General features: G+C 44.6%; 6 protein-coding genes across 8 annotated transcripts; 3 read left to right on the forward strand and 3 right to left on the reverse strand.

Annotated features, from left to right (window-relative positions):
* The first annotated feature begins 2,565 nt into the window (after positions 1–2,565).
* Positions 2,566–9,305, forward strand: wnt7ba (wingless-type MMTV integration site family, member 7Ba). Its single transcript, XM_084038426.1, has 4 exons — positions 2,566–3,067; positions 3,957–4,183; positions 7,672–7,943; positions 8,800–9,305. The coding sequence occupies exons 1-4, from the start codon at positions 2,985–2,987 to the stop codon at positions 9,277–9,279; spliced, it is 1,062 nt and encodes a 353-aa protein (XP_083894552.1). The 5' UTR covers positions 2,566–2,984; the 3' UTR covers positions 9,280–9,305.
* A 159-nt stretch (positions 9,306–9,464) lies between these two features.
* Positions 9,465–19,419, reverse strand: atxn10 (ataxin 10). Its single transcript, XM_084038425.1, has 11 exons — positions 19,263–19,419; positions 18,687–18,878; positions 18,409–18,494; positions 18,215–18,311; positions 17,866–18,030; positions 17,678–17,758; positions 17,296–17,452; positions 17,041–17,158; positions 16,576–16,766; positions 14,173–14,236; positions 9,465–13,102 (listed from the first exon to the last, which is right to left on the reverse strand). The coding sequence occupies exons 1-11, from the start codon at positions 19,391–19,393 to the stop codon at positions 12,918–12,920; spliced, it is 1,467 nt and encodes a 488-aa protein (XP_083894551.1). The 5' UTR covers positions 19,394–19,419; the 3' UTR covers positions 9,465–12,917.
* Positions 19,420–21,133: 1,714 nt separating this feature from the next.
* Positions 21,134–29,380, reverse strand: LOC311032007 (fibulin-1-like). 2 transcript variants are annotated; one of them, XM_084038610.1, is made up of 17 exons: positions 29,274–29,380; positions 29,055–29,163; positions 28,490–28,625; positions 28,212–28,365; positions 27,150–27,218; positions 26,950–27,039; positions 26,598–26,735; positions 25,954–26,091; positions 25,734–25,877; positions 25,526–25,648; positions 25,298–25,423; positions 24,793–24,912; positions 24,581–24,712; positions 24,362–24,485; positions 22,038–22,177; positions 21,387–21,512; positions 21,134–21,295 (listed from the first exon to the last, which is right to left on the reverse strand). In XM_084038610.1, exons 1-17 carry the CDS (start codon positions 29,326–29,328, stop codon positions 21,156–21,158), a joined length of 2,064 nt encoding a protein of 687 aa, XP_083894736.1. In that variant the 5' UTR covers positions 29,329–29,380; the 3' UTR covers positions 21,134–21,155. The 2 variants fall into 2 exon arrangements, with proteins under 2 accessions (XP_083894736.1, XP_083894737.1); XM_084038611.1 differs by lacking the exons at positions 21,134–21,295; positions 21,387–21,512; positions 22,038–22,177 and adding an exon at positions 23,470–24,164.
* Positions 29,381–30,061: 681 nt separating this feature from the next.
* On the reverse strand, positions 30,062–38,695 carry trim24 (tripartite motif containing 24). 2 transcript variants are annotated; one of them, XM_084038705.1, is made up of 19 exons: positions 37,954–38,695; positions 37,576–37,694; positions 37,330–37,477; positions 37,092–37,224; positions 36,708–36,824; positions 36,378–36,492; positions 36,137–36,283; positions 35,931–36,045; positions 35,597–35,736; positions 35,219–35,470; positions 34,767–34,889; positions 34,530–34,680; positions 34,377–34,434; positions 33,966–34,092; positions 33,508–33,803; positions 32,602–32,713; positions 32,397–32,471; positions 31,956–32,111; positions 30,062–31,650 (listed from the first exon to the last, which is right to left on the reverse strand). In XM_084038705.1, exons 1-19 carry the CDS (start codon positions 38,225–38,227, stop codon positions 31,069–31,071), a joined length of 3,240 nt encoding a protein of 1,079 aa, XP_083894831.1. In that variant the 5' UTR covers positions 38,228–38,695; the 3' UTR covers positions 30,062–31,068. The 2 variants fall into 2 exon arrangements, with proteins under 2 accessions (XP_083894831.1, XP_083894830.1); XM_084038704.1 differs by having other exon boundaries at positions 35,219–35,494; positions 37,954–38,694.
* Positions 38,696–38,988: 293 nt separating this feature from the next.
* On the forward strand, positions 38,989–41,315 carry LOC311032089 (aldo-keto reductase family 1 member D1-like). The gene is made up of 8 exons (XM_084038708.1): positions 38,989–39,168; positions 39,279–39,446; positions 39,585–39,701; positions 39,804–39,881; positions 40,154–40,276; positions 40,490–40,765; positions 40,861–40,943; positions 41,034–41,315. Exons 1-8 carry the CDS (start codon positions 39,070–39,072, stop codon positions 41,074–41,076), a joined length of 987 nt encoding a protein of 328 aa, XP_083894834.1. The 5' UTR covers positions 38,989–39,069; the 3' UTR covers positions 41,077–41,315.
* Positions 41,316–41,977: 662 nt separating this feature from the next.
* kdm5a (lysine demethylase 5A) lies at positions 41,978–55,243 on the forward strand. The gene is made up of 29 exons (XM_084038703.1): positions 41,978–42,713; positions 42,816–43,189; positions 44,079–44,156; positions 44,495–44,617; positions 44,838–45,008; positions 45,373–45,552; positions 45,724–45,802; positions 45,895–45,986; positions 46,089–46,247; positions 46,359–46,478; positions 46,623–46,781; positions 47,052–47,233; positions 47,322–47,484; positions 47,583–47,702; positions 47,806–48,000; positions 48,092–48,273; positions 48,390–48,514; positions 48,600–48,750; positions 48,909–49,029; positions 49,156–49,511; positions 49,615–49,753; positions 49,849–50,028; positions 50,222–50,782; positions 50,901–51,059; positions 51,296–51,424; positions 51,520–51,667; positions 51,808–52,028; positions 52,115–52,591; positions 54,210–55,243. Exons 2-29 carry the CDS (start codon positions 43,043–43,045, stop codon positions 54,540–54,542), a joined length of 5,250 nt encoding a protein of 1,749 aa, XP_083894829.1. The 5' UTR covers positions 41,978–42,713; positions 42,816–43,042; the 3' UTR covers positions 54,543–55,243.
* The last annotated feature ends 407 nt before the right edge of the window (positions 55,244–55,650 follow it).

Here is a 55,650-nt window from a genome sequence, read left to right on the forward strand (position 1 = left end):
ATTATTGTACTCTTATTTATTTTTTGACGGGTTCGGGGGTGGGGGGGGGGAGCTTCCTTTCCACTCTCGACGGCGCGTGGAGGGGATTGTTATGTCTAACACTTCCACCTATGAGCCCTGCTGCTCTGCAGAAAAAACGCCACTCATGATGAATCGTCCCGATTTCTTTTTTTACTATTATGATCAACAAGACCGTTTCCTCGACAACCGCTCAGGGACCCGGCTTGTGATTCTGGGCCGGAGGACAAGATAGGCCTCGAAGCCCCGTGGAGTCAGAAGACACCATTATTAATCTGGACTTTTTTTAGGCCTGCTTCCAGCTAGCGGCCCCTCGGCGTCACTGCACCCAGCTTCTCTCCCCGCCTGCCTCAAGTCTCCGTCACGACGCGATCGAAAACCTTATGTCAAAACATAAGACAGCCGTCCCAATAGATTAAAAAAACACACATTTTACAGCCACTTTCATCACTGATCTGACATCTTGTTCAGCAGTAAAACAAAACACAAAAAAACAAAAAAGATTTCCTGACTCGGCCCCCGAACTTCCCAAAGTCTCCACGGTCTTCTGTGCAAAAAAAATATGAAAAGAAACAGATATCGCGGAGCGAGCGCCAGGACAGTGAGTGCACGCTGCTTAAGTGCTATCTTGGCTTTGGAAATTGTGGTTTAGGAGGATTATTTGGACAGAAAGAGAGAGGGAGAGGGAGCAAGACAGAGAGTAAGTGGCATACAGAACACACACACACACACATATATATATATACACAACAGGTTCTGCTTCTGCTGACCATGAGACATCATCCATCCGTCTGACAAGGTCTGGGCAGATCAAGATGGTCCAGTTTAGTGGCAAAGCTGCTTCTCATTCTTTACAGTCCAGCGTACATATCTGACTGCGGCTACAAACATACAGTCTGAGTGGGCACAATCATCCGTCCCATCTCAATGACAGCAAAAATGAAAAGTATACCATTCTTTTCCTTCTCCGAAATCACTCTCCAAACGCTTTGTTGGCAGCTTCGCACGGGAATTTAAATAAAAAGGTTCACTTCCACAAACTGCCCTCAAATCGTTTTCGGTCTCTACGCTTTTGTTCTGATTGATATCTCGTCTTTTGGAACAAATCGTATTAATATTATCTCCTCGCGGTTATTTGTTCTGCTCAAGCAAAAGCTTGGCATGTTTCTGCTTCTTCTTCTTCTTTTTTTTTTAAGTGAACAACAAGCCAAGAAGATATGCACTTTGTCCTCTGTCCACTCTGTGAAGCAGACCTATAAAAGTCCTCGTCCTTTGAATGGAACGGGACGGTCCCCTCCCATTGTACTTAAAAAACAAAGCAAAAACTCTTAAAAGTTCCACAGCAAACATCTTTAAAAGAAAGGAACAGCACACATTCCTTTTTGGGTTGTCCTTGTTGGCCTTTTTCATCTGATTACACCTGAACACTTCACTTCAAAGACTACATAGGTTTAACAAGAGAAGTCACCGTGTAGGAACATCTATTCTAACATGCCTCCTTTATTAAAAAGTAGAACTTGATACCAATGTTTAGCCTGTTTTGCTGACATTTCCTCCATGCCGCCACATGAGGGCGTATCGTTTGTGATGCACAGCAGAACATATGAAGACCACAGAGTCTCATCAACCATCTGAAGCGTTTCAGAAAGGGAGAAATCCACTGCAGGGATTAATAACGCATAGCAGCAAACGATGCATGTCAAAGACCATTAGAGGTTTACCCTTCCACAGTCTTCTATAGTCGTCTACTAACAATTATTATCATCATGGTTGTCTAGTGATTCATCTCAATGTTCTCCATTCATCATCGGTTTGTCTTACGAATGCCAGAGATATTAAAAGTACACATTTTAACTTCCCAAAGCCAAAAAGTCCACAATATATTCAGTTTTCTATCATAAAGGACACCGAAAAGGATCGAAATATAACATTTGAGAAGCCAAACCGACCGATGCAGTTTTGCTTGAAATATGCATTTGTAGTAATTTAATCCATTTAATGCAGTTCTACTATAGGCCACCAGCTGAGCAAACTGCATGTTCCTGCCATTGTTGGCCCACTTTCACCATATAGAAACTAAGTTGGAGCTTCATGGTAATGGTAAAGCATGATTTCATGGTACTTTTATACATACAGGAGCAATGCCATGATGAAATGTCTAGATATTTGGAGAAAATGCAGAGGAAATTAAGAGAAATGTAAGTTTACGTGTCAAATTCATGAATTCTGGGGGGGGATTATTGTACCCAGAGGGTCACAAGTTCGATCCCACAGCAGGTGAAATTGGTCAGGAGGAGCAAAAAGAAAAAGAAAAGAAAAAGAGTGAACGCATATATTTATATTTAAGACACAGATAGAACTTAACAGCTTTGGGCATCAACAAAACGACTGGCTGAGAGAGGGAGGGGGAGAAAGAGGGAGGGGGAGAGAGGGAGAGGGAGGAGAGAGAGGGGGGGGGGGGGTGGATACGGTGGGATGCCGGGTGCAGACTCATCCCGGGGGCTGGTGCACCGGGAGAGGCCACTGTCTCCCACCCTTCCAATGCCACAATACGGTCTCACTTTTGGAGACGCGAGCGGCGCGCATCGGACATCCGGAACCCCCATCTGCCCCCACCCTCCCTCTCTTTCTCTCTCCCTGCCTCTCTCTCTCTCTCACCCATTCCTCAACCGGTCCAGGTGGCGGAGCGCACTTCGGCCGCGGGATGCAGCCTCTCATCTCCAGCACATGGACAGCGGAGCTTGGAGCTGCCGCAGCGCGCCACGGCTCCACTATAGCTGAAGGCAACACCTTGTGAACGGCGGAACAAGAAGAGACGACGCTCCCGCGTTCAACTCCCGGACTTCAGATATATATATATATCTATATAAAAACAAAAAGAAAAAAGGATATACTTCTTGTTTTTTGTTCTTCTTATCTTTTACAAACCGCGAGAGAGCAGAACCAGTTGGGTTCAATGCGCAGCCATGCTCATCGTCTCGTCCCGCAGTGCGCTGCTGTCCGTCTACTACCCGCAGATCTTCCTCATCCTCACCAGCGGTAGCTACCTGTAGGTTTCCTTACCGACGCACTGCACTCTTACAAACGGCGCGAGCGATTATACACGCAGGCTCGCCAATTACGCACGGGGAGTTACGCACGAGGTCATTAGCTGGCTGTTGCAGGTGTTTTATTACGACGAGGAAAGGGATTACTTTACGCTTTTTACGTTGTTTGATGAGGTAACATGTCGCTGCTGAGATTGTTAGTGGAAACGAGACTTTCCATCCGAAGAGTTGGGAGTGAAACAGCAAATGTTTCATCCGCCTGACGTCTACAAGCACAGCTGATGAGATAACCTGCTCTCGGTGGATTTACACATTACACCAGAACCACTTTGTCGCAGGAGCACCTCGTCAGACAAGGGGCTGAAATTGGAAAAGCAGCATATGGAGAGAAAAAAAAGAGAAAGAAATAGGCATCTTGGACTACTTCATGCTCTGCCTATAGGCGCGGTGTAATGAGCTCGCTTCTTATATGGCATTAAAAGACCCCAGGCCCTCACGAAGAGGATGATTGCTGCACCATACATGCCTCTCATTCATAACAAGGGCAGGTCCTGGAACCTAAAATAGCTGTGGTGGTTCATGTTTTCTGTAACACACACACACACACACACACACACAGAAAGAGAGAGAGAGAGGCAGACAGACAGAAAGGAAGATTTGGACCCATTCCTATAATTAACTATTGTTCTCTGTCATCTTGATGAAGGTCCATTAGATTACATGTGACCTGGAGAAGGATGAATTGTCTGCTCTTATCTTCTTCGTCTTGATTATTTTGTTTAATCGTCATGATTTATAGACTGGCAAACAAATCTTATAGGTGACTTTTTCCCCATCACACAAAAAGAAAACTATCTGTCTTGACGGCCCCTATCATGTCTCTCTGCCCAGGGCGCTGTCCTCTGTGGTGGCCCTCGGCGCCAACATCATCTGCAACAAGATACCGGGACTGGCCCCCCGTCAGCGAGCCCTCTGTCAGAGTCGCCCCGATGCCATCATCATCATCGGCGAAGGCGCCCAGCTGGGCATCAACGAGTGTCAGTACCAGTTCCGCTACGGCCGGTGGAACTGCTCGGCCCTGGGAGAGAGGACGGTCTTTGGACAAGAGCTGAGAGTAGGTCAGTCTGTTTGAAACGCAGCTTGTTTTCAAATGTATCTCGATTTACACAATAGATCTGTTTTCAGTTAGTTTTTCACAATAGATAGATGACAGGAAACAAGGGGGGGGGGGGGAAGAGAGGGGAACGCAGTAGATCAGCTCTTTAAAGTGTTGTTTTTTTTATCTTTAACTAAAATAAATCCCTGTAACGTATCGGCATTTTCAGTTTCAGAGTAAGATAAATTTAGAGCACGAGCGTGGATGAATGTGTGATCACGGCCACACGTCCCTCCCTTTGGTGTTGCTTTAATCTGTCAACGGGTATGTTAATTGGCCAAACCAAACCAAAAACCAGAGCCGTGCGGTCCGTTTTTTTTCTAATCATTCAGGCTGTAATAACTGCGTGTGTGTGTGTGTGTGTGTGTGTGTGTGTGTGTGTGTGTGTGTGTGTGTGTGTGTGGATGAGCCCAGTTCTGCCCGTTTTTTCTCAATCCCCTCACATTGTTCCCCCCGACCTCCTGTAAGTGTCGTCCGTGGCATGAGAAAAATCTGCAGCGTATTTCCACTAAGTGGCATGAAACAGACTTAAAGGATGGGTGGCGAAACTTTGACAAAAACATTTTTGTTTGCAATACCACACGCAGCGACCACAATACAATCCTCCACCTCATTTAGACACTAAAACACACACATAAAACCTGCAACTCAAAGGCCTCGCTAGCGTCCCCAAAGGAGATTAAATCTGTGTAACTCATGTGTGTGACATCACTGCCGTTGCAACACAGCTAAGCAGTCGTAAAACGCTCACAAAGCAGGGTCTGATGCCCCACTCGGCTCTGCCATCTTCCCAAAGCATTGGTATATCAAACCTACGTGATGTGTAAACACACAAACTAACACATCTCCCCGCGTTTAGTCCACATTCCCCCCCCCCCCCCACCCCTCCGTGTTTTTTTACTTCTCACAGAAGCCCGTTTGCTCCTAATGTGAACCTCTTATATAAATTGTATTTCAGTCCGAAATGTTTTGTTGCGGTCTCGCTGTGGGTTTGGATCCATGTGTAATCTAGCAGCTCTGGGAGCAATCACTTTCTTCTACATGGGACACAGGCAGACAGACGTCTGGATCCCTTTATTTCTTTTGTCAGAGGAAATGTCTCTTTTCTCTTGTGGTGTGTAAACGAGCTCGGAGAGACCCCGCTTAAGTCCGCATGTCCGTCGTCCGTGCGATCACTTAACCAAATAAGTACTTTCTGGGAGACTAAATATTATGACTTCTGTCTGAAAGCTAATTAGACGGTTAATTACCGTAAAAGACTGGTCAGATTGCCTTTCGTCTCAGTCAGATTTGATATCCGGGCGTCCATTTTTGCTATTTAAAAAAAGAATGGAAACATAAGACAGAGCCGTAACACCCCAAACCCCCTCACATGTCGCTAATCTACCATCCACCACTTGGTATGATTGACCTGCCGGGCCCCGTGAACTCATTAAGCACTGAGAAAGACCAGGGAGATTCATGCTAACCACTAATTGAAGTCAGCTCCAGCAGCTGGATGGCAACAATGGAGCCCTGCATGCACTGCCGTACAATCAAAACAAATCACGGCGCGAGGAGATGGCTGCTTGGCTATTGCAAAGCGCCCGATGCCTGAGAAATGCTCACCATCGAATATCCGAACGGGTCGCGGATTTAGCCTGATGAGAGAAGACTTCAGAGTTTGTTATGAGTTATGGACCGGGGGAACCGCAGGCCCCGCTGGTTTTCTGCGAGCGAGTTTTGTCAGGTTGGAAGGGAGCCACGGCGATCGCCTCCACCAGAAAACGCCATGCATTAATACTCGTTGAGAAGAGCGGAGGCCCACCATTATCCTGATTGGAGAGGGAGGATATCCTATTACCAATTGTAGTGCCAATAAATTAATTCCCCCTGTCCCCCCCTCCACCCCATAAATATAAATGTGTTTATTCTGAAGTTCAAATGGTGACATGCAAAAGCTTGGAAATGGCTGGGCACATCTCAGTCAAGCCTGGCCACAGATTATTTCAACATGCAACGCAGCGGTATCATTTGCTATAATAATGTGGGCCGCTTAAGACGGACACAGAATGACACTTAAGCTCTGTGAGAAATTCCATTGATGAAAAACATTAGGACAGAATGCTACGAGGGCTGAAGCAGGAGGAAAAAAAAACTCCTCCAGTCAGCCAGTAGATGTCACTTGTGTTGTTTTCACTCTACTGACCGCTGATATAGTGATATCAAAGACCAGACAGATCACAAGTTCAGACACTAAGACGTCAACAACAGAAACAGGAAAAAAATCACTCGATTGTACAACGTTCTCTTTCACGCTCGGGCGAAAACATCTTGTATATTAAAGGCAAAGTGGGGAAACTGGAATGGGGCTTTCTGAGGAGGCTTGGGGGGAAATTTGTAGTTTTCAATGGTCCTCAACTAAGTCCACGTCTGCTGGAAAAATATTATAAGATATTTCAAGACCCATCACCAGGAAAAATAAAAGAATACCAATTTGACATGTTGGAGACAATGTGGCTCAAAGGAGGCAAATCATTTCCATATATTTTGGGACCGTCCCAAACGGAGTTTATATTGGAATGGCATTCACATTAAGCATGGTATTCAAGACCCAAATACCCTTGAACTCGGAGACTCTTTATCTGGGCCACGTTTGTTTTGAAACGGAGGAGCGATACAAAGCTGCTTTGGGCCCAATTGGCGGCAAGTAAAAAAAGTCAATCACTAGAAAGTGGCTAAATCCAGTACCACCTACGTTGAAAGATTGGTATGGAATTACATTGGAAATATTTAAAATGGAAACATCGACTCGTACTCCGAAAACTAATTTTTTTTTTATCAAATTTGGGATAAAATGGATCGAATTTCTGACCGCAACGCAAGCAGACTTTTCATGCTCCTTTTGTGCCTCTTGATGTAAATAGCAGAATTTATATATGTTTCTAATGGAGCATGGGATGGCTACATGTAGGAAAGTTAAACACGGAAAATATTTGAACATCAAAAATTCAATAGGCAGAACGTTATTACAAGACGATATAATATTTATAATGCTCCTCAAAGTCATCGTCTGATATCTCGCCCTTCAAGCTACCTCGTATAGTACTTCAAATGAAGGCTGAAAATATACCGTTACGTGACGTATCAATAAATATCGGGTTAAGTAACTCCTTATAACTCCTCAAACAAAAGTAGCCTTTCTGAAACTACTCAGATACTTTGTTACGGTTACATAACATAAAAAAATCATCATCAACATTCTCTCGAAAGTGATTCGTCACCAAATCAGCGATGCCCTCAAACTGGTGGCCATCTTTACTTGAAGGAGTGCACTTCAATTGGATGAAGCCATTACATCTTTGTGGAGTTAGTTTAACTGGTGCACCTTTTTTAAATCGAAGAGGATCGAACCTAAATCTCGTATTCCAACCTTCTATATTTATTCAGATTCTGCTTTTTCCTCTCCAGGCAGCAGGGAGGCAGCATTCACTTATGCCATCACCGCAGCCGGAGTTGCCCACGCGGTGACCACAGCCTGCAGCCAGGGCAACCTCAGCCAGTGCGGCTGCGATCGCGAGAAGCAGGGCTACCACGACCGCGAGGAGGGCTGGAAGTGGGGCGGCTGCTCGGCGGACGTCAAGTACGGCGTGGAGTTCTCGCGGCGCTTCGTGGACGCCCGCGAGATCAAGAAAAACGCCCGGCGGCTGATGAACCTGCACAACAATGAGGCGGGGCGAAAGGTAACAGACGAACAAACGATGATCTAATTATTTGTAAAGTTCACCATCTTCCAGTATAAATAGGTGGAAGGTATTCTGGAAGACATATTTGTTGTGAATGCTCATCAGTTCTGTACAAGTGCGGTAAAGGTTTGGCTGCCAAAGCGGATCCATGCCGTCCATTCACTCCAATTACTACGCATTAAGTGAGGATAGAGGATAGTCCTGCAAAGCCTCTCCTTCCTTTCTCAGTGGCAACACCACCACCACATGCACACGCACTAAAGCAACCAAAGTCAAGAGCAAAAACCCCCAGAATGCAACAGCCACAGAGGGGAAGACATACAAGTTACTAGATGTTCTAACAAGGAGCTTAGTCGCTCAAAAATCACGCCGTCGTATAAGGAAAAATGCAAAGGTCATCTGTTTTCACATCAGCATCGAGCTCTGGGCAAACAGTCACCTGTCAATTTTGTCATCCGAAAATATTTGCATGGTATTATAATATAAATCTGGCTTTAAACCGCCATGTAATTCTATACATGTATGGTTGCACAACAGCTCCGGTCAAGTTTTCTCGGGCTGTCACGCCATTATGTGGTCTGAGGAAAGGTAATGTTAATTAGAGACTACAGCGTTGGTTTATGAGTTATTTTCCACAGGTTTTTTGACATAAACTTGGCGTGCCGGTCGCAGTGCTGAAAGTTGAAGTGTCCGCAGAAAAACCCAGCTTCTCAAAAGAGACGGATTTGAAGGCACTTTTACGGTTTCATATTCACAAAAATGGACACGTGTAAATTGACCATTTGTGTCGAATTTTCAGCTCTTATATCTTTTGATTTCATACGGACATCATTTCTACTCTCTCTGTGATCAGATCCTGGAGGAGAGGATGAAGCTGGAGTGCAAGTGTCACGGCGTGTCTGGTTCCTGCACCACCAAGACCTGCTGGATCACGCTGCCCAAGTTCAGAGAGATCGGTTACCTAGTGAAGGAGCGCTACCGCGGAGCCGTTCAGGTCGAGCCGGTCCGGGCGTCGCGCCTCCGCCAGCCCTCCTTCCTGCGGCTCAAAGAGGCCCGGGGCTACCAGAAGCCCACGGACACGGACCTGGTGTACCTGGAGCGCTCGCCCAACTACTGCGAGGAGGACACGGCCACGGGGAGCACGGGGACGCGGGGGCGGCTGTGCAACGGCACCTCCACCCACACGGACGGTTGCAACCTGATGTGCTGCGGCCGGGGTTACGACACGCACCACTACACGCGCATCTGGCAGTGCAACTGCAAGTTCCACTGGTGCTGCTTCGTCAAGTGCAACACGTGCAGCGAGAAATCAGAAGTTTTCACCTGCAAGTAAAAGGAAAGAGGAAGTCCTGGAGGATGGAGGGGTGTGGACATCGGTTGAAGTAAAGAAGGTTATGACAAAGTGGAATTTGAAGTGAAGGACTTGGAAGTATTTATTCAACAATTTGCACATTTTTACATCCTATTTTGGAATTCTTTAAAGAAAGAAAAATCAGATTTGAGGTTTGGAGAGTATTGAAGAAACTTTTTTTTTTTTTGCGCGTGCTGGTAAAAAAAAAAAAAAACTTGCAAACATGCCGCAGGTGAAAGGATTTTCTCTTTTTGCCTCCAGCAAAGCAATATTTAGAGGATGACATCTTGCAAAAGAGAGGGCAAAACGACAAGGACTATTGTTGGATGCCGAGAAGACTTTTGTAACACGCTAACTGGAAATGCTACGACAGCAAAGCGCTTCAGACGGCCAGCGACAGAAGACTGAAAGATGGCAGTGGAATACTCTAAACTGTACGCTCACACTGTATTCTGTTTGAACACTGAAAATAAAACACAAATTATTTATGTTAAAGTATCTTTCAAACCTAGTTCTAGGATCGATAGCAAACTGAACTGCTCTTTGACAAGTTTTCATCTCTTATGATCTTCAATTGCTACTGATAGATTTCGACTCCATTCACTAAACAGTTATCTCGTTTATATCAGTCGTCAGCGGCGTGTCTCGCTACGGATGAGTTATTTTTCTTTTGCACTCGTGTGAGTCACATTTTGCTCTTTTTTTCACGGGACATCAGTGAGTTGTGCCGTCGGGCGCCGCGCTGACATCTCTCTCTCATGGACAAATTCCCCCGTCTGCACCCAGACCCCCTTTTGTTATGCCAAGAGCCAAAGAGGCAGAAAATATTCTCAAAACTATTTTAAGCATCCAACTTGCCAGTTTGAACAGCACTTTCTATCCTGAGCGTGTTTCGCCGTTTTTGTTTTTGTTTTCGGAGGGCCCTTGACTTCTGAGAAAAAAAAAAGCGTGTAAGCCTCATTGGAACTCCATAGAGGTGCAATCAGGTTCAGATACATCCAACATTCCCATGAACGGCAGAGACGTGGAATTTCACATGATGGCCTCTGCTTACACAAGGCCTTCCAGCGCGGTTTAGGCCTGCCTGGGTGGATAGCATGTGCCATAACCACACAGAAGGGGGTATGAGAGGATCAAAGGCCTCAAAAGCTATTTTTGGACAGCACCCTTAATGTATTCAGAAATGTTTATTTAGGCTTTATATAACTTACAAAACAATTTGAAGAGTATATTTTTATATATGAGGAAACGTGGCACTTTATGTCATTTATAGATGGAAAAGGAAAGTCACTATTTACAAGTGTTTTCTAATGTCATTGTATTCAGATTTGAGAGCTATAAATTATTTGGAATTTATGTTTTTGATCAAATTTTACTAAATTGTAAATACTCCACGTGTCTTATCAAAGTAGCCCGGATTGTCCGTTCGCAACACGATCCTTCATAATTCAACGTAGCTCATTAAAGCGGAGTGATTCCTCAAGTGTTTGTGTGTAAACCACCGTTAAATGCATGGAATGGCGAGCAGAATAACACAGTAGGAGGCGTCAGCAACCGACTAGATGTGCAGCTTTAGTTCGAAGAGTTTTCTGTGTAGGAGCGACTCGCTACTCCTTAAAAGGCATACTTGTATCTTCCAAGTACAGCTAATTTAAGTTTATTTGTTCTGTGGCAAAAACAAAAAAAAAGTCTGCATCACTTACAAACATGGACAGTTGTATTTTTTTCCTTTTTTTACCAATAAAATTTGAGTAACCTTTTACTGCCTCTTCAGTTTTATGTCACATCGTATTAAAATCATTACCCCCCCAAAAAAAGCTGTTTGTCACACACACAAAGTACTTTATTAAGCATTATTAAACATATTTGACTCATTAAGCATACTTTACACCCTGACGAAGTGGTTTTTCTTTGCTGAATATCCAACCGGCAGGCACAAATACACTATCGTAGAGGCCTGTGGTATAAAACGCTGATATGGGAAACACAACAACTTCTGGTCTTGGCTGATGTGGTTCTAATGCGTTAGGAGGTGAACAGGCGGCCATGCCACCTCATTCAGCCCGGCTGACTCGCACAGCCTCTTTCCTATGGGGCTGAAAAGCATTGCAGCCAGCCAGTCGAGCGCGAGTAACAGCTGTTTTGTTAGCTGTCTGAAATCCTGGGGACCGGAACCACATAAGCTCCCCTCACTATGGCGGCGGATTGAGGGGAGAGTCCAGCCGATTGTTTCAATACATTTTGTCATTAAAAATCTGAGGCAGAGCAAACAGGGTGGAGCAGGGTGTGAGCGGGCCAGTAAAGCGCTGCATTGTTGAGGTGTCAGGACTGTTCAGCTTATCCAGCAACAGGAGGAGCAGGGAGGGATGTCATTTTGCTAACTAATGCCTCTGGTCTGATTCACTCACTCATTCATTAATTCACTCACTCGTTAGACACACACTTGCATGCATGCTCTCGTCCGCTGTCTACTGATCCAGGATCTCTATTTCTCATCAGAAGAAGAAGCACACACACACACACACACACACACAGCTGCAGCTAAATAGGAGTTATCACTAAATCTAAAAGGCAGTCTGCTAAAACAAAGCAAAGAGAAGCAGTCTCAGGTGTAAAACATGAGTTAAAAAGAGACGGTTAATGATCCATACATGCCATAAGCCCTTATTTATGCAGTTTATGGGTTAGGATGGAAAAAAAGAAGATGAGGAATAAGATGTTGAGCATAAAACTCATTCCTGTTATAGCCTTAATATGAGAGGTACCGTAGCAAGCTCATGCTGAGCTTCGTTTTAAATTACAAAACATGCATAGCATCAGTTATTATGAGTTTTAGTATCGCAATTTGGACCCACGATGTTGTTAGCGTACGATATTAACGTCATGCCTGTTTAGAGGAATTGTTTAAAAGCGTTCCGATGTCCCTCTGGCAACGGCAACACCCTTTAAGTAGCTAAGGCGGTGAGGGGGTTGATTACATCATGTTTGGGTCATTCTCTGTTTTCGCGGTTACTGCAGAAGTCACTATGGGCCTGGGATTAAACCCCCCAACCCCTGCTGGCAACATCAGTGTCTGTGAAAAGTGAAAAGCCCGGATACTGTGGTGCTCTTTGTCTCTGGATTAAACCACAAAGCATCAGCCTGGCCAAAGGAACCAGCATGTGCGCGCCTCTCCCAAACTCTTCATTTCCCAGACTAAGGTCAAGACAAAACAAGAGCTGCTGATGTCTTGACCTCTGCTTTTTTACACCAGGGGGATCCCATGGGACTTTTTGTGTATCAAGAATACCTCAAATCCCATGTGGGCAAGATTGGAAGCATTGCTAAGGTAGAATAATTAATTTATGCATACTTCTTGGTTAAATTCTAAAGCATTTCTCTCCTTAATCTATTAGCAGAGCTGCTGTCAGTTATTCTGTAAGTAGTGGACAGGTTAAACGCCTGCAGATGAAGCTTTAGTATTTGTTAACATTAATGAGGCTCGTAGCACAACGAGAGTACATGTTCACACAAGCGTACACGTGTAAACATGTACTTCCTTTCTAAACATACACGTCACATGAAAACCTGCTTGCGGGTTGAGGGCCTCCTCTCTCCTGGCTGCTCCTCTTTAAGGCTTTTCAAGAGTCTTTCCTCACAGTTTTGAGCAGCAAGCTCCCGTCTCGCTCCTCCACCAGGAGACCCAACTCCCTGAGTGCCGAGTAGTCGGCGGTGCCGCGGCGCTCCAGGGCTGCGACCTGCTCCTGGTTCTGCGTGTTGTTTTCTAGGAGGTTCCTGATGGTAAAGATGGCCCACTGGCTGATAACTACGGGTACCTGGTTAAGGACAGCAACGTCTGGATTTCTACAGAATGAATTACACTGTAGGAATTTAAGCTGATAAGTTAAAAAATATGCAAAAAATATAATTAATTATACTTAATTTAGTCATTTTTTAGATTGTAGATATTGGGACGTGACAAAAAACAACACTACCTTTCATAACAACCAAACAAATTAATTAATATTTCATGCTAGACATGAGCATGTGCAAGCAGCTGTAAGAGAAGATGCATTTACAAAATTGATTTCATGAATAAATGCATATGTGGCAAACAAATATATATATAAAAGTAGAATGGTAGAGGCAACACAGGCCAAACAAATTCAATATCAAACTCAAGTTGTCAAACTCACGAGTGCCTGGTATTTGCCTTAGGTCACGGAGTACGCAGGAAGCCCAACAAACAGTTTTACAGACAAGTTATGTTGTACGATATAAAGAAAAACTTCTCAGCTCTCAAGTTTCCCACATAAATCTATAAAAGAATATTTCCTTTGTGGGATGGCTTCTACCTTCTACGAGTAAAAGCTCGACGGAGTGGATTGGATACGTGAAAAGGGCATTAAAAGCATGTTTTTGATGTATCATATTGAGAACTATCTCCTTTATTAATGTAAACAGGGGCTGATAATAAAAGAAAGTGGTCGAAAGTCATCATCATTGAACTGATTTAACTCTCTGATAAAGTGACTGACAGATGTGACTCATCAAAAAGCATTTACAAGCAGCCAGACAGATTTCAGTAATGAATGCAGTCGACACTGTTGAACATCTGCAAGCAAAGACCTATCGAGGTGGCGAGCAATACATAACAATACCATGACCAAATATCATGACCGGTCTACACACACACTGCTGCAATCAAAGCTTGATGCAACACTTATGTTTGGTTGCGAACCAGCCAGACTTCCTGTGTAAACACGCCAAATCCAATTCTACAAGCGGCAGGATGAGATACACAAGGTCTAAAATTATAACTATGAACAATGATTTAGATAAAACTTGAAATATGTGTACGGGTAAGACCATCAACTTATGTCAACAAAAGGATACATGGGTTGTTGCTGTCAATGTTGCAGTTGTCCAAGATGAGCGGGATGCCGTCCAGTTCCCTCACCTGAGAAAAACAAGTTCAGAAGGGCGTTCAAGAAAATGGACAACAAACGTGTCTGGATGGTCATCTTTCCAGACAGTTATCAACATTTTATTTTATTAACAGTTCTAGGACAATGTGTTCACTGACAATTCCCTTAGCTCGATTAAAAAGTAATTTCACGTCTGTATATTATTTGCTTTATGATTATATCACAAATTCTGTATTGGTTGTCTTGATAAAACGTACAAATCTACAAAAAACAAACACCAATAGGTGATTTATTATTAGTACAGTATGAAAAGTCCCAACAGGTTTATGCTTTCTACGGTGTGAAAAACACTCTAGCAGAGCAACAGCAGCAGTGTGGTTGTGGGTTAGTCTAAGGCCGTCACAACACGGTGACCTGCTCTGCATCACGTGACTCTATGGGCTTCATCATCGTCTTTGCTTGTCGTCGTGGTTACCCTCCAAACACACTGCTGCGAGCTCCGGGACGAGACAGAGCGCTGAGTTTCGGAAACTGGAAATGTCATTTAAACCGTCAAAGAAACAAAGTCGCTGACCATTACGAGCAACCAGGTCCGATTTTCCACTTTTCAAAATGATTGTCTTAAGTTGCTTATTATGTCCAAACCCATAAAGAGATGAATAACAAGCGACCGGACCCCGACTTCAGGCCCGGTACTAGCAGTTCAATGCTCTGCATGCATCTTAAATTACAATCTCTCCCGAAGGTGAACAGAATGACATTTGGTTTACTGGAAGGGATCTTAGTGAAAACAGATCCGGGGTGATTTCAGACCACTGACAGACCACAGATCAGCATCCATAAATAATACGGAGGGGCCAACGGAGGGTGGCCATCCCACAAGCATTCCACAAATCTGTTTCTATTAAGTAGAACTGAGTCTATAATGTGCCACAGATAGAAGCCAACTCCTCCACGCCCGCTTTATTATCTATCCGCGCTTTATGTTAACAGTGAGACGCTGACAGACGGCGATGGAGGGAAACTGATAAAAATCACCAAAGCAAGGGAGGGAATTTTTCACATTTCAGTGCAAAACTGAGTTGTTGCGTTGAAAGAACTCGTAAGCTTGAGTAACGGGAACCTGCTCTCTAAGCATGCTAATTTAGTGTAGGTCAAAGCAAGACTAGGGGCTCCTCCAAGGCCTCTCACTCTCTTCTTGACCTATGACCCCCTTGTGTTCGGAATGATAAAGCCCTAGATCCCAGAGGGCAAATAATCTACGATTAAGAATGTCATATTTGAGTTATTCTATGCAGATTCCCCTTCTAAATCCCCTACTTTCTCCAGATCTTATCTTCTTGAGGATCATTATTTGGTGAAATATTACAATGGTAGAAGCAGAATTTCATCACATGTTCCCTCATTTTTCAAAAGGCAGACATCTATACCCGATATGACATTAACAAATACAAGGCGTATGACTGTAGAACTGGGAATTGTGCTTCCCAGCACCAGCATGTGTGCAGTGACTTGCAGAAAATCTGATTTTTGCAGACCACAGAACAATTGAAAACCTGACTTCCATGCATTTTTTAACTACAGGCTTTGTGGTTTACGCCCAAAGTGTTTAACATTAAGCATATGAATTCATAAATATCCATTCCCTATTTTCCACATATCCACTGGCTAATAGGATGTAGCATCAGCATAATTACTAATATTATGTACATAAAAACATTATTCTTGGTGTAATTCTAGGTTAATTACAAAAAAATTAGTCATCAATTTATAAGGGGTCTTCCACACTTATTTGGTTTGGTTTAAAAAAGAAAAACACCTTTTCACTTTGTTTGAAAACTCTCAATTGAACTCTGTCATGGACTGAGCGACCGCCTGAAAAGGTCTCGGTCTGCATCCAAGCAAACTTTTGTAAGATTTTCTTCTAGTGTGAAAGCAAATGGACCAACCTCAGAATTTTACGATGGTTTTAGCGTGAATTAAAAAGCTACACTACTATTAAATTCATCTGTTGACTGGGAACTTTCAAGGGTGCAATCTGCATCGGTTGCGTGCAATAGACATATTTGTGCAAGCTTATTTGGTAGGCAATGCAACCACACATTACCAGACTTGCTGGGATTTCCCGTGATCTGATCTGCTGTCAGTCACTGGAATTTAGTTTCTCCATTAGTCCAAATGTCTTTGTGTTTACAGCTTTTGGTTTGTTTGACATATATTAGTGAAAATTAAAAACACATTGATGCAAAACTAAAAGGCAACAATGTACATGTTTCTTATGGTCCAGAATTTAAACAAACTACAAGCGTGAAAGCACCATTATTGTGTTCTTTCATCCATCCATCCATCAATCCATTCTCCCACTTCAAACCTTGTTTTGGTTGTCAGCATTCCTGTAACAGAGGTTTCCTATTAGCCTGATGAGGTGGGCCTTGAAGCTGATGACAGGAGAATGGGAGGAAGGGTCTCCGTCTCCATCTCCACCCAGCGAGGAGAAGTTCTGAGCAGCACTGAAAATATTCTTACTGGCTTTTCCTATAGCATGCACCTGCCGCAGGAGCTCTGCAGAGAAAATAGAGCACGAAGCGAGAGAATGCAGAGTAGGGAAATGTAGAAAAATACATTTAATTAACCCTCAAATTCAAGCCATTACTATTTATTATTGAAATGATGGATTTGGTATTATGGCTTTTCATTTTGCAATTAATGTATTTAAGACATTTGTATTGCAAGTTAACATAAGGCAGGGTTGTGTGCAGGAATCTTTAACTGTTTTCCGGGTGATTTGATGAGGATCTGGTCCCGCGACCCCGTGAGAGTGTCTACTTTCATTTACCAACAGTGGTCACGAGAAGGTCAGGATGGTCCTGGAGGAACATGAACTGCCTGCGGTCTGAGGTCATCTCACACAGCACGTCCAGCAGACTAATCACCGTCAGCGCCTCCTGCAGGACCTACAGGGGATTGCAACCAAGGTGTTGGTCACGTGGGGAAAAGGATGTTGTGTGAGATAATGTTAGGGAGGCGACTTGTCAGTTAGGAAAAAAACTTAAACTGACAGCTCTCTTAATGTTACACATCAGTCAAGTACCTCATCACTGGAAGAGGAGCCGGTAGCGAGTGTCAGCACAGCGCCGCAGCCTTTCTGGAAGGAACCAGCCAGGAAACTAGCCACACTGGGAGGGATGCCACACTCCTCCGAGTCCTCCTCTTGTAGCTGGGCAAAGATCAGCTCTAATAGAGTAACTCTGAAACACACACAAATCTAGGATGACACATCTACAAGTTTTTTAGTGGTACTCCCTGAAAAGTAGTATAAGCTTTTCATTAACTTGCATACAACTTGTTATTCTGTATCATAAATGTATTTATTAGAGGTTTGTTTATAATAATAGTTAGTTTCTGTGTAATGTAAGAAAGTCATAGTTCTATAGTGATATTTACCGTTTGTCAGCGTAATAAAAGTAACGTACCTTTCATGGTGAGACATCCCAGAGTACATGTTCTCCACCAGAGCGGAAGACTTGAGAAAATACTGGGTTGCAATGAGAACCCTATAAATTAATGAACACAGAATTAAAATGTATCAACAGAAGAGATAATAGTCCACACACTGTGGACTCTTTAGACATATAAACTAACCACAGACACACACTCTTACGTCCAGTCCAGTTCAGGTTGGGTCCTACAGAGCTCCATCACCCGGAGTGCCAGCGTGATGTTCTCCGGATCAGCCAGTTCGTCTGCCTTGGCTTCATCCAGACATGTGTGGAGCACCATAGAGGCATAGTTTACCGCCTTCTCATCATCAACACTGAGGATTTGCCTGTTCACACGTTTGGGTTGACTCAATGTGAGGATAAATGCTTACTAATCGATAAGAATACTGACTGACAGAATGTGTATTAATGTAAAAATCAAAGGGCTTAGAGAAGTGAATCCTTACGACTTTGTGTAGCAGTGTTTCTGAGTGTGTTAGGAACTTAACTACTACAGCAAACAAAACTTACAGGAGAAGATTTGGGAAGCTCAGCTGCCAAATGTCATCTTTACACATTTGGTTTCCAACCGATATGTTACCAAGGAACTGGATCCCGCAGCGAAGGGCTGGAACACAGAGGATTTTATTTTTATTTTTTTATCACAAGGTTGGCCAACAAAAAAATATATAATTTAATTACAATAAACCTAATTTCAGACTTACTTTCAAATAAGACATCTCTGTTCTCCAAATGCGTTTTCTGAAGGAAACTCATGTGTTTAAGGGATACATCAATGAAACCAAGCTCCCTAGAGGAAAAAGAGAATTATACATTATTATGTAGTTGAGTATATTTAGTTGCACACAATAACAGGCACACAAATATTGAATAATGCAATGAATACTTCTCGTAAAGACTGTTTCAAAGAGGAGCTGGTTACACCATGCTGCGTGCGGTGTATCTGTAACCGTCTCTCATGCAATCCACTTATCCTAATTACCTGAGCAGACTCTGGTTGCGTGTACTCTGGACACAGGCGTTCCTCTGGACCCTGAAGCACTCAGCAGTCAACTGCAGCCGCAGGGCCAAGGACTGCGGATCCTGGTCATCACTGCTGGCGGCCTGGAGCTCATCACACAGTCGGGACAAGACCTTCAGAAGGCTGGAGAACGCCTCCTCCTCCACAGCATCTCTGGAAGCCCAACAAGAAGAGGAAGGACAGTCACTTTATTGCAATACCAAAGGGAGGGGGGTTGGAGTGGCACTTAAGATGAATAGACATTTTTTTTCTCAGCAGACATTTTCATTTAAAAGTACTTGTTTGCACAGTAATATCTGCCAGTATTGCCCCCTAATTTATAATTAGTTACACTAACAGCTGGGTTTTTATAGGACACTATAGTGAAAGTATATATATCAAGGTTAAGTGGTTGAATGGACAACAAAAGGGGGCCTGAGTAATGTTAATGGAGCTGCAAAGTGACGTTGTATTTGACAGTACGTCGGGCTAGCTTAGCCGGTAAGCTAACGCCCGTCCGTTTCCTTTCATAAAGGCAGCACATTACGTCGTCCGCACCTGTATTCCTTGTCCCGTAAGGCAGCCGTGAACGTTTTTAAAACCTGCAGATGTCCAGGGTGGTGTTCTTCATTTAAAATGCCAGCGACAGATGCTGAGATGTCCAAGTTGCTGTCGGCGGTAGCTGCCATGTTTTCACCCCCCGTCTGCCAACTGCTGCTGCTGCTGCTTCAAGCGCGTGGGCGGGACATCCGGTGACATCTCTAACGCGCTATTGGTTTAATCTATCGAGGGGGCGGAGTCAGAGCATGTGCTGCTGTTTTCATACAAAAGTCGCTCACATTATTACATCTGAGTGTCAAAAATACAGACCTTCAGTTTATAAAAGAGACTAAAGTGATATATTGAGGCTAATAAAGAAGCTAATTGCTTTCTCCATGTTTTTATACTTTTTAGCTATTGCTATTGATTCATAAAATGGTGTAACCAATAAACTAATAATTCCATATTGACTACAACTTCAGCTTCAACGTTAATGTCTGCAAAGGGATTTTTTTTCAGTTTGGTCAAATATAAAACCCTTTATTAAGGCTTTATTAATGGTTGATAAATAAACTTTTACAGATCAGCATCACGCTAACTTTTTACCTCAGTCTTGTATCCACCATGAGTCTTAGATAAAGTGTTTGGCAGTGTTATTTGGGCAAGTGGTCAGCTCCCAGTACATGTATTTCATAAAATGAGTGTACTGTGCACCTATACTTAGACATAGCCACAACACAAAATCCAGTCATTTCGGAGATAGGAGTTATGTACAGGCCGTATTCTGCAGCTGCACTCACTTCTGAAATCCATTCACCTAAAGCACTGATTAAAGATCAGAAAATGAATCCCCGGACAAAGTTGTGGGACAATTGTTGTGCAGCTGCAGCAACAAAGCCACAGGACAAGCCTTTGGGATTTCCATGTAGAGTGGCAAATTTTAGATTACAGGATTTTCCTCCGTATTGGTTGTCCCCTGTGTTTTTACTGGCCTGGGCGCAGCACAGCAGTGGTGAGAGGCAGATCAATGTGGAAGAGAGTTGATTATGCGTAGTGAGAAGTGCCCACCTCAAGCAATTTGTCAGCTTTAAGATGCGGTCTTCAAAGATCCAAACAAAGGAATCCCATTATTCATTCTTGCGAGTGGAATAACTGCAAATATCCTCAGAATCTGGGAATTGTACTGTGTGATGGGAAATCGGTTGAATTACAGGAAAAACATGACGCCCTATGTGATTTGTGTTATTCAGGAAACCGCCGTTATGCAAAGTGAGGACGGTTGGTTTAGTCTGCAGCGGGAGAGAATCAAGCTTTTTTTTCAGTGACAACCACGAAACAGTCTAATTACTTACAAACAAGGTTTTTTTTATTATCAAAGGAAGCATCTGGTCATATGAGACATATTGATTCTAGTTAAGCACGGTAGACAGTGGTTAAATAGATGAGAGCACCCTATTAATCTCTTACATTATTAATATTCGACTCTTGTAATGTGTAGCTTTCAAAACATCTGACAACAAATAAATTAGGAGACTTTATCAAATTCCACCATCAGGTCAAATTTTCAATTAATAATCAGCTGTTCTTTGTGTTTAGGGCTAGTTCACAGATGTTGGCATTCAACTTCCATGATGCTCACAGAGCTGCTAGCAAGGCTGTGAACTATTAGTCCAGTGCTTTTGTTTTATCAGTGTGTTTTGTTGAAAATGGTTTGCAAACCGCTTCTGTTACTGTTTTCCCCACATTAAAAAAAACGTGGAAATGAACGGAATCCGATGATTTATCTTATCTTCCGCTGTGTTTTTAAAAACGTTCAGCCAAATAAGTGTGGCGCCTCCGGATATTCAAAACGCTTTGGCAAGTCGCGTGTTGTATTTTGCCCGTGTTCTATTGTTCATTCCTCAGTTCAGCTCAGAACCCGAACTCGGAGATGAAGACGTGGACGACAACAATGTTGCAGTGGGAAATAAACTCCCCCTTGAAATAGTTCATCGCCACCTCCAGCACGAGCTCCCTGGGGCCAATGATGGGTTTCACCTGCCGAACCACACCTGATGGGCGACACCGATTGGGATTAGGGAGTGAAATCAAGTTTAAGTAAATGCAATGTGTTTGTACTATTTAAATAAAGGCTCCACTCACCCACGATCATGCCCTGGTGGGGGTGCTTCTGCACATCAAAAGAGAAATGGTCATCTGTCGCCAGGATATCGAAGAAAACATCGATGGCCCCGGAGAGAGGAGCACCCGTCCGCAGGAAAATGATTTCTGTAAAGTGTAAAGTTTCTATTAATCTGATAAAAGCACAAACCACAAAGTGTTCAGTTCAGTTCAAATGCAATAATATTATTTATATATTTTATGATATAATTAAACTTTTGCTCTGTGGGCTGAAACACGTAATTGAATCTTATGCGCTTTGGCAAGTTGGCTGAGTGGAAAGTTGACTTTCAGCGAAGCAGCAAATAACTTTAGAATTCTATTACAAGCGAAGACTTTCAGCTTCTTTAGATTTAGAGTTAGGGTTAGGTTTAGATTTAGGTTTAGGTTTAGGGTTAGGCTTAGGGTTGGGTTTAGATTTAGGCTAAGGGTCAGGCTTAGGGTCGGGGTTATGGTTGGGGTTAGGGTTGGGATAGCATCAGGCAATAAGGGTTGGGTTTAGGTTTAGGTTTAGGGTTGGGTTTGGGTTAGGCATAAGGGTAGGGTGCCCCTATGTGATGCATATAATGCATACCCACTTTTTGTGCCACTGCACACATATAAGACATTGTTGTACGTCCACCTCTGTCTTACCCTCTGGCTTGCTGATGTATCTGAAGGTTGGCAGAGAGATGCTGGTGTGGGTGATGAGGTGTATGGGGTCCCGTCTGCAGCCGACGTCTTTGGGCTGGCAGGCCTTAACGCAACGCAGGATGACTGAATCCCTTTTGGATCTGCGAAGGACAAACAGTGGCGAGATGGAAATGGGGGAAAAAAATGGAGATTAATATATGTGCCAAGGAAAGAGAAATTTGAAAGTGTCGGTTTCTGACAATTGCAACCTATACGGGAGAAAACATTATTCATAATAATAAAAAAAAAAAGAACCTGGCAACACCTGAATAGCTGCCATTGACCTCCATGGTTAACCAAAGACCGGGTGCCTTATAAAGAGGCCAAATCCTGATTCCACAACCTAGAATCAGGTCTGTGGGTCTCCCCAACGTGAAGACAGTAGGGCTTTCAAACGGGAACTGAGCGGAGCCATGTAATTAGCAGGTGAGTCCAAGTTGTCCAAAGCCACAGAGATGACTGTGTGGTAGCAAAGCCACGAAGGGAAAACAGGATGGTAGAAAGCCAGGTAAGAGTGTGTAACACTGAATGGCATTGATGTGATCAGTGACGTCACGTTGACGTGGTCGACGGAGGGGAAAGGGAGCAAAAATCAGATTCCAGAACGATGGTACGGTCTCTTCAAAAATAAGAACACAGATGGTATTATAGCATTTCACTAATTTTACATATTTGAAATAATTAGCATTTTGGAAAGTAGGTGGTTATACGATACAAAGAGAATAATGACCTCGTACATTTCATTTCAATCAGCGCTACACGCATTAAACCCCCCAGAAAAACCACTGAGAGGAAAGAAGTGGGGAACAGTGGAAAATTTGTCTGGCTGCATTTATCCAGCTGACCAACACAGCTACTGGCCGTTTGGTATCATTTACAGCAAATCAACTGATAATCACCCAATACCAACACTAAAAGCACTATCCATCATGCAAGCTGTAATGCTGCCCCACCACTAATTGAGCCCCCACGCTGGCCGAGCCCCAGGTGCCCATAAATAAGTGCCACGCTTATTTTTCTTGCTATCCGCTAAGGCGAGGCCCCGTTTGATCCGACGGTGAGGCCGCTTGGAACAGATCATAGGAAAACATTAGGAACTACCACAGCGGAGGAAGCACGAGAGTGGTGGCAGAAACCATTGCCGGTGTGTGTGTGTGTGTGTGTGTGTGTGCTTGAATATTAAAGAGTGAAAAGCCATTTTTATCTGTCACTTTTTAATTCCAAACACATAGAAAAAGGTACAGATGGAGGGAAGCTGCCGCACAGACACGAGGTAGAGTGAGCTGCCATCAGTGCTAGTGAAGATCATCGACAGCTAATGAGCTCCATCTAGTGGTACAACGTCCTATTATTATTAATATATAACATTTTTAAAAAAGTGGATGAGTGTTTAAAAAGAGCTGAAAAACAAGGGATTCCTTTCAAGAAATGCATAAATATGCTTGTTAACTTCCGTTTTAAGTTAGATAGATGAGATTTTGCTATTTTTTTTGTAAATAACTCCACTCAAATTTACCAAAATGATCTGCTGTGGAGTCAGTTTTAGGTGATTTATTATTATCGTGTTTTTCCACTCAGCAAGAATTATAGATTTTACATGTATTAACCGTATCCAAGGGGGGATGGAAAACTGGAGTTGTAACTCCTGTATAAAGTAAAGGATGGATGGAAGTGAAAACCATTATAGGATTAGACGTTTCCAGTTTTTTCTAATATGGAAATATTCTGAGCTGCTCGTGTGTCACAAACACAGCGATCTTGGCCATATACAGATGTGGCGTCCCGTAGCGAGTCAGCCTCATCTGCACGGTCAGAAAGAAGTCCCGCGGCCGGGACACGGCACGCCGCAGCGAAATCTCCCCTCCGTGAGCATGCTGCTGCACGGCGAAGTACCCCTCCTCGTCTCCGGAGGTTATGTCCAGCTGCATTGTGTCGCCCGCCACCGAATTGGAGGGTCCCATCCGGAAGATGTCGGTGGGGACGGGGGCGCTGGTTGGGAAGCTGATGTTGTAGAAGGCGATTCTCAGCGGGAGCGAGAGACACGCGGCGGGGTCACGCGTGAACTCGCAAGTGACTCGCTCGCAACGGCTGAAAGGGGGAGAAAAGAATGTGAAACGCTGCATATATGGTACGAAAAAGAGGGGAAGGACAGAGACAGAGAGAGGGGCCAAAACCGAAGGAATCTGCACCACAGGAAATGAGTGAAATAAGGAAAATCATGGCATCATGCTCAACTGGGGACAATCAATCAAGCTCATCACAACCAAGCATCCATCGGCTCTCACCCTTGAGCTGCTTGCCGGAAGTTTTGGGGACACGTGAAGGACAGACAGCGGAACCCTCCCTGGACGTTGACGCAGTTTTCAGCGTAGGAACACGTGTGGCTCCCGGCTGCACATTCATCGATGTCTGGAAACACAAAGAAGGGCAGCAAAGGTTCGAGGTTTCACTGACGAGTCGGTCATTTTATCCACAAAAACGTCTCGTCGTGTTCGTCTGCTGACCTTGGCACGTGCGTCCGTTGTGTGCGAGGGTGTAGCCGATGGGCGGGCAGGTGCAGTAGAAACTCCCCGGCGCGTTGGAGCACTGGTAGGAACACACATGACCTCCGGGAGACAGCGCACACTCGTCGATATCTGAGAGGGGCAGACAGGAGAAAGGAGTTAGAATCACATGTTTCCGCTTCGATTTGCTCCATCACTAAGTCCAGCGGTACCTTCGCACGTTATCCCATCGATGTCACTCAGCTGGTAACCGCGGCGACAGTAGCACTGGAACGAGCCAAAGATATTGGAGCACTCCTGGCTGCAAGGGTTGGCGTCACACTCGTTGATATCTGACAGCATGCAGGCACAGAAACAAACCTCAGAATGTGTCACATGGGTGCGAACATGTAGATGAGATATCGTACATCAAGAGATGGGACGTTTTTAATCGTGGATGGGAAAAAAACACAATAAATTGATTGTGGTAGATTTCCATTTTAGGGATAATAATCAGGCTATTATGATAGACAGGTGAAAAATAGAGCCTGATTTTCAAAATAGAACTTTTAAAATGTATTTATCCAGTACTTTATGCAGACAGACCTTATGATTTACGATAATCCGATTTAAGAAAGTTCCATTTTCTGAGATTTAACCATATTTTGATGATTACTAGTATAATATAGAGAATCGGACAACACAGCTGAGAAAGTCTTCATGGAATAGAGACGTTACCGTCACAGTTTCTGCCGTCGTGGGACAGTTTAAACCCGGCGGCGCAGCTGCACTCGTAGGACCCCTCCGTGTTCGTGCACTTGTGGGCGCAGAGTAGTCCGGAATAATGCCTGCACTCATCGATATCTGCAGAACGCAGGGGACAGACCACGAATCCAGACATGAATACATTACTTCAAAGCTGACATGCAAAAAAAAAATATATATAGTGCTGAATTTGTATTGCACCTTCACACAGCAATGCGATACTGTTGAATATGAAGCCAATTTTGCATTCGCATTGGTACGAGCCCAGGAGGTTGACACAGCCGTGGCCGACGCACACGTTCCCCGTACGACACTCATCCACATCTGGAACACGGAGGGAGAAATTACAAATCTGAAAAAAGACAATGATTTATCTACAAAGAGGAAATCATCTACTGGGATTATCCACCTTCACACCGACTGCCGTCTTCAATCAGTTTGTATCCGGGTCCGCAGGTGACGGAGTTCCTGACACAAATGTAGGAGCCCTGCGTGTTGACACAAGTCTGGCCGGGCGCACAGGGACCGGTGTCGACCACGCACTCGTTTACGTCTGATGAGAGAAGGCGTTAAGCGTTAATGCTCTTTGACCCGGGGGGGGGCGTGTTTTCGTGCGACACCGCTCTTACCGATACAGCTGCCGACGGCGTCCTGAATGAAACCGGCCGAGCACGTATCCTTCGGGCGGCAGCGGAACGAGCCTTCTGTGTTGCTGCACACAAAGTCTGGTCCACAGTTGTGGATCCCCAAAGTGCACTCGTCTATGTCTAGAACAGGAGAAGGTGAGACACTGTGAACCAGAAGGAGCCCGACGCCTCTAGGGACCTAGTGGAGGGACCCCGTTACATATTGTATAAAAGTGTGGTGCTTATTAAACCGGTCAATAATAATGTGTAGTGCAGCTTATAGTGCCAAGTATAAAAGTACTTTGTAGTGATATATATATATATATATATATATATATATATATATATATATATTGTATATATATATATATATATATACAATATACAATGCTAATCTGTTAAAATAATAATTCATATATTTATAGAAAATATTGTAATCACAATTTCACCTCAAAACATTGAATAAAAAGGCAGATTTACATTTGCTTATAAAAGGTTGTATTCATGTTAAGGTGTATTTTTTGACATATTTACATTTTTGGAAGAAATCAAGTTTGGGAAACTAAACTAAACTAAACTATAGGACATGGCTATTTTCCAACTTTGCATCAAGGAACTAAAAAACGTTTCTTCTTTTTTTTTTTTACCTTGGCAAGTGTTGTCGTTTCTGAGCTCATACCCGGTGCCACAGCCGGTTTCCCGCTGACAGCGGAAGGATCCGACCATGTTGATGCAAACTTGGCCCGCGACGCAGTTGTGACTGCCCATCAGACATTCATTAATATCTGAGGAGAGGACACGTACACTCAATAATAAGGAAAGCAGTCTAAACGTATAGTAAAGCATCATCGTGCAGTCACGTTTTCGACCCTCCAGCCACGCTAGCTGACTTCAGTACAGCAGAACTTTGAGCTAAGACTGTTCCAGACTGCATACTTTGATTTTTTACTTTTAAGTATGTGCATCCAGTATGCATTCAGCTTCATTTACATTACTTACCCTCGCAATTCCATCCGTCCTGTTGCAGCTGATGACCAGCGCGGCAGGCACATGTACCGTTACCTTCACACAGCTGGGAGCAGCTGGAGTCTGAAGAGAGCCACAGAGACACGTGATGAAGTAGCTGTGGATCACTGACCCGGAGGAACGGGTCTCATTATACAAAAAAAGGAGATCATTAAGGAACGAAGGTGGCGAACCTCTACAGGCGTCCGATCCTTCGTGAGGCTTGGGGGTAGTGCTGACCTCCGGCTTGCCCGTCACCGTGGCTACGGAAGAAAAACTACATTAAAAACCCAAATATGACATCAGCTCTTTTTCCAAATTCTCTGGATATCTAACAAGCACATAGTACGACGCCACAAATCTCTGTGGCCTTTCCATCGGTGTGCTCTCATCACTCCGGCCTTCACCCTCCATCGGCTAGATGCGAATTCCCCCTCGTAAATAGTTGATAGAGCGTTTTTGCAGCACTGTCCTTCCCACACGTTTGCGTTTTTTTCCACCTGAAGCCAACAAGGCGACAAAAGCTACGAGCCATAACACCAGTTTGGCCCTGAGTTGCCATTTGGCGAGGTGTCTACGGATTAGCCTTGTGAATACTCCTGTGACCCTGTCTGTCTGACTCACTGTCTCTCTCTCGTAGCGATCTGCTCCACAGCTGCCACAGCAAGGCCATCCAGTTTATTATAAAACAGTGCTGCTGTCTTTGCTCCTTTACCCTTAAAAACCAGTCATTTTAACCCAAACAAATCCCAGAGAGAGTTTTTTCACGGTTTTACCCCGAGGGCTAATAAAATCAGAGGTGCTACTTTTTAATAAGGGACCCTTTAAAGGAAGGGCACCTAAGTTATTTTTGTTTTTTAATTAAATAAATCCAAGGGTGCAACATCTGAATATTCAGCCCAACTGTCATCCATCACCAGGTTGTGAAAAGTCCCTTTGGCTGGTGTTTATCCTTTCTGTTTTGGCAAATGGTCGTGGGTTCCTTTAAAAAAATAAAATAAATAAATAAAGTTGTGTTTATAAGAGAAGTTAATAACTGTATTTTGCAGTCCTTTCTTGAAATAAATGGTCTAATAAGCCAATGGGAGTATTTACAACCTAACAACCCACTATTAACCATCAATAAACCTTTATGAAGTCCTTATTAACTGGCACCTGTAAATCATCAATCACTGAGTACACTGTTTGTTTTGTCTTCGTTCCTGATAAGACACAGTGGCGTTAATCAAGACACAAAAGCCCGCCGGCTCTTTCACCGTTATTATTGGGGTCGGCCACCTCCGTTGTGTTTTTGTTGCAGCAGGCTTCGGCTGTGTGCGAACACCGCTCCCCCAGCAGCAAACCCTGGTGCTCGCAGCTCGAACCCTGGCTCGCCCTCGCCAGGCCCAGCATGCAGCAGTCACAACAATCCTGAAATTAAAAAAAAAAAAAGCAGGAATCTTATCTCTGAGGTGTTATTGTTAAGTGTCTGCGTGCGTAAAGAATACGGAGATGGGGTAAAGGTTGAAGGTAATCGTTAGGAAGGAAGAAACACCTTAGAGATTTTGGTTTCAGAGGGGCTTCCTTGGAAGAAGGGCCTCTCGCAGGCCCCTTGCGTCTTCGCCATCATGACGCCTTTGTCACAGGAAAGGTTTTCTACGACTGCAGCGCAGCACTGCAGCTGGACGATCCTGGAGACAGACAGCAGAAAAATGGACCTCTTCCACTGCAAACGTTCCCTCCACTGACCCCCGAGTGTGGACCAGGTGTTCCTCTATTTCATCTCACACCACCTCCGTGTTCTTACAGCCAAACGGGGGCCCTTTAGTGTTCAAAAAATGCTCCAGGGGGCCACTTAACGCCCGCACTTACTGTGTTAGTTACTATGTGGCAGCGGGGAGGGCCGATGATTTGGGGCTTTCAACCCTGGGGGTATTTCCTACTTTTATACCGTCACAAATGCCGGCACACACATGTCCTACTGAGAAAATTCCACAGATTCAAATTGTGATATTTGGACTTACTTTACCCTCCCTCCACCATGGAAGGTTTTTGATACAACAAACTTTATAGGTCAACATTTAAGGACGCTGTCCTTTGTGAAACCAGGTGTTGCTTACCTGCACAAGTGGGAGGAGGAGATGTGGGGGACGATGGTACAGTCCAGATACACCAGGGCCCGATCCCTCCCATCATAGCAGCACTCCTGTAGAGTATGAGACTGAATCTCTGAGGATTAAATAGACAGCAGAGACATTTAATTAACACAGATAGACAGCAGGAACCAATGTGACAATATGGGAAATAACATCCGGGAATATTCAATTAGTAGTTCTTACCTCCTGCATTCAGAAGTCCGCAGAAAGACAACAAAAGTATCCTCCACTGCGCCATCGCACTCACTTTTAGACAGGTTGCCAATCTCCAGTCGTCTAAACGTCACGCGCGTACTAAATGCCGGGGTGACGAGCGGCCGGAGCGCAGCGGTGGACGGTGCGTGCGTGCGTGCGTGCTCCCGAGAAAGCGTCCCGGCGGCAGCGGAGGCGACGCAGGATGAGAGCCTCTGAGATTAGAGGGCGGGGTGATGGACGCAGCTACGTCACTGATTGGTTCAGACACGGCCGATGATTGGATTTATTTCACGCCACTATGCGCAAACACTCATAAATACTGGAGATTTAAAGAAAAGTTGGTTTCAAAGTCTAGTCTCCCCCAGACAGGTGTAAAAAAAATATTATATTATAATCATTCTAGCCTCCAAAGTGTACAAAATGTCCCCTTTCCCCTATTAGTTTATAATTTTTCGGTTTGGTTGCACACTACTTTTAGAATGCATACTTTATAGTAAAAAAAAAAGCAGGATTCGTATGAAAAACTAGCAAATCTTTGCTTAAATGTTTTTTTTCCTACAGAAGATATATATGTTTTGTTCTAAATTCAAAAGTATTTTAAAGTCTGACTTTGAAAGACTAAAAACTGAAAAAAAAAAAAAAGAAATTTAAAAATCACGTGGCCCTAATCCTCTTCCGTAGCTAGTAGTAATTTTGCGACTCATTGTGTGGTTTCAGTAACCCAAAAAATAAATCAATAAATGAAAATAAACAGAATAAAAAGCACAAGTCAGATCTACAGACAACCCTGTTTATTACAAATATTGTAACTGCAGGTTTTAAACATCATTTTTGCAGAATTCATTTACATGTCCTGTGTATCCTCAATAAATAATAAAAGTGACGCTATTGGACAAACCTATGCTGAAGCTGAAGAGTTGTTTTTTCCTTTTTAGTTGATGGCCAATCAGGAAGGTTAACTGAAGCCTGTCAAAAAAACCTGTTTAAATTGCACACTTCCATTATTTTCAGGGAAAACCAGCTAAAACAACACAGCTTGAGGTGGATCTCGTCAAATTAATCATGCTGCAGAAGGGCAAGGGCACCATTGTAAGAGGCAGGTGATGAGAAATTCATAATTGTGTCTCTGAGTTATCCAAGTGTGATAACAGTCTGGAGAATTTAACCTCCTTGTTAAAAAACAAAACAAAAAAAACTGCTATATGATAAAACATTGTTGGGATTTTTGTTCTCAAACAACCAAGCAGCAGAATTTAATATTTCATTTTCATACAGCGGTCCTTTAATGCAATACTAAAAAAAAAACTATTGCAATAAAACACAATTTGTGTATGAGCCAAATGGCTAGTATAAGTTAGCCAAAGTCTATAAACACAAAGATGGAGGCAATGCTATTTACATCTTGCATGCATTACTAATCCAAAATCTTTTTTCCTCGTATTTCATGACAACGTACGCAACCCTATAAACGACGACTATCTCGTGTGTGCTTTTCAGTTCTGTCATTACATAAAATAACATTCTATGTTACAGTAAAATTGTAACTTCTGTCCATCAAAAAACACACAGAAAAGCTTATTTCCTCCCATCGTTGTGCATCTACTGCATGACTGCCACTAAATACGTCTATTTAGTACGGCAGCACCGTTTTCCTATTGCAAATTTAACATATTACAAAAAAATTGTCCGATTGCAGCAAAAATGTTGGTCCCCACTGGGGCCACGTCTGTGGAAGACTGAAAATCATCCATCTTTTCTAGAGTTTCTCTGGGTTGTAATCCGTCTACCCCTCCTCCTCTTTGGCTGTGTCTGCAGGAGCGGACTCCTCCTGGCTCTCAGGCGGATCCACAGTCGTGTCTGTAGGGAGCTCAGGGAGCTGGGGGAGCTCCTCCTTTGGCGAGCCGGGAGCCACTTCTTCTTTTGTTTCACCGTCAGCAGCCGGAGAGCTTTCCGCCTCCTTCACAGGACTCTCCTCGTCCTGCTTCGCCTCCGCCTCAGGAGGCGCGTCTCCCTCTGCGGCGGCTGCTTTTTCCTCTTCCTCTGTCGCCTTTTCACTCGTCTCAATCACCTTCTCCTCCATTTTGGACTTCTCTTCCTCTACGGGGGCAGTCGCTTCTTCCAAAGGAGGCAAGTCCTCTTCCACGGGGGGGATTCCTTTTTCTGCAGGACTCTGTGGTTTATCGTCTTCGATGGGAGCCATGCCTTCCTGGATCATCTCCTCCTCTTCATCGATCTCGTCCTCCAAAGGAGGGATCATCTGTTCTTCCCTTCCTCCGGGGAAGACTCTCTCTGGGTAGACTAGCTTCAGCTGTTCCTCAAAGTAGTCCTCCAAGTACAAGCCTGCACTCCCCACTTCTGAGGTTGCCTGTAAAGTCATAGAAATAGAAGTGAATATTATATAGAGAATGTTATTAACAATCATTTGATAACTTTACGTTGAAGACAGCACCAGGAAATGGTTGTTAAAAAGGCACGGTGAGTAGGATTAAAAAATAAACAACATGAGGAGGATCTAATGTAATGTAACTCATTCAAACACATGCACACGCCGACTTCAGGGGAAATTTGGGTTTATCTCGCCCAAGGACAAGCATTGCTACATAACAACAATCCTACAGATGACTGGTTAATTTCCCTAAAAGGAGATACGTCACATGAAGTAATATTTACCTTGTAGTACTTCGCACAGTTGAAAAATATGAGCCGGATGTCAGCGACAAACCCTTCCGGACCGCTGTAACGTTCACCGTCCTTCGTCTCCAGTTTCTTCTTGACTACTGACAAATCCATCGGGGTCTTGATCAGCTCTTTGTACCTTTTTGTTTCCTACATTAAAAAAAAACAAAAACAAATTTGAGCTCTTGATAAAACAGATATGAGGATGCGAATCGCAAAAACACAACTCAATCCGATATAAAACGACTGTGTGTCTCAGCAAAAGTGGCTGATAGATCACTATTGTTGAAATTAAATTCATTACTTTACACATTTACCCACACTGTAGTTAGAATTTCTCCACTGGAGAACACGGTGTGCTTTTATTATCACTTATTTACCTACTTTATCAGCAAGAAACAGCACAGCTTTTACTCTATTTCCAAAATGACTTACTGACGGAGTAGCAGGCTGCTGGAAGTCAGTGCTGAAGTCATTGCAGAACAGACGTAGCAGCAGCCTCTCACACCTCTGCGTGTTGAAAAGAAAGAGGAAACATTAGATCGGATATTTAAGTGATGTGGAGTAAACGTCTCTTCCTCAACCATCAGGCTTAAATAACGAAGAGCATCGTGCACAGAAACGTAAACAACAACAGCACCCGTCTTCCGTCGCCTGGGAAGCCTTCAGAGACGGGGTCGTCCTTGCTGTCGCAGTCGTACTCCATCTCAGGAGAGGCGAGGTCTCGGCAGAGCGAACAGAACCACTCCCCGCTGTGGAGAGGCATCGGGAGGGGAGACGCTGTTAGGCCAACGCTGCTGAATATGATCAAATCTGGACGGTCTAGTGCTGCTTTCAGGGCTGTCTGCACATCAGAATCCCCATCAGCACGTTTTCAAAGACCAATTTGACAACCAAAAAAATTTAATCTATATATATTTATATATTATGATATATTATGATTTATGACTACAAGAATTACAAGCTTTTTGTTAAATATCTTCCTTAATTTGTTTATCATGCTTTTCAGATGTTTATATCACCACGCAGAAAGAAAACCTCCATTATCACAAACCAATATTTCACCTGCAATAATATATAATATAAAGCAGAATATTCATACTATCATAAAACAATTAAGGCCTCTATATTAACTTTGCAGGAAATCTAAATACTTTTTAATCGTTCAATTTTTATGAATCTTTGAATGTCTGTCAGCATATTTCATGACACAATGACCCTAAGATGATAATAAAAATACGATTTTTGTTTTGATTTTATAAAATGTAATTTACGTATTACAGCATATTACTAACAATTTTAGTGCAGCCTAATCTTGGATTTAAACAAACTAAATTGACATGCAAAATAAAAAATATATGTGCAGCATTCGAATGTCAACGTTATAATTGAAGCTTCAAACTATTCAGTAAAGTCCTATCAATATGGATACGTGAAGACATTTGCAGACTTTGTCTACATTTTATCTATAGTGATAATTGTATTATAGTGTGACTAAAGTATGAAGCTTTATTATGGTAGCATTCAGAGACAGTCTGTCTCTCACCTGGGGGACTCGTTCAGAGACGGGATGTGGCAGGTCAGATGGAACACTTTGGGACACTTGTCGCAACAGAGCAGCTCCCCTCCGTTCTGACAGACGGCGCACCAGTCCTCGTTGGGGTCTTCCTCCGGCTCCGATCTCTTTTCAGTCTCGGGCTGCGCTGCGGCCTGCGGGCGCTGCTCTTTCTCAGACTCCGATCCGGGTACCGGGACCGGGACCGTCACCTTTACCTGCAGCCGAGGCTTCGACTGAGCGCCGGTGCTGCTGTCCGGCAGGCTGGACCCCGCGCTGGACTGCACCTGTAGGCAAAGAAAATGACTGGTATATGCAATTTAATATAATAACTGGAAACACAGACAGCGGTAAAATGACCATTTTTTTATTATTAAATCTACATTCTACATTTAGAAAAACATTCACAAAGACGCTCCAGATTGATGCAGCAACAGTAATTCTCTTACAAATCGAACTTCGTCTTCGTCCTCTGGTTCGTCCTTGATGACGATGACGGGCCCCGGGGACAACCTTCTTCGTCGCTTGGCTGAGGGGGCAGACGGGGGCTCAGAGGTTGGCCTCCAGGAAACCGTCCTTCAACAAACAAATTGCCAGAGAGGAGAAGGGAACATTGTTATCATGACACACTGGCCTTGCAGACATAAGGTGCTTCGGAAGACAGTGTTCTTAAATTTGTATTGAATCACTAGAATGTTACACAGCCGAGTGGAAACATAAAAATACATGTACATACTTCATAATGAAAATGATTAGCCATAAACTGTGCCAGAGAAAAGGAACAGAGGCTAAATATTTAAACAGTCAATAGTAAAAAAATAACTACGGGAGGAACTGTGAGGAGAAGGAACTTTTCTTACCCTGTGCTTCTGTCTGAAGAAGATGGTTTCGCCATCGGGGAGCTCTGCCTTGTTTGAACTTCAGAGGAATAGATAAATGTTAAGGTTCGGGAGTTATGATGAAAGGATTTATTAGAGGAAGAATAAGATCTTTAGGGCTGCTGTGATACCGACCTGCTGTGTGATTATATGTGCTTGTTTTGTCCATAGTTGCTAAAGATGCTAGACTTGGAGCGAAGCTGGGTTTGGGAATGGAGATGGTGATGGAGGGGAGGGATCCACCAGCCTCGTTCCTCTTCATGAAGGAGGGCTCCGTTAGGCCCCGCTTTAGGGAACAAAGAACAAGACGGGGTGAAACTACTGCTTCATAAACGTGATGGCAGACTGGAGACGTTCTCCTCTGCTACCAACCTGATGGAGTGACATTTGTGAAGCTGCTCCGGCAGACATAGGCTGAGGGTAGCGCGACGTACCCTGCAGCACATCCATGGGTTTAGGAGGGAAGCTGGAGCTATGGATCAGATCTCTCAGAGACTAGATGAAGAAAATCATTAAAGTGGAAAGAGTGTTAAGGTAGGTAGGTTTTAAAAATAGTCACTTTTTCTTATTTAAGTTATAAAAAGTAAAAAACTGGAAAGATATTTTACACATTTACAGTAATTTTTGCTTTCATTTCCCAGCAAAAAATTTGGTTCAAGACATTTCTTAAATATAAAAATCCAGATACAAGAAATGAATGACCAATGTTGATGCTCTATGCGGTCTTCCTGCTATTTGACACCTTGATACGGACCGTAAAACTTTCCATGCGACAATCCTGACCCATTTTTGGCATTCAGATTCTAAGCTCTCTACCTGCTTACCTGAGCAGGTGGGAATGCTGTGTTGTGAAGCATGTTTGATGTGGGGCTTCTGGGGTTGGGGTGGGAACCGTATCTGCGTACCGGCTGTGCCATGTTGGGGGGGCCTTGGGAGGGGGAGGACCCTCCGTGGATGGGTCTGGTGGGGGGTGGAGGGCCGGGGGGGCCTTGCGACCCTGGGGGCCTTACATTTTGGTACCAGGACCAGTAGTTAGGGGGGACCTGCCTGTGGGGCTGCTGGGAGAGCTTGTCCACCTTGGACAGAGGAATAACAGATGTCTATCAATGAAAAATAAATGCAACGTATTTAGTATGGTTATAGCGGCGAGCACAAGAAAGATTCAACAAAATGTGCGTTTTCAAGCTTCGTATATATTTTACCTGCATCTGCAGCTGAGCCAGGGTGCTCTGTCGCTGCTGAGCCGAGACTGAGAGACCTCCAGCTGGGGCCTCTGCTCTGGGACCTTGCTGGAGGTTGGTGACGGGGGGCCGGCTCGGACCCCTTTCTACAATCAGAGACCCTAGAGAGAAATAAGGAAACAAAAAAGTAGAACAACCACCAGCCTCTCATAAACGTAATTCCTGTTCAAGACTGCTCTTTTTAAGACACAGTAATCCTACTTCAAATCAGTGGGAAATATGTTATTGTAGAATCAGTTAACAATCAATAATCGTTGACTCATAATGCGACGATCTAAGTTAGTGTAAGTCTCACCAAGGTCTACGTTTGTGGCCCAGAAACCCGAGCGACACTGGAAGCGAACAGAACTATGAGGGACGATGGAGGGATTACAGCTTGCCTTCATCAGGTAATGGATCTGAAAAAGGATCTAGAAGAAGATAAAGAAAAGAGATTTATTTATGTATTACTTCTACAGATATAGAACGTTCATGTAACAATTACATTATAAAGTCACTCACCAGTCTTTTGCAGTACAGCAGGGCTGTTCCACTATTGTTGGCTGTAGCCCATTTGGTAAAGCTGATGACGTGGTCTAGATGCCTTCTCAGAGAGTTGACGTCTTCTTGCTGCTTTTTCAAACCCATCTCATGGTCTTTAGTCAGAGCCTACGAGGAAATGTAGCCATGAAATGTCAGAAAACAAAGAATTTTACATGTCATGATTTCCTTTTCAGTCAGTAAAAATGTGGATTAAACGTACCTCAAGCTGGTTAACCAGAATCTTTCCCTTCCTGTTGATCTCCATAATCAGGTTACATATGGACTTCTTTATTTCATTGGTGACGGACTTCCGGTTCTCTTCAACGTGCTGGAGTCTGAGAAAACGTACCATGCATCACATCCATAATCAAGCATCAGTTTCGATATGCAGACAATTCTGAACATGATTAAATTTGATTCCCTGAGAAGAAAAAATATGCCCAGAAACTCTTGCATGGGAACCAACTTGTCAAAACTTGTAATGCAAACAAATATGTGCAATAAAAAAAAAAACAGAACTGATCTGATCAAGTGTAGAGGAGAACTTTACCCATTGCTGATACAGCTAGACACATCCTCGATGGCCTTTCGTTTCTCTTGCAACTGCTGCGTCATGTTCTCCAGATAGTGTTTGTGGTTCCTGTATGCATCCTCCAAAAACTGGTAGCTGACGACAAAGAACATGTGCATTAATGCTTGAAAGCTCATTTATTTACGACAGCTGTTCTTGTTCAAGTGCATCACAAATGCACTTTAAAATAAGATGATTGATGTCACTTTTTTCTGATACTAAAAATAATCTGCTTAAAAGCAGGAGCTGGTTTGCTAAATTAACGACGCAAAAAGCTGCCAGTTGTTAAGGATTAATATTTATGGGAAATAATTATAGCAATACGTTATTTTTACTGTAGAGGGGGAAAACACTCCTGCCTACTTGTGATCCTTGTGCTTCAGCAGCTGACAGTCCCGACAGGTGAGCCGGTCGCACGTCTCACAGAACAGCTTCAGCGGCTCCTGCTTGTGGACGTCACAAAACACGGGCTTCTGTGTGGTGACCCCTACTGCTTCTGAGACACAAACATGGGGGGGGGGAAGCACGAAATTGTCATATTGTCGTAGGTTAATCTACTGACACAGTAATTGCTGTTTTCCAGCTGTGTGCGACACCCTACCTGGTGACATCTCCTCCTTCTGGCGTATGGTGTGATCCCTGGTGAACTTGACCCTTTGGTGTGCCTCGATGCACGTCACGCAAAGAAACTCCACACACTCCACGCAGTAACCCGTGGCCTCTGTGTTGTCGTCGCAGCTCATGCACACCTGGCGAAGAAATTTAATACAAATCCAACTGGTATTAAGACACTTCTTGAGAAAGAGGTGTTATAAACAGTTCAGGGTGCGGGAGAGTTAGTAACAACCTGGCTGGTTTTCTCCACCGTGCTGCTCGGCACCTCGGCAGAGTCCTTGACAAAGAAATTATCCAACATGTCCATCTCCCAGCATTCCTGTCTGCATACTGGACATCGAATGGCACCCACTGCAGCGGGAGAGCAGATCCATCAATGAACTTGCATTACTTTATTTTTTTAAGACAAACACACACAGCTGGGTCACATGAGACTAGAAATACCCTTGGATTTGAATATGCTATTATATATATATATATATAATAATAATGTATGTGTGGGTTTTCTCTGGGAAACCGGAAGTAGTCTTCAAGGCTGTTTCACGCCTTGTTGTCACTTTATCTCTCTTATTCCAGCTGAGCGATATGAACATGAATTTTTTTCTCTCACGTGATTTGTTGCTGTCGACGGGACCTTGCGTGTCACGCCTCGGGTCGGCGCTCCGGAAGGGCGCAGGGAGACACCTCTTGCAGAAGGAGTGAAGACACGGCAGGAGTTTGGGCTCTCTGTTGTGGAAACTCAACTTGCAGATGGGGCAAGTGTCCATGAGCCCGAAGGTGCCCTGCGGTTTCAGCCTCTCGTCCTCGGCTGGCAAACTCTCCGCCTCGTTCTCCACGATGATGACAATGTCGTCGTTGTCGACATTTTCAGCACTTTCATCCATTTTCCCCCCCTCTCCCCTGCTACTTCCCGATACTTCTTCTCCGCCGATCAATATAGCGTTTGAAACAAAGGATAGCCTGTTCCTACTTTAACAAGCCGGATAGGAAGTACACATTTTAATAGTATGCCTTAACACATTACAGACGAAGGCATTTCATCCTCGAAGATGGTTCATTAAACTGTACGATAACAGTTTTACCTGAAGTGCTTTTTTTCCCGTCGTTATGGAAGCTAAATTAGCAACGTAGCTAATTTTATTTGTCCATATGCCAGAGACGATAAAAATTAAGTCCCGGGTTTGTGGCGTTTCTTATTCATACAGACGAAAGACAACAGCGTACCGTCACTTATTAATTAAAAATACGCTACATACGTATTATTTTGAAGCTCATATGTCCATGGGAAAAGCCACCATCTGTGCATTCTTTGCAAAAACACATACCATATATTACCCAGAGGGCACTGCGGTATTTTAAAGCTACAGTGCCCGATAGAGGCCAAACTACATTCAATCGAGGGGAACTGGATATTTGACATTTCCGCAAATAGTCAACCGCGTATTGATTATTGAGCCTCACATTTATTAATGAATCCAAATTAGTCAATGCCGTTCTAAACTGATAAAGGTCGGCTTATCTGTTAGATGTTATTGTCTTTATCACTCTCAGTTAAGGAGTGTGTGTGGGATGATGCTCTTTATACCTGGGAGGAGTCTTGCTCTGGGCAAAGAGCAGTAGGACAAGCCCTATTAACTGTGCCAATTTGTACCATTTAACTGGGTTCTGTGAATGAAGACACACACAGCAGCACTGGGAAAGCTTCTCCTTGACGACACACACTTTGATGAGCATGGACCTGACAGCTGAGAGTCACTCGGTTCCACTGAGTGATGGAAACAGCATACCTTTGATGGGACTGGGAACTTATGGGAATCCCGGCATGGTAAGACACATTATTTAACCAGATTGCTGATAGGACATGAATCAATAAATAGCTGAAATTGTTTGTTGTTCAAAGATATTATACACTCATGATGTGTTTTTCTGTGATAGACCCCTAAAGGAACTACATATGAATCCGTCAAAGTGGCTATTGAGGCAGGGTACAGACACCTTGATGGGGCTTTGGTCTATTTCAATGAACATGAGGTGGGACAAGCCATAAGGGAGAAAATTGCAGATGGAACCGTGAAGAGAGAGGACATATTCTACTGTGGAAAGGTTTGCAAAGTTTGCTCGTCTGCGTGATTGTCTGATAGTGGAGCTGTTTTGGCCTGACAACTTTTCCAATCTGTGGCTACAAAGTGACCGTTACAAGTTTTTGCAACTAATACACAATGTTCTGCACTAATTATACAGCTGTGGAACACGTTCCATCCCCCAGAGCTGGTTCGACCTGCTTTGGAGAGAACATTGAAGACATTACAACTGGATTATGTGGACCTCTATATTGTCGAAATGCCCACCGCCTTCAAGGTATATATGCATTTCATGTCAAATGACACTTTTAGTTAATACTCAAAGCTGTGAGTTACTGCCAAATAATTTCCCCTCACTGAATATTATTATTTTCTGAAGCCAGGAGATACATTTTACCCCAAAGACGAGAATGGGAAGTACATTTACCACGAGACGGATCTCTGTGCAACATGGGAGGTGAGACTTGTTGGTAAATGATTAATGGAGAATGCTGGCTATAACTTAAGACTGAATTGCTACAGGATCAGGAATGTCTTTAATCCACAACCATATTAAATCCAGACTTCTTGCTGTCAATGATCCATGTGTACATATTCTAAATAACAGTGGCCAATCATTATATTTATGTGCTCAAGGTCAGAAATCTAACCTGTCGTTTAAGTTGTGTGTTGAGTGCCTGCAAACGATTGTGTCCAAAGTCTAATTTGTTGCTTTCACATTCTGCACAGGCTTTGGAGGCTTGCAAAGACTCTGGGCTGATAAAATCTCTGGGAGTATCCAACTTCAACAAGAGACAACTGGAGTTGATCCTGAATAAGCCTGGGCTGAAACACAAGCCTGTGTCAAACCAGGTAGACCGGATCATTAAACAACTTTTGGTCTGGAGATGAGACAAATAAAAAAAAAATAAAGCTAGGATTAGACAAATAAAATACACAACGGTAATGCCCTTAAGAAAACTGGCTTGGCACATAAAAACGGAGGAACACAGCAGACGACACACACAAGGAAGAATGTCTTCAGCTACAATGAAACACAAATTGTTTTTGTTTTTTTAAACGCAGGTTGAATGCCATCCCTATTTCACTCAGCCAAAGTTACTTGAGTACTGCAGGCAGAATGACATCGTCATTGTGGGATACAGCCCTTTGGGCACATCCAGAGATCCATCCTGGGTCAATTTAAAATGCCCCCCATTGCTGGAGGACGAGGTCCTGGCATCGATCGCTAAAAAGTATAACAAGACGACGGCACAGGTGGCCTTGAGGTTCAACGTGCAGCGAGGAGTGGTGGTCATCCCGAAGAGCTTCAGCCCTGCTCGCATAAAGGAGAACTTTCAGGTTGGTTTGTATGACATCATTTCAGACGACCATATATATATATATATATAGATGATATGGAATGTGTTGTGATTGATCGATTGTCAACACTGCAGATATTCGACTTCTCTCTTTCTGAGGCTGAGATGAAGACAATTGAGGGGTTGAACAAGAATATTCGTTTTGTAGAGCTACTCATGTGAGTATAGTAGGCTACACACTTTGAGGGATGTTCCGTCTCTGTCATAAATAAACGGTTAATTAATATTTCTCTTTATTGACTCAACAGGTGGTCTGATCACCCGGAGTATCCATTTCACGATGACTACTAGATGCCGCAGATGTGAAGACTTCAATTCAATTTGATAAGAAATAAGCTGCCATGAAACATTTCCGATGAATGATTTACTTTATTGATTAACGTGACTTTATTAAAGCAGACCATAATGTTTTCTATCTTTCATTACACGACTTTGTGATTGATTTAAAGCTGTTCTAGCTACATTTCACAGTCATTTCGGACAACATTCTTTGTGTTGTAATCCCATTTGCCATGCATGAAAATAAATCAATAAAAACATTACATTATATGATAAAGGGTTCCAGATAATATACTTTTAGGCTCTGTGCAGGTACCTGTCTGGTCTATTTATAAGGAATCCTAATTACCAGTTGCAGAGTGACGTAAAACCAGCCGTGCTAAATTGGATCAGTTTCATTGTTATTTTAACAAACGGCTATTTATGAATGTGACGTTTTAAATTGAGCAGCAAATAGCAATTTAGGTCACGTCAAGTTAAACATACAGGCCCCATAGAAGGAATGCTGCGTTAAGGAGGCGCAGGAATTCTGAGTTACGCACCGCGAAAGCTTCCGTCAAAGTGGTTCAAGGCTGTCTAAAAGTATTTTCTTTAAAAAAGATACACAGTTGCCCAAACGTGGCGTCAAGGTAGTAGCCGTACTACTTGGGGTTGTGCAAGTAATGCGACCATAGGTATCCTTAAACACAGCCCGGATGTCATGTTTTAAAAATCCACTCCATTTGACCGATTCCAACACGCAATAGCCGCGATTAATCGGTGTTTCTTTGCACAAGCGGCTTCAGAGTGATTGGGTTTTCAGGCGAGCCCACACGACAAAAACAATGTGGGCTCGCCTCTTACACAACCTGCGAACTCGGAAGTAGTAGAAATCTTTCCGAGGTTCATTGAAGGCACCACAACAGCTATCCAACCTTGCTAGTTGTAGCTAGCTCGTTGGCTAACGCGGATACAAAACACACAGACGACGTTAAATTACACAGAAAGAGACGTCCGGTATAGCAAAGCAAAAGGATTACAGCCCTTTTTCTCCGTGATTCCGACTCACCCATCGAAACCATGGCAGGCTGCCCTGCTAAGTCGACTTTCTCAGCAATGTTAGCTGCGCAATGAGCAGCGGCGGCTAAGATGATTTTAGCCAACTGAATTAGCTTGTATGCTAGTTTCGCCTCAAATGCTTCAATGAATGAGGGTTGTCGCACGGAGTAAAGGCACCAGTCAACAATGTACGCTCGCTAGTAGCCTCGTCCGTGTTGTGGTCCAGCTTGGCTGGATCCTAGCTAACGGATGCACGAAGAAGTGGACGCAAAGAGTTTATTTGAGGGAGCCTGGCGAGCGTGATTACGCTAGCTAATGGACAGTACAAGCTAGCCACGGGACTAAGCCGACCGTGGATAACTTTGTTGGAAATGCACCATCGCGAAGAAATCATGCATTACCCAGGTACACAAGACGTAGCAATAGCAATGCTAGCTTGCGTGACATAACACCTCCGCCAAAAGGATAAAGCGAGGGGTGTTTTTGTTGACAAACTTCTGTTTTTGGGGGGGGGGGCAAGTCATCGTTTGCAGAGTTGATTTATCGTCGAGTTATCGTCTGCCAGGGGAGGATGATGGCGTTTCGGGACTAAACCTGCCCCCGCGTCCCAGGTAGGGAAGTGGTGGTGGTGGACTCCCCTCCCGGCCCCGTTGTTGACGGATGATGGGGGGAAGACATTGATCATTAGCAGCTCCTTTTGTTTTGATTATTAGATTATGATTCGCCATCGCGACAGGGGTTGCCGCCTCACTGAAGTGATCGACGTTTAGCACAAATAAGAAGATGGACACGGAGGAAGTTCCCCAAGACGAAAATGATTGGAAAACAATAATGGACAGTTGAGCACAACTGGGTGCATTTTTACTATTATTTTTTTTTATTATTATTTTAAAATCTAGAATATTAATTTTATAGACTTTCACTGGCACCACACCACATCATGTCTGCGTTCGCCGAGTTCGTCCCCCCTCCAGAATGCCCGGTTTTTGAGCCGAGTTGGGAGGATTTCTCGGACCCTTTAGGATTCATCAACAAGATCCGACCCATTGCAGAGAAAACGGGCATCTGCAAGATCCGACCACCAGAGGTAAAAAATCTCCATTTATTTTAAAAAACATTGAAATTCACATCGGATTAAAGTCGGGTTTGCCCTGTTGTGCTCCTACGTATGTCGTGGCGGTTTACTCGGGCCTGCGTTCATTTTCTTTTTACGATAGGCAACGACAGCACCAGTTGCCATTGCTCCTAATAGAGGTCAAATTAGGCTGAATTTCTACGCGCAAGACTGTATTTATTTCGTACTTCAGCGACCTTTGCTTTACTTTATTGTCCAGAAAAGTTTTTGGAAAAGGCGAAATAAATTTAGTTCCGGTTTCAATCCCTTTGTTTTGTTTTTGTGTGTGTGTGGCTAGCTAAGTTACAGTACGGTGATTGATTACGTTAGCTGCTAAGATGCGACATTGGGCCACATGCAGGCCTGTCGCTGCTGTCAGACCACGAACCCCATATTTATGCCTTTATTATAAACACACACAAGCAACCATCCCAGTACTTTTGCATTTTATAGGACCTTTAACACACGGAGTGGATGCATGTGACTAGTAATCTATTAATAGCCTCCCAGAAGAGACAAACCTTCAAAATAATTGGCAGTATTTATTATAATAATAATATTCATGTAGCACCTTTAAAAACAGCAGCTTACAAAGTGATTTTGAAAGCAAAACAGTGCACATACGGGTCCATACACTTATACATACACATAGACAATAAAATCAAAATAAATAAATAAAAAAAACTTGAACAAATGGGCTCAACTGCACTTTCAGACTGTTATTATTGTGTAATCGTAGTCGTAATTTAATAAGTTCTGCTCATGTTCTTTTTCCTCTTATTTAATTCTGGGTTGCAGTGTTGATGTTGCAATTTTCCTCAATCTTGACGACTTAATAATTAAAATTTTCTTGCCTTATCAGGACTGGCAGCCTCCATTCGCCTGCGATGTTCGCAACTTCCACTTCACTCCTCGGGTGCAAAGACTGAATGAGCTTGAGGTGAGTTTTGCTGAGAAGATGCATCACAACAATAATAGCGGAGGCTCCTGTGAAGGACGCCCCGAGCTTCGCTTTCTGAACACATTTTGATTGAAACATCTGGGAGAAACAAAGACGCTCATCCATGCTAACTACTCCCTTCTACTCCTTTATTATGTTGTTAACATATGTAAAGCAACAGAAGCAGGTCGGCTCCAAGATGGGTTGTCGTAATGTTTTCACAGCATGATCATGTTTCCGTGCAGCCATTCAAACATACATTTGCCTGAGGTGTCCAGTATTCATGGCTGCAGAACATTGGTATCCTGCATTCAGAGTCCTCTCTCCTTCCTCTCCAGGCCCTCACCAGAGTTAAGCTGAACTTTCTGGATCAAATTGCAAAGTTCTGGGAGCTGCAGGGATCCAAGACCCGGTTCCCTCATGTGGAGAGAAAAGTTTTGGACCTCTATCAGCTCAGCAAGGTAAAATTAGATTCATTTAAAAAAAAAAATGTCAATGCTTTTTGAAGATTTTTCCCCATTTTCCCCATTTCTTGACTCTTTGTTTTGCACTTGGCTGTTAAGATTTGATTTTGTTCTTAATGCTAAAAATGCTCATATTGGACACCTGTGCTTGTGCTTGTGTGTGTGTGTGTGTGTGTGTGTGTGTGTGTGTGTGTGTGTGTGTGTGTGTGTGTGTCAGATCGTGTCCTCGGAGGGCGGTTTTGAGACGGCGTGTAAAGAGAAGAGGTGGTCCAAGGTGGCCAGCCGAATGGGCTTCCCAGCTGGGAAAGGCACCGGCTCGCTGCTGCGCACACACTATGAAAGGATCCTTTATCCATACGAACTCTTCCAGTCTGGGGCCACGCTGACTGTGAGTATACTGCTCATTTAACACAGACACCGTCTGGCACAATAGCAATTGAAAAACCAAACCCTAATATGGAAGCTCTGACGCCCATCAACATGTAAAACGCTACTCTTGCATACTGCTCTAGGCATTCAAACTTTTACACATGAGATATACAAAACACATCGTTTTAACTGTTGGAATAAATGGGCATTTTTGGAAGGTACATTGATTTTGTCTGTTCCCAGCGTCCCTCTCAAATTTCAGTCTTGGAACGTTTTATACTATGGGACATTAATCAAACTTTGCCAAAGCAAATCAGACATGTTGTCAACAGGTTTGGGCCTTTTATTTAACTTATTTTCACTCCACTCTTTTATCCAATCAGGGCATCCAGCGGCTATACGAGGAAGGAGATGACGGGGAAGACGTGGATGAGGGAGTTGGTGAGGATGCAGGGGAGGACGAGGATCTAGATGAGGAGGACGAGAAAGACGGGGAGTGTGGTGGGATGCTGACCAAAGATCGGCTTCTGCCTGAACGACGCTCCAGGCGCCTTAAGTCTGAGGTAAATGGAAGAAAAGTTTGTTGTAGATAGGACAGGAGATTTCTACACTCAACACTTTTTTTTTTGGAAAGCTAACCTCAAAAAGTAATAAGCTGTTAGCAAAGTTCCCCTTTCCCAGCTGTTGCAGGATCACTCTGTTTAACAGTCTGCTGCTGTTGTTTTGTTCTCTAGAGGGAGAACAAGGAGCCCAAAGGTCTAAAGATCTTTGGTTCAAATCCTAAAATGGTCGGCTTAGAGATCGTACCAGCTGGTAAGGATCATTTTTGTCCGTCTGGTATTTTTAACACACGGCATAACTGTCAGTATTTCTCTCCTCACACTGCCGCTTTCTGTCTCTCTTAGATGACGGATTCAACAAGAAGCAGCGCCACCTCAAAGCCCAGGCCTTCGCCATTAAAATGAGACCACGCAAGGAGACCCTGGAGGTCAACTTTGTGAGTGGCAGTTCATTGCCTGATGGTTGACATTAACTATATGTTGGGGGAACTCTGGGTTTGAGCATCTTTGTGTGTTTCTGTGGTGATCCCCCTCCCCAGATCGACCTCTACCTCTGCCTGGTGTGTGGACGGGGCGATGAGGAGGACCGGCTCCTGCTCTGTGATGGCTGTGACGACAGCTACCACACTTTCTGCCTGATCCCACCTCTACAGGATGTGCCCAAGGGGGACTGGCGCTGCCCCAAGTGTGTTGCTGAGGTAAGGCGTGGAGGAGGCTTCCTGTTCTTTGTGGTATTATCCTCATTGATAAGAGATTTCGTCAAATTTCGTCAATTTCTTCTGCATCATGTGTTGTCCATCTTCTCACAGGAGTGCAGTAAGCCCAGGGAGGCGTTTGGCTTCGAGCAGGCAGTGAGGGAGTACACCCTCCAGAGCTTCGGAGAAATGGCGGACCACTTCAAGTCTGACTATTTCAACATGCCGGTTCATGTACGTAAAACGGACTCGGCGAGCTAGAATACGTGTGCCGTTAACACGGGTGTCCCTCCACATTCGGGAGGTTAAATGTGTTGCTCAGCATGTTTCCCTGTTGAGGGAGGGCGGGGATTCATTATTTCCCTCTTGTGCTCCCAGATGGTCCCCACGGAGCTGGTGGAGAAAGAGTTCTGGCGCTTGGTCAGCAGCATCGAGGAGGATGTCATCGTGGAGTACGGAGCTGACATCAGCTCCAAGGAAGTGGGCAGCGGGTTTCCTGTCAGGGATGGTAAAAGGAGGCTTCTGGGAGATGAGGAGGTGAGAAGATTTATTACTTTATATTTTCATGAACTGAGAATATGACTTATAAGGTACATATCATGTTGTGCTTCAATATATTTGTTTCACACTTTCTGTCAGAGGTTTGAACCCCACTAAAGTGCTATTGATTGGGATTCATCTGGCCCCTAGAGGCATTATCGTTTCACTTTACTCACCAGACTTCCATCTAAAAGCTTGTTTTGCTCAGTAAGAACAAGACTTCTACCCACAAGTGACAGAAAGCACTCTTGTTTTCTCTCCTATTAGGAGTACGCCAACTCAGGCTGGAACCTGAATAACATGCCAGTGCTGGAGCAGTCGGTGCTCACCCACATCAACGTTGACATCTCGGGTATGAAGGTGCCCTGGCTCTATGTGGGCATGTGTTTCTCCTCGTTCTGCTGGCACATCGAGGACCACTGGAGTTACTCCATCAACTTCCTGCACTGGTGAGACATTATTGCAATTCTGACACATGCGTTTTGGTTATTCTTACCTTATTCTGTTTTAATGTAAATCTATTCTTCTGTTCTCCAGGGGGGAACCCAAGACGTGGTATGGAGTGCCAGCATCTGCAGCAGAGAAGCTGGAGGCCGTAATGAAAAAGTTGGCTCCGGAGCTGTTTGACTCCCAACCTGACCTCCTCCATCAGCTGGTCACCATCATGAACCCCAATGTCCTCATGGAGCATGGTGTCCCTGTATGTAGTCTTGAGTTGGATCTGATGAGATATTTGACATGTGGATCGTGTTTATTATTACTGACATGCATTGCATGTGTGCATATTTTCTCCCTCAGGTGTACAGGACCAATCAGTGTGCAGGGGAGTTTGTGGTGACCTTCCCCAGGGCCTATCACAGTGGCTTCAACCAGGGTTACAACTTTGCAGAGGCTGTTAACTTCTGCACCGCTGATTGGGTGAGGGGAAAAGCAAATACTTCTCTAGATATAAAAATGTTTAAATGTTTTTTTTGTGTGCGTTGATTGCACATATTCATCTTCCACCCATGCCCTTCCTCAGCTACCTATGGGTCGTCAGTGTGTGGCCCATTACCGACGCCTCCACCGCTACTGCGTCTTCTCCCACGAGGAGCTGCTGTGCAAGATGGCTGCCGACCCAGAGAGTCTGGACGTGGAGCTGGCTGCTGCCGTCTTCAAGGAAATGGGGGAAATGATGGAAGAGGAGACAAAACTCAGACGGGCTGTACAAGAAAAAGTAAATGTATTTTTTTGTGTGATTGGTGCCTTTGTGTCCAATTCAAACTTTATTTTGTCAGTGTTTTAAAGTGTTTTCATCTCATCTACAGGGGGTGCTTTCCTCAGAGCAGGAGGTATTTGAACTCCTACCAGACGATGAGCGCCAGTGTCACAAGTGCAAGACGACCTGTTTCCTGTCTGCACTGACCTGCTCCTGCAGCCCTGACCGACTGGTCTGCCTCAACCACGCAGGAGACCTCTGTGACTGTCCACTCGGCAACAAGTGTCTTCGGTAAGAGACCTGATGTTTTGGTTCAGTAGAAACAGCTGCAGAAATATGTATAGCACTAATTTGTTGTGACCACATGCACTTTATGCTCACGTATCCATCTGCATGATATATTTCAGGTATCGCTATGATCTGGAGGAGTTTCCATCAATGTTGTATGGGGTCAAGACCCGGGCTCAGTCTTACGACACCTGGGCAAAGAGGGTCACCGAGGCGTTGGCTGCTGACCAGAAAAACAAGAAAGGTTTGATACTTAAACACTCCTACAGGATTTTGACATTTAGCACATCTCTTTGTGCCATTGCCTGACTGTCTTGCATGTCTCACAGATCTTATTGAGCTCAAGGTTTTGCTGGAGGACGCAGAGGACAGGAAGTATCCTGAGAAAGCTTTGTTCCGTCGCCTGAGGGAGATGGTCAAGGAGGCGGAGACGTGCTCCTCTGTAGCTCAGCTGCTGCTCAGCCGCAAACAGCGGCACAGGTCAGTGGATATACAAAGCCTTAATGGCAATCAACAGAAAAGCAATTTACCGATAACACGGCATGTACAAACGGTTCATTTTCCATTTACAAATCAATGCTGTACCAGCTCGGGTTCAAAGGTAACTAAATTGTCACCTGTTCCATGTATGCCTGCAGCAGCCGTCTGCGCTCTGAGAGCAGCCGTAACCGTACCAAGCTGACGGTGGATGAGCTCAAGGCCTTCGTGGATCAGCTCTACAGGCTGCCCTGCATCATCAGCCAGGCCCGACAAGTCAAAGTGAGTGAATCTCTGCCTTCTCCCTCCTAGAAACCCCCTTCTTTCACCATGAATATGATTTATTGACTGATGAACATCTACCTAGCCCATTTCCTTGACCCCCCAATACTCACCTCCTGTTTCCAGGAGTTATTGGAGAATGTGGAGGACTTCCATGAGCGAGCCCAGGTGGCTCTGTCCGACGAGATGCCCGATTCCTCCAAGCTGCAGGCGCTGTTGGACCTGGGCAGTGGCCTGGACGTAGAGCTACCGGAGCTGCCCCGACTGAAACAGGAGCTACAGCAGGCCCGCTGGCTTGATGAGGTGCGTGTCACCCTGGCCGAGCCCCAACGCGTCACCCTGGAACTAATGAAGAGGTTGATAGACTCCGGGGTGGGCTTGGCTCCGCACCACGCTGTGGAGAAGGCCATGGCCGACCTACAGGAGATCCTCACTGTCTCGGAGCGATGGGAGGATAAGGCCCGTGCTTGCCTGCAGGCCAGGTAAGGTTGCATGTGTTCACACTCATACAAACACATCGCAAACACTTCACACGCACTTTCCTACTTGATCATCCCACGCCCGTTTGTCCTCCAATAACCCCAGGCCTCGACACAGCATGGTGACCTTGGAGAGCATTGTACTGGAAGCTAGGAACATTCCAGCATACCTCCCTAATATCTTAGCCCTCCGAGAGGCCCTACTGAAGGCCAAGGAGTGGACATCTAAGGTGGAAGCCATTCAGGTACTGTCTTAAGTGTACACTACATCATTTAGAAGCCACTTCCATTGCTCTGAAAAGGGCCTCAGATAAAAATGTCCCTCACCTCCCTTCTGCAGATTGGAGGTAGCTATGCTTACCTGGAGCAGCTGGAGAGCCTGCTGGCCAGGGGCCGCTCCATCCCTGTCCGGCTCGATCCACTCACCCAGGTGGAGTCTCAGGTGGCTGCTGCTCGAGCCTGGAGGGAGAGGACAGCTCGCACCTTCCTCAAGAAGAACTCCACATACACACTGCTACAGGTTAAAAAAAAAATGTTGATTTGTTTCTTTCCTCCCTGATGTGTAATTCTTAAATTGAGACTGCATATATCCTGCTGTGTGTGATTAAATATAATTTATTTCCTGTGGAGATCCCATTTTCTCTGTAATATCAAGGTTTGGTGAGTGTGTCTACTTTTCATATTAATATTTTGTTGCTATCATCTGCTGTCAGGTCCTCAGCCCTCGTGTGGACATCGGGGTCTACGGCAACAGCAAGAGCAAGAGGAAACGTGTGAAGGAGCTCATGGAGAAGGAGAGAGGAGGCTTTGACCCCGACGCCCTGAGCGACCTGGAGGAGTCCCTCGAAGAGGTGCAAGAACCTTCCACCGTCGTAGCAGTCTTCAAAGCCAAAGAGCATAAAGAGGTGGAGGCCATCCACTCGCTCCGCGCTGCCAATCTAGCCAAAATGGCCATGGCCGACCGCATCGAGGAGGTGAAGTTCTGCCTGTGTCGAAAGACGGCCAGCGGCTTCATGTTGCAGTGCGAGCTCTGTAAGGACTGGTTCCACGGAGCATGCGTGCCTCTGCCTAAGACGGGAACTCAGAAGAAGACGGGCGTGGGTTGGCAGAGCAATAGCAAAGACTCCAAGTTCCTGTGTCCGCTGTGTCAGCGGTCGAGGAGGCCGAGATTGGAGACCATCCTGTCGCTGTTGGTTTCGCTGCAGAAGCTGCCGGTGCGTCTTCCAGAAGGAGAAGCCCTCCAGTGTTTGACAGAGAGGGCAATGAGCTGGCAGGTAGGCAGGGAATTACTGATTTCTAACTTACAGACATCACCTGTTTTATTTTTGATCATTTCTACGGGTTCCTCCTTCCTACTAAATGCTCATGAACTCATCCTAACTGTCACACCAGGACCAAGCGCGTCAATCTCTGGCCACGGAGGAACTGTCCTCGGCCCTGGCAAAGCTGTCTGTGCTGAGCCAACGCATGGTGGAGCAGGCTGCTAGGGAGAAAACCGAGAAGATCATCAATGCAGAGCTGCAAAAGGCTGCTGCCAACCCGGATCTGCAGGTAATCCTGGTCATCTAAAATGATTTAACATTGTTCTAATTTCTATTCTAATGCAGCACAAAACTCGTGAGACTCTAGGAATCCTGTTTTAAGGTGCAGATTGTAATTGCTTCTACTGGGACTTCATGTGTAAATATGGAAAGCACCAGAAGAGGGCGCTGAAGTGTAAACCATAGTAGACCACAAGACTGGATTGTCATGTGAAGTAGGTCATGTAAGTTTTTGTCCTTCCTCAGGGCCACATCCAGACCTTTCAGCAGTCAGGATTCAGCAGAGCCGCGTCACCTCGCCAGTCCGTGGACTACGATGACGAGGAGACGGACTCAGACGAGGACATCAGGGAGACTTACGGTTATGACATGAAGGTATGTGAGGCAAGTTGTTGAGGTCGCCACTAAGCGTACAATTTTATTTTGTTTTGTTTTGTAATTCTTCCCTGTCGGTGTCCGTCTTGTTGCAGGACCCGGGTGAGGTGAAGCCATACCTGTTCTGTGATGAGGAGATTCCCGTTAAGTCTGAGGAGGTGGTCAGTCACATGTGGCCGACTGCCACGCCCTCCTTCTGCGCCGAGCATGCCTACTCCTCCGCTTCCAAGTCCTGCGTGCAGAGTGAGGCCACATTTACTGACTTACATTACTTATGTCTGCCTACCCAGCATTTGTAAAACAAGATTTCTAGTTTTATTTGGGTCTGATTAAATAATAAATGCAGGCTTTCATCACGTCACACTCAAATTTTTGCATTTCAGACATGGGCACGCCCAGGAAGCAGCCCAGGAAGACCCCTCTGGTACCCCGCAGCCTGGAGCCGCCCGTGCTCGAGCTGTCGCCGCAAGCTAAGGCCCAGCTGGAGGAGCTGATGATGCTGGGAGACCTGCTGGAGGTGTCCCTGGATGAGACCCAGCACATCTGGAGGATCCTGCAGGCCACGCACCCCCCCTCTGAGGAGAGATTCCTGCAAGTCATGGAGGTAGGGAGGTCATCCGTTGTGCAAGTCGCTGATTCTGATGAAATAGAAAATGGCCATCTCATTTCATCTTCCCTTCTGTTCAACAGCCCGACGACTCTCTGATGGACAAGCCTCTGAAGCTCAAGCTTAAAGACTCCGAGAAGAAGAGGAAACGGAAGCTAGAAAGAGCCGAGCACCACCACATGCTGATGGCCGCCGCCGCCGCCGCCAGTGGGGCTACGACAATGGGCGAGATGCGACCAGCCAAGTCCAAAGAGCTGAAAAGGGTGGGTCTGGAACTGGGTCTTGGGGGCAAACCCAAGAAAAAGAAACTCAAGCTCAACCTCGACAAGAATCGGGAGATGAAGCAGCTGGCCAAACGGTTGGCCAAGGAGGAGAAGGAGAGGAAGAGGAAGGAGAAGGCTGCGGCCAAGGCAGAGGCCGTCAGGGAAGGGCTGGAGAAGAGGAAGGAGAAGAAGATTCTGGACATTCCCTCGAAGTACGACTGGTCCGGGGCCGAGGACTCCAACGACGAGAACGCCGTGTGTGCAGCCAAGAACTGCCAGAGACCCTGTAAAGACAAGGTGAGCGTTCTGTGATTTGATTATGAAATATGGCTTTTCCTACAAATGTAAGTCTGACCTTACATTGTCTTGTCAGGAAGTTTGGTTGCAGTAAAAGAGGCACAAAGGGGGAAGTCGTAGATGAATGATGAACACAGCTACAGTTTAGTAATTAACAGAGGTGAAGGCGACAATGTGACTGCTCCTCCTTAAAACGCAAAGCTCTGCATGTTTTTAATATTAATTTTAAACCACGTATTAAGAGGAATTTGAGTAGAGACGATTGAGACAAATGCATGAGTTTCGGAGCGAAAACAAAATATTTAATGTGAACAGAGCAGCGCATCACAATACAGACAGCCACGAAGTTGTTTTATTTATTAATTTGGGAAAATATGCTTATTGACATTCACCTCTCTAGTAATAAACATGTATAAACAACAAATTAATGGGATTCATGGGAGCTACCGGCCGCAGCATATACTCCTCCTGGGTTATGAGTATAAATACTATATATAGACTCTGGGTATTACTATTTCACATGCTCCATGCACACATTTAACCACGAAATCCAGAAAACTGGCCTGAAAATGAAGAGAATCTGAAATGATTGACAATCCACGAACGTAAACTGCGAATTGACTGGTTGGTGGAGGCATACAACCATTCTGTATCGTTTCTGTCATAAAATGTCTCAAGTGCCGACTGACTGAATGAAATCGGATACGCTGCCGTGTTGAGAATGTAGCCGTGCTTGAACCGAGCCATGCTGTCGGGGTCGCGATGTTCACCTGATCAGTTGGATCGTTCTTGACCCTCCGTAGTAACGTCCCCAACACACACACACACAGAAATCTGGATATTTTCATTACAGGATGATAAGCCGTTAAAATACTCAGGTGTCTCCTGGTGAATGACACAGGTTTTTTTTTTGTAGTTGAGTTAATAACGAACATCATGGAACTTTTTTTTGAATATCAACAGCTGATAACAGCACTGGAACACCTTAAAGAGAGTTACACATAACGTATTAACAGGACACACACGCGGCCCTTTTTTCGGAGACGCCGTCGCCGGCCAAGACTGTCCACCGGGTTAACCAGTGGCCAGACTCCGCCCCCTTGTGTGTCGGCAGTGCGGCCAATCGGAGGCGAGGAACTGGTAGGCTTGCTGCTCTGCGGGTAGAGGTGATGACATTTTTGGAAAGGCGCTCTACACTAGATCCACTACACCTGACGTCGGGATGATTAACACTCGTGTGGTTGAGTATTTCCTCAACCGTTTCTTCCTCGCAAACAAAAAAACACTTGAAATCAGAAAACAGAATCACATACAAGGAACTGCCTTGGTGTTCAGTGAAATTTACAAACAATAAAGCAAAGTAGAATTACCCATAATGGAAAAAGAAAAGAAAAACAAGACACTCCGATCATCTACAGTCCATCAGTGTTTGGCCAGTTATGTTTTAGCTTTGTCCTCTTTTACATTAGATCGATCAAACAATGACTGACTTGCTGTTAAAAATTACCCAAGAATCTTGTTTTTCCCTGAAATTTGTGTTTTGCTTGACAAACCATCAACATGTTTGTTTTTTTTCCCATCCTCCTCACGTGTCTTCCTGCGCGCCGCGTCCCTCCAGGTGGACTGGGTGCAGTGTGACGGCGGCTGCGACGAGTGGTTCCACCAGGTGTGCGTGGGCGTGACGTGCGAGATGGCCGAGAACGAGGACTACATCTGCGTGGACTGCACCCGCAAGGCGGCCGGGGGAAGCGGCCTGGTGACCGTGGAGGAGGTGGCGGAGGAGAGCGTGGTCGTGCTGTCGACGTCCATGTGCAGCGTGCAGAGTCTGCCGGCGGCGTCCATCGTGGCCTCGTGGTCTCACCCGCCCCCCGCCGTCCCCCATCATCTAAATCCAGCAGCTTCGCATCAGCAGCAGCAGCAGCAGCAGCAAGAGCCTCAGCAGGGCAGTTAGCGCTAAAAAAAGAAAACCCAGCCTAGGACTGAGTTTGAATACCTCACACAATGAGCATAACACAAAACCTAGTACCCGGGCTAGTGTTTCAACCTCTCAATCTGTAAAACAATAACCCTTTATGAATGAGTTTGGAAGAAGAGGGACGAACCAGAGGGGTTTCCTCTCTAACCTGCCTCGAATCTAGAGCACAAGGAGGAAGAAATCATGCATCCGGAGCACGGAAGAGTCCCGCCGTCTCCGTGTGGCTTCAGCGGTGACACGCTCTCCGAGCGCCGAGATCCGGTGAAAAGGTTGTCCGTACACACACACAAGACTTAGTCCTCCTGTGGCAGTTTTAGGTCTAGAAACATCCACCAGCTACTTCCTGGTCCCCCCCCGCCCTGCCCGCGTCGTCAGTGCTCTTCCTTACAGTCCGACACCCGCTCACTCTAGCTGTTGTCTTCAGTACGAACGGGCGAATACAGAAACGCGTCCCCCAGTTGTGTTTAACCGGACATATCCTGAACGGCTCCCCTTCTGCCCCCGTCAGACAGTTACATCTCAATATGTAGGACTCCAGACTAGGAAACACAAATGGTTGTAATGTAGTGGAATTATTTATAATGTACATACTTTTAAGCAATTAAACAAATGGATTGTGGCTTTTTTTTGTTGTTTTGTTTTCTCACCTTTAATAAACTGTTCCTAGTCAAATGATTGATCGTTGTGATGTTTTTTTCTTGGGTTATAAGAAAGAAAAATGTGGGTTTATGAATCAAATGAAAAATGAAAGTCTTTGTTTTATATTAGAAAGGAAATTAAGAGAAGATCCTGCACAGAAATTTGAGCAAATCTACAATTTGAATGCAATTTTATGGACGCATCATAAAGAATGTAAAACATGCAGCCTTTAAATGAAGATAAATGTAGCTTTGCTGAGATGTCGGGGCGATTGGTCGGTCACATCCTGATGTCTCAACAGTGATTCATGACCATGTCATTGAGAGGTGTTGTAGGTTAATCTTCACATTTCCTGTGCTACTCATTAAGCTCAATTAGGGGAGAGATGTGTTGGCATGTGGAGCTCTGGTATGAAGATGTGCTTGTTAAATCACATTTATTTCCC

Source organism: Eutrigla gurnardus (genome assembly GCF_963514095.1).
Source record: "Eutrigla gurnardus genome assembly, chromosome: 21".
NCBI lineage: Eukaryota > Metazoa > Chordata > Actinopteri > Perciformes > Triglidae > Eutrigla > Eutrigla gurnardus.

Coding starts and splice junctions, on each gene's coding strand:
- wnt7ba (XM_084038426.1), top strand. CDS start 2,985: ATGCTCATCGTCTCGTCCCGCAGTGCGCTGCTGTCCGTCTACTACCCG. Junction 4,184..7,671: donor TGGACAAGAGCTGAGAGTAG/GTCAGTCTGTTT, acceptor TTTCCTCTCCAG/GCAGCAGGGAGGCAGCATTC. Junction 7,944..8,799: donor ACAATGAGGCGGGGCGAAAG/GTAACAGACGAA, acceptor CTCTGTGATCAG/ATCCTGGAGGAGAGGATGAA.
- atxn10 (XM_084038425.1), bottom strand. CDS start 19,393: ATGGCAGCTACCGCCGACAGCAACTTGGACATCTCAGCATCTGTCGCT. Junction 18,879..19,262: donor TTACGGGACAAGGAATACAG/GTGCGGACGACG, acceptor TTGGGCTTCCAG/AGATGCTGTGGAGGAGGAGG. Junction 17,453..17,677: donor GGGATGTCTCACCATGAAAG/GTACGTTACTTT, acceptor TGTGTGTTTCAG/AGTTACTCTATTAGAGCTGA.
- LOC311032007 (XM_084038610.1), bottom strand. CDS start 29,328: ATGGCGCAGTGGAGGATACTTTTGTTGTCTTTCTGCGGACTTCTGAAT. Junction 28,366..28,489: donor CTGAAACCAAAATCTCTAAG/GTGTTTCTTCCT, acceptor TTTTAATTTCAG/GATTGTTGTGACTGCTGCAT. Junction 27,219..28,211: donor GGCCGACCCCAATAATAACG/GTGAAAGAGCCG, acceptor TTTCTTCCGTAG/CCACGGTGACGGGCAAGCCG.
- trim24 (XM_084038704.1), bottom strand. CDS start 38,227: ATGGATGAAAGTGCTGAAAATGTCGACAACGACGACATTGTCATCATC. Junction 36,493..36,707: donor TCTAGCTGTATCAGCAATGG/GTAAAGTTCTCC, acceptor ACGTTTTCTCAG/ACTCCAGCACGTTGAAGAGA. Junction 36,046..36,136: donor TGCTGTACTGCAAAAGACTG/GTGAGTGACTTT, acceptor ATCTTCTTCTAG/ATCCTTTTTCAGATCCATTA.
- LOC311032089 (XM_084038708.1), top strand. CDS start 39,070: ATGAGCATGGACCTGACAGCTGAGAGTCACTCGGTTCCACTGAGTGAT. Junction 39,702..39,803: donor AAATGCCCACCGCCTTCAAG/GTATATATGCAT, acceptor TATTTTCTGAAG/CCAGGAGATACATTTTACCC. Junction 39,882..40,153: donor ATCTCTGTGCAACATGGGAG/GTGAGACTTGTT, acceptor CATTCTGCACAG/GCTTTGGAGGCTTGCAAAGA.
- kdm5a (XM_084038703.1), top strand. CDS start 43,043: ATGTCTGCGTTCGCCGAGTTCGTCCCCCCTCCAGAATGCCCGGTTTTT. Junction 43,190..44,078: donor GCAAGATCCGACCACCAGAG/GTAAAAAATCTC, acceptor TTGCCTTATCAG/GACTGGCAGCCTCCATTCGC. Junction 48,274..48,389: donor CTCGGCAACAAGTGTCTTCG/GTAAGAGACCTG, acceptor GATATATTTCAG/GTATCGCTATGATCTGGAGG.